Below are 72,089 nucleotides of genomic sequence, written 5' to 3' on the forward strand. Positions count from 1 at the left end.
TAGCTATGGACTTCTCTTCATTTCACTGATGACACACAAGAAATTAGAGTATCATAACTGTTGACCATGAAGGTTTTATTTTAACTTGAAAAAACAATTACCATTTTTTATTCTCTATTTCTGAGAAACACCATTTCCATAAGCAACTTAGTCAGGAAAAACTTAATGTCATGTAGATAAATTTCTAAGTAGTCTTATTAAATAAAAACACATAAACAAATAGAGGGGTGAAAACCTTAGAGATCAAGGAAATAGGAATAGCCACCAACCAAACTTATCTCACCAGCTCTGCAGCTTGCAAAGGCCATGACTTCCTGTCTACCCAGACTTTTATTGCCTTGCTGTTCTGCCCTCTCATTGGCTATCTTTGCCCAGCTACCTCACTTCCTTGTCACTGCCTATTTGTACAGACCTCCAGGTCTCTATGGTTGGTACTGGAATTAAAAGCATGTGTCACTACACTTGGCTCTGTTCCCTAGTATGGCCTTGACTACACAGAGACCCTGCCTGCCAAGTGATCAGATAAAGGGCATGTGCTACCACTGCCTGACTTTTGTGTTTATTTTAAATGGCTTGCTGTTTCCTCTGATCTCCAGGCAAACATTATTTATTAACATACAAATAAAATATCACCATATTTCCCTTTTTGTCTAATAAAAATTAAAAAATAAAAAAGTTATCAGTAATATAAAAAACTATATACAATAAGTACAATAACTATATAAAATATATACAAGTAATAAATACATCAACAATATCTAGTCTATTTGCATTGACAAATTCAGAGAAAATTTTCCATTATCTATCCTTTTTTTGGGAATCCAAAATGTACCTAAAAAAACTATCTTATAATGTCTTTGAAATCTATACACTTTACACTTCCTTTGTGAGTTTCTTTTCTGAATTTCTTAACAAGGAAAAATGTTATTACAACGTCTAATCTTCAACTCCCTCAGAGACCTAAGAAGGAAATAATATTACCTAGTAAAACAGAAAGTGCAAACAAGTGACTTCCAAAAAAAAAAATGTGAGTTGAAAGCAACAACCAGCTGCCTGGACAGTCACCCAAGGTTCCTCTGCATCATCTTCAGCCTACAGGCTTAGTGTATCTGACAGACTCATTTGAGAAGTAGGATGTACAAAAGGCCTACAGCTCAACCTCACATTTGGTTCAAGTATTCCATGTACCAGAAACACCTGAATTCTACCAGTATCCTGTCATGATTCAGGATTTTAAATTCTGGAAATTGCTGGTGTTTTTGGAATTTGACTGCCTATTCTTCTTGGCTTGTTGTTGGTTTCATCTTAGCATCCCATTCTTCTTGGCCTGTGGGTGGCTTCAACTTCTTCATTCAATGCCAGTCTACCTTTGAGAGGTTAGATTCCATCAGCCTATTTATTCTTTCAAGAATAACTATTTCAGCTACTGTTCCACTGCACATCGGAAGCCATTGGGCCACTCCCTGTTCAGCTGCCTTCAAAGAAAGGGGCACTGTAACTTTTCTGGATTGCAAAGCCACTCCAGCAATGAAGCCATATTGTCCTGTCCTCAGAAGACACCTGTTGCCAAAGATAAAACCACCCTTGTCTTGGCAAGGATCGGTAGTCCTTTGTTTTGTGTCCTGTTTGTCCATTTTGGATAGCATACTGTCAGAAGTCAATGTGAGGGCACTTTCTTGCCCAGTGGCTAACTTTCACCACAAAAAAATTAACTCCATATGCAATTTCTTCAATGTCTATATCTTCTCTGAAGTAGATTGGTGCTGCTAGGAGCAGACATGTCTCATAGTCATAAAAAATTCTAAGTTATTAAAACATTTTAAATGCCATAATCTGTAGATCTCTGAAGGATTTGAAGATGGCCTGCCTATCTAAAATATATCTCTGCTTGACCTTGAAAACATACCTAATATGACTATAAGTTTGATTGTAATGTCTAACTACTAACTTTCATTTTTTTATATCCTAATAGTTGGTAATAATAAGATTCAAGGATTAGCAAATTACATTACATTGTTAAACGAACTGTATAGGTACAATATCCTGAACAAGGTTAGAAATATACACACAGCATTTTGTAACAATATCAGTCACAATATATATAATTTGTATACGATAAATAAAAATCCAATCCAATGTAAAGTATTTAAAACTAGTAGTTGTCTTTTAAAAGTAGATTCATATCTGTATCCTCTCTTTTCTTTTCAGAGTAGATTCAATATTGCACCCTTTATTCTCTCATTTCTATATTTTTCCAGAGTAAATTCAATAATCTACCTCTTATCTATATCCACTTTTCCTTTCCTTTTTCCTTTCCTTCCCTTTCCTTTCCTTTCCTGTTCTTTTCTTTCCTGTTCTTTTCTTTTCTTTTCAAACAAGAACCTTAAATCTAATCTCCTTTGTTTAGCCTTTTTCTTTATCATTAACAACAACTTGTAACCAACCATCCTAAACAATGACAACTATCCCAAACCCAAAACCCACTGAAAGACCAAAAACTACCTGCCCCACCTGACCTCTTCGGAATGTGGGCATGGTGTTCTTAAAATTGCTTTCTGCTGTTTATGGGCAAAGGCACCATTAGGGGATCCTGAAAAGAAAAAAATTGGGTTAATTGTCAAATTCTGGGAGAGGAAGCTATATAATTTGTTGTCCAGTCTCTGCATAATGCCAAAGTGCAGGGGTTTTCTCAAGTCCTTGTTCGAGTAGTCTGTGAGGCTGGATCATCTCAATTAGCCATCTCAAAATTGCTCTGACCAGTTTTGTAGTCCAAAGCTGATCTTTGGGTGACATTTGTCAGCTTAGTGGTATTATTATTGTCCACATGGAATCATTGTTGTGGGGCCCCCATCATCTTTCTGGGGACTTCAAATTCACTGTTAGGCCTGGTTATGATTCCTTACAGAAAACTGATGGAGACTTGAACACAAAAACATGTACAGGCAGCTAAATGTAGCCTTTTTTCTAGAATTAATTAGTATTCTATATGACCATTAATATCATGAATATATATATATAATCTTATAAATTGTGATATAAAATTCATACCTTAAGAAAAGTTTAAAGAATCAAAATATAACCAAAGAATTGAGATTAGTGGCAATAGAATAGTCCCTTAATTTTGTTGTTTTCTTCTGTCCTATATCAGAAGATGGCTCTTTCTGCTGACATGATACAGAGATTTTGCATTTTCCTTTTAACAACATGCTTGTGTTTAGAGAATAAGAGGGCCATTCTTCAACTCCAAAACCAGCTTTAATTTTTAATTGAACTGGGACTACAAGAAGATCATTTGTGTTAAATGTCTGTAGAGAAGAGCAGAAACAAATATTTAGGAAGACTTATGAAATTTTATATGTGATATACCAATAGGCCAATTTACTCCTTTTCTTGGGACATTTTTCTAGATGGTTTGTCCAGTAGACTTAATTCTCCTAAAAGACCAAAAAAAAAAAAAAAAAAAAAAAAAAAAAAAAAAAAAAAAAAAAAAAAAAAAAAAAAAAAACCTTCCCCAAGCCTAATTTTAGGGAGGCCCCCTTTTGGCAAGTTATATCTGATTAAATGAAAAGCATTTGTTAGTAGTATAATTTAGTTTAAATTGGATGGCCATGCTGGTTGATGAACTATCACCTCTTCTAATTAAGAGGTCTCTCGTGTTCAAATAAAACCTTTATCAATTTTGATGATATACACAGCTTTTCTTCTCCTGTAGAAACAAAGGCAAAACCTCATCCCCAACATAACACATATTCTCATTTCCATTCTAAGGTCAGCACATCCTTAAAGTATATAGGCTTATTTAATTTGGTAGTTTTTCTATTATCCAATGTCTCTCTGAGGTTGTTATTCCTTTCTCATTAGCATTGAGAAAATTCAAAGTTAACAGAGCATTATGTAATCTGTTTCTAATGGGTTTTGTTACCCCTTTCTTTTTATTTAGTATATCCTTTAGAGTTCTGTTTGAACTTTCTATGACTGCTTGGCCTGCAGGATTATGTGGTATACCTGCAATATGCTTTAAACTGTAAGGAGCAAGAAAATGTTTCATTTTACCAGAGACATATGCTGGAGTATTGTCAGTTTTAATGATGGCCATAACTTCTAGCAAGTGTGTGATTACAGAATCAACCTTTTCAGAACTCAAAGCAGTTACCCATTGAAATCCTGAATAAGTATCAATAGTATGGTGTACATATTTCAGTTTTCCAAATTCTGCAAAGTGAATCAAATCCATCTGCCTGATTTCATTCCTCTGAGTACCCTTTGGGTACACAGAAAAGCTCTTACTACAATATCAGCTTACTGTTGTAGTTCTTCATGAAAGTATGTCAGGGCAGGAACCTAAAATCAGGAACTGAAACAGAGGCCATGGTTTAGCACTGCTTACTAACTTTCTCTCCAGAGCTTGCTCAGCCTGCTTTCCTATACATCTCTGGACCACCTTTCCAGGGATGGCACCACCACAGTGGACTGGTCTCTCCCACATCAAGCATTAATCAGAAAAAGTCTCACAGATATGCCTACAAGTCAGTCTTGTGGAGACATTTTTCTCATTAGAGATTCCTCTTCCCAAATAAGTCTAGTTCTGTTGAGTTGGAAAAAAAAAAAAAACTGACCAGGACTGTTGATCCTTTGTCAATCTGACACACCAATACATTCTCATTAAACTATAACTTTTCTTATCCTGTTTACCCCCAAGATTTCATATTAATATTGGCTATGGTAAGATAAAATGTTCAACAATTTTAACATCCCATAGCCTTTAAAGTTCAGTCCGTTTAAAATACCAAATGTCTCTTTAAATTATTCAAAGTCTGTTAACTGTGGTATCCTTTATTATAGAAAGCAGGTTATGTGCTTTCTTAATCCAGTATGGAATAATCAGGACACAATCATATTAAAATCAATCAAAACCAAATTTCAACAGTGTAAAAAGTTCAATGATTGAGACATGGAATCCATTAATGATTCTCAGGACTCTAAAAGGCCTTGTCAGATCAATTTCTCTGTTTCTGCCATCCACAGCATCTGCAGCTTGTCACCTAATTCAAGATGTCTTTACCTCACAGTTGATGTTGTTCTTGGTGCTTATACCATGGTACTAGAATCTCTAAGATTCTGGAATCTCTGATGAAACTGGCTACACCTTCACCAAGGACCTGTCCTGAGCTCTCTTCAGGGACTATGATTCTGCCACATGGAGCCATGCCTCAGTTTCTCTCCATGACTACTTCAATCCCAGGGCATCTCCTACAACTCAGGCTACCCATGTAAAAATGACTTTTTGCAAATTCTTTTCTGGGATTCCAGGCCAATTTCACAATGTAAAAATCAGCTGTTCTCTATGACCCCTTCATATCTTCAAAGCCAGTGCCAACTCAGATTGTCAAAGACACCTGTCCACATGATATGTAGCCTTTGTGCCTTCTGGACTATAACTTCTATGTGCTTGTCCCAAGTAAATGCTCCCAGATTTACAATCTGCACTGGTTCTAGTCTCTTTTTCTCATTTTTACTTTCTTAGCTTCACATAAACAGCATCAACTATCTCAGTAAGGAAAAATTTCACTTCAGTACTGCTGGTCTCTTTTTAATCATGTCTGATTCTTCAACTCCAGCTGACCAGAACCTCAGATTCTTAAGTCAAATATCACTCAAAGAGCCACTATAAAAGTCTTTACTTCCTTCTAAAACATCACAAGTTAGGCCTCCATATTTGCATTGTTCTAAGCATTATCCTCCAAGTTCCCACAATAGCTCATCAAGCTCAGAACTCTCAACAAGTTTTCAAATCCAAAGTTCCAACTCCTTCCACAATCCTCCCCAAAATATGGTCAACAATATTCCTAGTTCTGGGTGCTAAATTCTGTCTTACTTAGGATTTCTATCTCTAAACAAAATATAGTTAGGCTAGTAAAAGGTTTATTGCAAAGTATAAGTTTGAGATAATACTTCATCACTGAGGGAAGCGAGAGGAAGAAACTGGACACAGAAACTGGAAAACAGAAGCTATGGAGGAATATTGCTTACTGGCTTGTTTGCTCATGACTTGATAAACCTGATTTCTTTACAAGCACCACTTGCCTAGAGGTGGCACTACTCACAGTGAGATGAACCTTGCCATACCAAACATTAATCGAGAAAATGTCCCACACACTTATTCACAGGCCCATCTGATAGAGACATGTTCTATATTGAGATTCACTCTTTCCAAATTCTTCTCTGCCAAGTTGACACAATCTTAACCAAGACAGTGAGTTTGAAGTTTTAGGAGAACTTAGGTCTCATAGTAAAATTGCAAGAAAAAGAAAAAAAGAAGAAAGAAGGACAAAAAGCAAATAAAAACAAGCATGAACAAGCAGTTCTTTCAACTCCAGCACAGACAAAAAAGCTATTCTCCACCTCAATGAACTCATTGTAAGAATCCTCTCCTTACAATGAATAGTAATGAATTTAGACTCATGGCTGCTAAAGATACTGAGAATACGTGATAGCTCAGTGCTCAGCCATAAACAAGAGATTTATGCCATGCCCTCTAAGGCGCAGGGAACACTGCAGGAGAGAGTAAAGTAGTGTGTAAAAACTGGGGGACAGGGTGAAGAGCTGTGAAATGCCATCCTCTAGATGAGATACAATTGCAAACACTAACTCACAGTTGTGGTTACCTGTATTGGACCTGCACAATACTAGCCCTTTTAAATAATCAAAATAATCACCAATGGAAAGATGAGAGCTCTTGGGGTCCTATTCTTTAACTTTGAACTATTCACTATGATGGATTCTGAGGACTTACTGTCTTTAGTTGTATTTCTATTGCTGAGTGCATGAGGCTCCAACAGATCTCATACACACACAGACAACACTGATTAACCTCAGTAGATCAGAAAATAGAATAAATATATATGAATGTGATAGGTTTATTAGGAGACTAGAGGGTGGACAATGATGCTAGGGAAATGGGATGAGGTGGAGGGTATGAGTGGTCAGTATGCAATGTATATGCACACTAAATTTAAGGAAAAAATAATTAAAAGTGAATAAACTAAACCTAAAATTAATAGTAGTGAAGAAATGATAAAGACCACTGCAGAAACAAATAAAATGGAGCCAATGAGAACAACACAAAATATTGATTTGGCAATGAACAAGTCCTTCATAAAGATACTGGAAATCATTACCAATACTAACAAGTAGAAATGGGAAGCTCAAATAAATTTACAATACAAAAATACAGAAGTTCATTAGCAATATTATAGAAAATGGTGTGACAGCAAATTTAGTAATATTATATATTACTATTAATATTATATATATATATATATATGTCAACACAAAAACAAACCAAAACAACACAACATTTAATCAAAAATAAAAGATTCCCACAAAAATAAGTCAGATGGTTTCACTGCTTAAAACCACTAGACATATGCAGGATAAATAATGCTAATTATCATAAGTTATGGCAAAAAATGAAGATGGGAGTTAACATAGATCTTTTTTGTGAGACCAGCACCTCACTGATACTAAATCCAGAGATAGACACAACAGTGACAACTCCTAAACCATAATCCTTTGTCTTAGCCAGGGTTCTATTGCTGTGAAGAGATAACATGACCATGGTAACTCTTAAGGAAAGCATTTATTTGGCCTTGCTTAAAATTTCTGAGGTTTAATTCATTGTCATAATGGAGAGGAGCATGGCAACAAGCAGGTAGACATGATGTTGGAAAAGTAGCTAAGAGTTCTACATCTGGATCTACAAGCACTAGGAAGAGAGAACCTCTGGTCTTCAAATAGGCTTTTTGAAACCCCAAAGCATACCCACAATGACACACCTCCTAATCTTTTCAAATAGTGCTGCTCCTTTGTGACCTTATGTTGTGGTGACACCCAAACATAAAATTATTTTCATTGCTACTATTATGATTTATAATATAAATATTTGTGGAGATAGAGAGTTGCCAAAGGAGTTATGATCCATGGATTGAGAACCACTGAGTTGTAACTAAACATTAAAAATACCACAAATATCACCAAGCTTTTTAAATGATTTTAGTAGCATCACAACATTTAAGTCCATAGTGGGAGAAAAAAATCAGTGCATTTGTTTTATGCTAAAAGTATATTAAAATATTTGAAATAGAAATTTAAAGAGATATCTCATTGAAAATAGATTAAAAAAATAACCCCCCAAGATTCAGAATACATTTAACTGTAGAAGTGAATGAGTTCTACAGTGAAAACTGTAAAGCATTAGGAAATAACTAGAGGGTACATGGTACATATAAAAGGGGCAAGGCATATGTGTTCCTGTATTAAAAGAATTAATATTGTTTAGATGTCCATATAACCTAAAGAGAATTACAACCTACAAGTATCACCAGTATACATCACAGAGCTAGGAATCCAAAACCTATATTCTACTAGATGTGATGAACCACAGCTGTAATTACAGGACTTTGGTAACTGAATCAGGAAGATGGTGAGTGCAAAAACCAGAGTATAATACAGAGTGAGGGAAAGTTAAGTTGAGGCTAATATATAAGACTATTTCTGCAAATCAAAATAAATAAGTAAATAGATAAAATGTATATGCACCAAACAAATAAACATATATAGTCATGGACATTTTTAGAAAAAAAGAACAAAACAAGGAGGTATTAGATTCCTGACTTCAGAACATTCTGTCAAGCTATAATAATCATAAGATTATCATGTTGGCATAAAAGTAGAGGGACAGTGCAGTGTCACAGAGTAGAAAGTTGAAAAGTATGCATATGCATATAGCCAACTGTGTTTCAATAAGAGTGGTGAGACCATGCATTGGAGAAATGGAAGGTTGCTAAATAAATAAATAAATAAACAAACAAACAAATAAACAAACAAATAAATAATGCTGGAGAATTTGATGACCAAGTGCAGTATGAAGGCAGATTCATATATCTCATAAGCTATAAAGATGGATTTATAATAGATTGAAGACTTCAGTGCAGTAGCTAAAAATTATCAAACTATTGTTAATAAAATTTAATATGAGGAAAAAATAGGACATCCAAAGAGGGCCTCTGAAACAAACAAACAAAAAGATAAGTGATACTATATATAATATATAAGGGTCTGCATAGCAAAAATAGCACCCAAGCAAGGGCAAAGTTTATATATTAAATACTTTGAAATATTTGTAATACATTCATCTGACCATAGTTGATAACTAGAATGGATAATGAATCCCATTAACTCACTAACAAAAGAAAAATATTTGAAATTTGCACTAGACCTGTACAATTTCTCAAGAGGACATATAAAAAGCCAAAAAACATGTGGAAAAAAATCTCGATGCTATTAATTGCAGTGTTTTGAATGAAAAATATCCCCCATAGTCTTGCATATTTAAACATTTGATTTCCAGTAGGTGACACTGTTTGGGAAATTGTAGATGATACAGTCTTACTGGAAAAAGTAGTCCCTGGGGGTGAGCTTTGTAACTAAAATCCTCACAGAATTTCCAGTTCTGAACTTCTTTGTCCTTGCAGTTCAAGATGTGCGCACTCAGCTTCCTGCGCCAGAAGCCATAAACACTGATTGATGCCATGATTCCCTGCCATAATAGACTCCCTAGCCCTCTGGAACCACAGGTTCAAGTAAATTCTTCCTTTTATAACTTGTCCAGTAATGGTGTTTTATCAAGACAATAGAAAAGTAACTAACATGCAAAACATCTTGGAAACCAAATTAAAACTATATTTTAATATCTCACTTTGCTTCAGTGAGAGTGATTTTAGTCAAAGCACTAAATTAATGTATGCTGGTGATGATGTGGGGAGAGCAAAATATTGCACACAGTAGGCAGGGATGGAAAATGAAGTAAACTTATAAGTAAAAAATCAGTATGGAGGTTTTTCAAAGATTAAAATACAACTACAGTGCTGAATAGAGGGTTCTGCAATAAAGAAAGCTTCTTTCTAAATACTAGAGTTCAGATGCCAATACCCATGTCAGCCAACTCACAAATACATTCAAGTCCAGCTCCAGGGAATACAATCCTCTCTTCTGGCCTCTTATGGCACCCATACACACACACACAAAAAAATAGGACTTAACTGATGTCATGACCCAATTGGACCTAATAGATATCTACAGAACATTCCATCCTAACAAGAAAAAATATACCTTCTTCTCAGCACCCCATGGAACTTTCTCTAAAATCGACCACATACTTGGCCACAAAGCAAATCTCAACAGATACAAAACAATTAGAATAACCTCCTGTGTTCTATCAGACCACCATGGTTTAAAGTTAGATTTCAACAACAACAAAAACTACAGAAAACCTACAATCTCATGGAAACTGAATAATGCTCAACTGAATCACCAATGGGTTAAGGAAGAAATAAAGAAAGAAATTAAAGACTTCCTAGAGATCAATGAAAATGAAGACACCACATACCCAAACTTATGGGACACTATGAAAGCAGTGCTAAGAGGGAAATTCATAGCACTAAATGCCCACATCAAGAAGTTGGAGAAATCCCACACTAGTGACTTAACAGCACACCTGAAAGCACTAGAACAAGAAGAAGCAAAGTCTCCCAGGAAGAATAGTCGCCAGGAAATTATCAAAGTGAGAGGTGAAATTAATAAATTAGAAACTAAGAGAATAATACAAAAAATTAATGAAACAAAGAGTTGGTTCTTTGAGAAAATCAATAAGACAGACAAGCCCTTATCCAAACTAACCAAAAGACAGAGAGAGAGAGAATCCAAATCAACAAAATCAGAAATGAAAAGGGGGACATAACAACAGACATTGAGGAAATCCAGAGAATTATCAGGTCATATTTCAAAAACCTCTACTCCACAAAACTGGAAAACCCAAAAGAAATGGACATTTTTCTGGATAGGTACCACATACATAAGTTAAATCAAGACCAGATAAACTATTTAAATAGTCCAATAACCCCTAAGGACATAGAAACAGTCATTAAAAGTCTCCCAACCAAAAAAAGCACAGGACCAGATGGTTTCAGTGCAGAATTCTACCAGATCTTCAAAGAAGAGTTAATACCAATACTCTCTAAATTGTTCCACATAATAGAAACAAAAGGAACATTACCAAACTCCTTCTATGAGGCTAAAATTACCCTGATTCCTAAACCAAACAAGGATGCAACAAAGAAAGAGAACTACAGACCGATCTCCCTCATGAACATTGATTCAAAAATACTCAATAAAATACTGGCAAACAGACTCCAAGAACACATCAGAACAATTATCCACCATGATCAAGTAGGCTTCATCCCAGGGATGCAAGGGTGGTTCAACATACGAAAGTCCATCAATGTAATACACCATATAAACAAACTCAAAGAAAAAAACCACATGATCATCTCACTAGATGCAGAAAAGGCATTTGACAAAATCCAACACCCCTTCATGATAAAAGTCTTGGAGCGATCAGGAATACAGGGAACATACCTAAACATAATAAAGGCAATATATAGCAAACCAACAGCCAACATCAAATTAAATGGAGAGAAACTCAAAGCAATTCCACTAAAATCAGGAACGAGACAAGGCTGTCCACTCTCCCCATACTTATTCAATATAGTACTTGAAGTTCTAGCCAGAGCAATAAGACAACATAAGGAGATTAAGGGGATACAAATTGGAAAGGAAGAAGTCAAGCTTTCCCTATTTGCAGATGACATGATAGTATACTTGAGTGACCCCAAAGATTCCACCCAGGAATTGATAAAGCTTATAAACACCTTCAGCAACATAGCAGGATACAAGATCAACTCAAAAAAATCAGTAGCCCTCCTATATACAATGGACAAAGAAGCTGATAAGGCAATTAGAGATACATCACCCTTTACAATAGCCACAAATGACATAAAATACCTTGGGGTAACACTAACCAAGCAAGTGAAGGACCTATATGACAAGAACTTTAAGTCCCTGGTATTGGCATAAAAACCGACATGTGGACCAATGGAACCGAATTGAAGACCCTGACATTAACCCACACACCTATGGACATATAATTTTTGACAAAGAAGCCAAAAGTGTACAATGGAAAAAAGAAAGCATCTTCAACAAATGGTGCTGGCATAACTGGATATCAACGTGTAGAAGGCTGCAAATAGATCCATATCTGTCACCGTGCACAAAACTTAAGTCCAAGTGGATCAAAGACCTCAACATAAATCCAGCTACTCTGAACCTGCTAGAAGTGAAAGTAGGAAATAGTCTTGAATGCATTGGCATAGGAGATCACTTCCTAAATATAACACCAGTAGCGCAGACACTGAGACAAACAATCAATCAATGGGACCACTTGAAACTGAGAAGCTTTTGTAGAGCAAAGGATACGGTCAACAAGGCAAAGCGATAGCCTACAGAATGGGAAAAGATCTTCACCAACCCCACATGTGACAGAGGACTGATATCCAGAATATATAAGGAACTCAAGAAATTAGACATCAAAACGACCAACAGTCCAATTGAGAAATGGGCTTTAGAACTAAACAGAGAATTCTCAACAGAGGAAACTCAAATGGCTGAAAGACATTTAAGGAATTGCTCAACATCCCTAATCATCAGGGAAATGCAAATCAAAACAACTCTGAGATACCACCTTATGCCTGTCAGAATGGCTAAGATCAAAAACACTGAAGACACTTTATGCTGGAGAGGATGTGGAACTAGGGGAACTCTCCTCCACTGCTGGTGGGAATGTAAGCTTGTACAACCACTTTGGAAATCAATATGGCGCTTTCTTAGAAAATTGGGAATCATTCTCCCCAAAGATCCAGCTATACCACTCCTGGGCATATACCCAAGAAATGCTCAATCATACCACAAGAGCACTTGCTCAGCTATGTTCATATCAGTATTGTTTGTAATAGCCAAAACCTGGAAACAACCTAGATGCCCTTCAACTGAAGAATGGATAAATAAATTGTGGCACATATACACAATGGAATACTACTCAGCAGAGAAAAACAATGACATCATATGGTTTGCAGGCAAATAGATGGATCTAGAAAAAATCATCCTGAGTGAGGTAACCCAGACTCAGAAAGACAAATATGATATGTACTCACTCATAGGAAGATGCTAGATGTGGAACAAGGATGACTGGACTGCTACTCACATCACCAGTGAGGCTACCTGGAAAACAGGACCCCAAAAAAGATACAGAGAAGTGGATGAGATCTACATGAACAGCCTGGTCATGAGTGGGAGCAATGAAGAGTGATGGTCGAGGGAAAGAGAGTGGGAGATCCTAGCTGGATCAAGAAAAGAGAGGGAGAACAAGGAATAGGAGACCATGGTAAATGAAGACCACATGAGAAGGGGAGGAAGCAGAGAGCTAGGGAGGCCCACGGAGATCCACAAAGATACCCCCGCAAAAAAATGCTGGCAACAGTCGAGAGACGGCAGGAACTGACCTACTCTGGTGATGGGATGGCCAGACACCCTGATAGTTGTGCCATAAACCCCATCCAAGGACTGAGGAATCTCGATGCAGACATCCACGTCTGGGCCCCTGGTGGAGCACTGGGAGTCTAATTAGTGAGAAAGAAGAGGGTTTATATGAGCGAGAATAGTTGAAGCCAAGGTTGGATAAAGCACAGGGACAAATAACCAAGTGAATGGAAGCACAGGATCTATGAACCAAAGGCTGAGAGGCCCCCAACTGGATCCGGTCCCCTGAATGGGTGAGACAGTCATTTGGCTTGATCTGTTTGGGAGGCAGCTGTGCGTTGGTGCCGGGTCCTGGGCTAGTTGCATGAGTTGGCTGTTTGAATCCTGGGACTTATGCAGGGATGCTTGGCTCGGTCTGGGAGGGGGTGACTGGACCTGCCTGGACTGAGTCTACCAGGTCGACCCCGGTCCTCGGGTGAGACCTTGATCTGGAGGAGGTGGGAATGGGGGTGGGCTGGGGGGAGAGGGAGGGGGGCGAGAGGGGGAGAACAGGGGAATCTGTGGCTATTATGTTGAACTGAATGGTGGTGTAAAATAAATTTAAAAAAATATTTTCTAAAGAAAAGATAGAAAAATAAATGTATAGTCCCTAATAATGAATATGAACGAAAGAAGTAATGACACTGTATTCTTTGGAAACTATCATTTTAAAAACCTGTTTGTGAAGCTTCATTTGGAGTTCATTACAAATTCATACATGCCAATTTTATCAATCTCCAAAATAAATGAATTTTCTTGATAGGTCAATTTGTAAATGATTCAAAAACACTAAACAAAGAAGATTCTTTTGAATAATTTCTCTTCATATATGTATGAATTTTTCATTTACTGAAGAACTACTCCACTTTTTCAAAAGACAGAAACAGATTCCCCTTAACTACAGAATCACCATAAGCCTCAGTAAGTCTTAGCATTTTGAAACATTTTTGGTTTTACTTTGTTTTTACTTATTTCTCATATAAGCTGAAATTGTTCCATTATTTTTGGTCTAGTTTATTCCTGATTTTAAGGAAAAATGTCTAAATATAAAATAAAAACTCTTCGAGGGAATAACCTCCATATTGAAGTAATGATGTCAATGCTAGCTTTTAATATAATGTACATTCCATAAGGAATTTTATTGAATTTGATATTGGAAGAATAACATACTCGTGCATACTCTCTATCACGTATGTGCTAAGAGTTCCTTTTTTACTTTGATCAATAAGGCAGCTTATGAATCTCCTACATATCTGGTTAACTCATTTAAGATTTATAAAATTCAAGAACTGTAAGACTATAACAGAATTCATAGAGTATTAGCTTCAACTGTACATAGCTCTAGAATATTTTCCAGGATACTACTTTGACTCGCTAAGGAAATACTTGCAATGGTTGTTATCTATCAGAAAAAAAAAAAAAAAAACTTACTGATGTAAGATCGAGATAAGAAGAGATTGCCAAATGCAGGTTGGAAATAGGCAGGCAGCAAGGTGGGTTGTGACATTTGACTTGGGAATCATTAGTTGGGATGTAGGAAAAACCAGAACAAAATTGTTGATGCTTTCTAAAAGAGGCACAGCTTGAGCACCACCTCCCTCTAACCCTGCTTTCAATTTTTACTCCTCTGTCGCTTTCTACTTGCAATTTTAGTTTGTGTTTTTATGGCTTCCATTCTTATACAGCAATGCAATATGAAAAACAAGTATTTCCAGTGAAAACGATGACCCCAAAATAGTGCTGGGTTTTAAGTGCTTTTTATCTGAAACTCTAGAAATGCTACTCTCAAAGCTTTTTCAGGCTCTGTTCAAAATTCAAAGCAGTAATATTTTTAGAATTACAATTGGCCACCAAACCATCAAACAATCAAACCACAGAATACTGGTCTAATCCCTTTTTCCTTATTAACTTTCATTGCATAGAAGCCAAATTTTGGTGCTTCTGTATAAAGCCATGTATCAGCTATATTTGTGAAAGTAATTTGTGGATCAATGACTAATCTTAGTATTTATCTAAAGATATTCTATTGTATTATTGTCTCTGTAAAATTTAATTAATATATATCATATACACATAAATATATAAAATATTTGTTTGACATTCAATGTACTTAGACTCTAAAGTCCATTGTAATCTTCCTTGAAATGGGGCATATGATTGGGAATATGGCATTTCATATAGGAGGACCCAGTGTATGCTGAGCAAAATCATCCCTAAGCAGATGGCCTTGGTATGTATAAGAAATAAAGCTATGTATGAGCTAGTGAGCATACCAGAGAGTGAGCCATTGAGCAGTATTCCTCCACAGTTCCTGCCTTCATGTTTCTACCTTGAGTTCTTGTCCTGACTTCCCTCAAGGGTGAGCTGTGGTTGGGAAGTATAAGCCAAGAAAGTCCAATACTTCCTTAAGTTACTTTTGGTCCAGATGTTTTATCATGGAAAATAGTTGTAGCTAGAGTTTTCCTTCCTTGCCCACAGTCAGGACAAATCTCTCTCACCCACCAGTCCCACAACTGCTCAGACCCAACCAAGTAAACACAGAGACTTATATTGCTTACAAACTGTATGGCCGTGGCAGGCTTCTTGCTAACCATTTTTATAGCTTAAATTAATCCATTTCCATAAATCTATACCTTTCCACCTGGCTTGTGGCTTACTGGAGTCTTCACATGGTGCTTGTCATGGCAGTGCCTGGCAATGTCTCTCTTTTCCTTCCTGTTCCCTTAATTTTCCTCTCTGTTAGTCCCACCTATATTTCCTGTCTGGCAACTGGCCAATCAGTGTTTTATTTATTGACCAAACAGAGCAACATATTTGACATACAGACCAACCTACAGCAAAGAGTGAAGCTGGAATAATGTGCAACATTAAATATTTTGAGAAATAAAATTAAAGTACAATTAACATATGACCATTTTCCTTTGCTTGCCAGGACCTCTAGCAGGCTCAGACACTGTACTTGTCATCCACAAACATGGCATGTTTTACTAAATGTAACTGGGATGCATGCTGTTTAGATAGAAATAAACCACTATGAAGATATTTTATTGGAAAATAATCAGTAAAATACAGCATTTTTCACATACAAACTCACAGAGACCGAGGCAGCAAGCACAGGGATTGCACGTGGCTGTACCAGGTCCTTTGTGTATATATCATAGCTTTTAGTTTAGTGCTTTTATGAGATTCCTGAGTGTGGAAACTAGTGGGTCTCTGATTCTTATGCCTTCTCTTGAGCCTTCTGTTTGTTTTGTCCAATTCTGATGTGTTAGTTTTTATTTTATCTCATTATATTTTATTTTATTATTATCCTTTAGAAGTCTGTTTGTTTTCTAATGAGAAACAGAAAAAGGAGTGGATCCAGATGGAAGTGGAGATGGGGACGGGAGGAACTGAGAAGAGTACAGGAAGGGAAAAGTGTAATCAGGATATATTATGTGAGGAAAAAAATCTGTTTTCAACAAAGGGAAGAAAAATATAGTGATTTTATGTGTTTTTACTGAGAGTAAGTCACATTTTGTATTTGGAACTTGGAAAGAAAATTACATGTTTATCAGACAATAGCCAAAAGATTAATATCCACTAGAAAGTTGGACACATTTTTTAATGTTAATTTAACTGAATTCTGGCGTTCTCCAAATCTGACTAAAAGTTGTTTACTGGGTTGTCAAACAAAGTAAAATCAACTGACTAGGAGGAAATATCATATTGCCAACATCACTGTGTTATGTTAAGAAAATGTGTTTGCACCAAGCAAAAACTGTGGTAATGAATGTGGAGGAAAGTAGGATACAAGGGATTCAGTGAAAGAAAATAGATGGAAAAGATAATGTTTTATGAGTTTTTCAAATGTGTTTGTGTGTGCATATGTATGTGTGTGTGCTCGTGCATGTGCACATGTGGAGGCCAGAAATCAACATTACATGTATTTCTCAATCACTTTATGTTTCATATTTTTGAGGTAGGATGGAGTTTCTAGGAGTTACCATCTTTGCTATGTGACTTCAGCATGGTTACTCTTGTGCTGTGGATATCGTTCTATATAAATAAAACACTGATGGCCAGTGACCAGGCAGGAAGTAGGTGGGACCAGGAGAGAGGAGAATTCTGGGAAGCGGAAGGCTGAGGGGGGAGACACTGCAGTCACCGCCAGGACAAGCAGCATGTAAAGACTCTGGTAAGCCACCAGCCACGTGGCAAGGTATAGCTTTATAAAAATGGGTTAATTTAAGATAAAAGAACAGTTAGCAAGAAGCCTGCCACGGCCATACAGTTTATAAGTGATATAAGCGTCTGAATGATTATTTTATAAGTGGATTGTGGGACTGCGGGACTTGGGGAGCCTGGAGAGAAGCCCTCCAGCAACACTTTTGTCATCTGGCTTCTGCCAATCTGCATGCTTGGGCCTTGTCATTGTTGTGAGAGGCTCTACTGTTTTGGCTCCTAAATATTGCAGATACTTACACAATTTTTTGTTCATTTTTACCTAGAATAGAACTACATCACTTTCCACCCTCTCTTTTCTCCCTCCATTTCCTTCAATGTATACCCCCTTTCAAATTGATAGCCTCTTTTTCATTGATTATTACTGCTACACGCACATGTATATATATATATATATATATATATATATATATATATATATATATATATATATGCCTGCATATATAAATACAACCTGATGAGTCTGTTTTTATTGTTTGTGTGCATATGGTTTCTGGGCTGACCACTTTATATTGGATAACCAATAAGAGAGCTCTTATTCAAAAAAGTTCATAAAAATAAACCAGTGAAAACTTTTATCTACATATTGTTAGGAGTAACAATCTGTCATTCTCATGGCTTTATGGTATCAAGAAATGTTCTTACTATTCATAGAAATAACAGCAGATGATAATTTAAGGACTCTAGATACATGGTAAAAATAAAAATGTCAAGCTTAAAAAAAGAGTATAAAAGAGTTTTGTATATTTTGGTTATTAGAGGGTAAGATACTTTAAAAAATCAGTTAAGTATGAAACTAAAATATTTCCATCTACTATAGCATGTTTAAGGCTAAGATAATGGAATAAAAAGCATTTGTATATGGATATAATAAAATAATTACCTGTTGCTTTCATGTAGATCTTCCAGATCTATTAAATACCTGAATAGTATACGTAGTAAATTTAAATTCATATGGATATGGCTCATGTTACTATGTTGAAAACATATGTGATCATATTGGTATATACTTAAAATGTGATAAGGAATTGAAACTTTACTGTCTATCTTGTGTGCAATAAGATTGCTTTACATTTTTTCCAATCTTAGGGAAAATTAAAGATTGTGTGTGTGTATGTGTGTGTGTGTGTGTGTGTGTGTGTGTGTGTGTGTGTGTGCATTTAAAATGATAAGCTCACAGGCTCTCTCAGCTTTTACTATTATCCCCCATCCAAAGAAGATTTCAGTATACCAATTTGAATTATGATACTTCAGAGGCTTCTATTTTGTTGCTAGGTTTCACATGTGTGAACATAGTGATGCAGTCAATAGAACTTTCAAAAGGTAGAAGTGTAAATGTAAAAGGGCAGAAGATCAGAGAGCCAATCCATTGTCATGAAGCCCATCTTGTAGGACACTTACTAATGAGCATGGAGAGGAAGGGTGAGTTGAAACTTGAGAAACATAATGAGTGTATTTTTGTAGCTGGAGTTATCTCCAGTCCTGCCTGGGCCTGCAGCTATTCAGACCCAAATAAACACGCAGATGCTTATATTATTTAAACTGTTTGACCTAATGGCTCAGGCTACTTGTTACCTAGTTTTTATATCTTTTTTAAAGAATTATTTATTATGTATATAAGTGTTCTACCTGCATGTATGCAGACAGGCCAGAAGAGGACACCAGGTCTAATTACAGATGGTTGTGAGCCACCATGTGGTTGCTGGGAATTGAACTCATGAACTCTGAAAGGACAGCCACTACTCTTAACCTCTGAGCCATGTCTCTAGCCCTTAGTTTTTATATCTTAAATTAACCCATTTCTATTAATCTATAAGTTATCACATGGCTTGTGACTTATCTCTACATCTTACTTCTCATGGCAGTGGCTGGCAGCATCTCCTGATTCAGCCTTCCTGTTTCAAGAATTCTCCTTTCTTTTTGTCCTTCCTATACTTCCTGCCTGGCTACTGGCCAATCAGCATTTTATTTATTAACCAATCAGAGCAACACAATCATAGCACACAGATATCCATAGACTTTCCCCTTTTCTGTTTTTTAAAGGAAAGTTTTAACTTTAACATAGTAAAATTACATATAACAAAACAGTTATCAAGCAAGAATTATAGCTATAATATTTAGTTTATTTGTATTTGGCAAAATTAAAGAAGATATATATCTTATGTTTGTAAGTCTAAGGTGTTATATCTAACTTATCTTTTATCATAATTAAGGAAATTATAACTATTTAGTCTTTAACTACATCAATGTCCTTAGGAGGATATAATATTACCTGAGAAATGGGACAAGGATGCAAGCACATTTTGGGAGTCTTGTGAGAGTACACAGAGACAGCTAGCAACCTGCACAGTCATCTAAAGCTTTTCTGTAAAGTTGGGGCATCTGTCTTTAGTCCACAGGCCTAGAGTCTCTCAGTCACTTCTCTTTGTGACCTGTAGAATGCCTGGCAGTTTTCTCTGTGAAGCAGGAAACTGAAGGACCATTTTGTCAAGTAATGTTTAGTGGTCACCTTTTAATGGGTCCTCTATGTCTAGTCAATCAAGCAGTCCAAGCAAGAATAGTTTCTTGCCCAAATGGCTATTTTTGTCAAGAAGAAGATAAACTCCATATAGAGTGTCTTTGATGCCCATCCTCCTCTCTGAAGTAAATCGGTATTGTCAGGAGCAGACATGTCTCACTGTCTAGAAAGTCTAAATTTTTAAAACATTTTAAATGTTATATTTTGTAGGTTTTTGAAGTGTTTGAAGATTATGTATCTAATTGAATTATGTAAAGATTGTTTTTGTTTTTTTGAGAGAGGGTTTCTCTGTGTAGCTTTGCGCCTTACCTGGAACTCGCTTTGGAGACCAGGCTGGCCTTGAACTCACAGAGATCCGCCTGGCTCTGCCTCCCAAGTGCTGGGATTAAAGGCGTGCGCCACCATCACCTGGCAAGATTTTTTTTAATGTAGGAAAAAATTAGGTTTTTTTTTTTTAATATCTGATATATTAATTGACTTACCAATTCTGTGTAGAACAGTAGAAGTACAAGGGAATTTTAAAACAGCTACCTAACATGGTTGTAGTCCAAGAAGGAAATCCAAAGAGAAAGAGAGAGAAAAAAGAGAGAGAGAGAGAGAGAGAGAGAGAGAGAGAGAGAGAGAGAGAGAGGGAGGGAGGGAGGGAGGGAGGAAGGAAAGAAGGAATGAATGAAGGAAGGAAGGAAGGAAGGAAGGAAGGAAGGAAGGAAGGAAGGAAGGAAGGAAGGAAGAAAGAAAGAAAAAGAGAAAGAAAGAAAGCACCTACTACCTACCAGGAGAAGAAAAAAAGCTAAAAGCTAAAATCTAGTCATGTGGTCTGGCTTGAGCTGATTTGTGCCTGAGCTCTGGCTCCCTTAAGTTCCAACCACATGAGTTGACGATCTGGCCACAAGCAGCTCTAGCTACATGTAACCACATTTACCTACCATTGAGTGCAGCTCTGACTGTAAGCAACTGGACTGGACTGCCTGTAGCTACTCTGACTATATGCAGCCAGATTGCTTATAGCTCCGGCAGGGTCTGGGGCCTGTAAACCCCTGGCCTGTGAGGCCACCAATGGTTTTTTAATGAATTCTTGTCACGTGGGCACCAATGTAGACAAAATTTTAAACAGTCTTAGTAAATAAGAAAGACAGAGACAAATACAGGGGTAATAGCTGAAATGATCAGAGAATTAGCAAAGAGCCATTGACTACTCTTTAGCTTATCATCAAGCTGTAGTTTCCCACACAAAAGAGCTTCTTCCTGCCTAACCTGCACTTTTATTGCTGTTTGTTCTGTCTTCCTATTGGCTTTAAGCCCAGCCACTTGACTTTTTGTCACTGCCTGTCTATATAGACCTCCAAGTCTCTGTGGTTGGTACTGAGATTAAAAGCTCGTGTCACTAAACTTGACCACACAGCAACTCTGCCTGCCATGTAGTTGGAATAAGGGCGTGGGCTACCACTGCCTGACTTCTGTTCCTGGCTTTTTATGACCTCTGATCTCCAGGCAAACTTTACTTACTAACATACAAATAAAATTACATTTCAGCACAATTAAAAATATCACCACATGTCCCCTTTTTATTCTAATAAAAAGAGAAAAGAAAAAAGTTATAAGTAATATAAGAAAAACTATATATAGTAAGTATAATAGCTATATATAATATATACAAGAATAAATATCTTAACAATGTCTAGTCCATTTGTATTTGACAAACTCAGAGAAAATATTTTATTATCTATCCTATTTTGGTAAATTCAAAATGTACTTGAATCATTTTTTATTTTAACTTATATTACTAACAGAGAACTATTTTATAATGTCTTTTAAATTTATACATTTTACACCTCTTTAGTGAGTTTTTTCCTGAAATTCTTAACAAGGAAAACTATGACTACTTAATCTTTAATTTTAACTATAACTATCTAATCTTCAACTCACTATAACTATCTAATTTTTAACTAACAATAACCATAAATATCTAATCTTTAACTTCCTCAGAGACTCAAGAAAGAGATAATATTACCTAATAAAACAGGAAGTGTAAACAAGCGACTTCTAAAAAATAATGTGAGTTGACAGAAATAGCCAGCTGTCTGGACAGTCACCTGAGGTTTCTCCACAATATTGGGGCACCATCTTTAGCCTATAGGCTTAGTGTATCTGACAGACTCATTTGTGAAATAGGATGTATATAAGGTCTACAGTTTGACTTCACATTTGGTAAGAGTAGTCTACATATCAGATAAACCTGAATTCTACCTGTGTCCTGTCATGATTCAGGATTTTAAATTCTTTAAATTGTTGCTTATTGGTGAAATTATTATGGTCACTCCACGTAGTTAAAAGGAAGATTTATTTAGTGGGTAACTTACAAAAAAAGGGAAAGGTAGGTGTTGGGTCTGGGGAAGGTGTATCGAAGTCCAGTGGTGTTCTCTGGAGCTCTGCTCGGTCAACCTCCACCATCTAGGGTCCCGGAACAGAGAGCGCTTGCCCATCCAGGTCTCTGGTCTCCAGATGCCTCCCCTGGCCCTGCCTCGTAGGCGTGACAGTTGCCAGTATCTCAATGGGGGTTGGAACTTCCAGATCCAAGCTGGAATGGCTACCCACTACAGTTGATGTTATTGAAATTCAGCTGTCCATTCTTCTTGGCTTGTGGGAGACATTATCCAGGCATCCCATTCTTCTCCACATTCCATTCTTTTCAGCTTGTGGGTGGCTTCATCTCTTTTATTAAATGTCAATTTACCATTGAGAGGTTAGACTCCATCAGCCTAGTTACTCTTTTAAGAATAACTGTTTTAGCTAATATTCCACTGCACATTATGCTGTCAACAGAACTTTCAAAAGGTAGAAGTGTAAATGTAGAAGGGCAGAAGATCAGAGAGCCAATCTGTTGTCATGAAGCCCATCTTGTAGGACTCTTACTAATGAGAATGGAGAGGAAGTGTGAGTTGAACCTTGAAAAACATAATAAGTGTTTCTTAATATAGGTATCATTATTTTTCAATATATAAGCAATTATTTTCTTATTAGTTGTAAAATATTGATCTACTTTTTTTAGACAGAAATGTTAATCTAAGATTCATTTCTCTTGATCAGGGGCTAAATAAGTTCATAATTGTGTCTATGATCATACCTCAGATGGAAGTAAATACTTGAATTTGTCATTAACAATTTTAAATAATGAAAAATAGATAAAGTAAAGTTAAAATTTTAAGTATCAAATTTAATTTTGTTTAAATGAAGGAACTGGAATGTGATCAAAGTAACTGCCTTGCTTATATGTACTTGTTTATAAGATAGGTGCTACCTGAGGCTGTTTAAGCTGAAGGATCTAAGAAATGCATATTGTGGATTTTGTGAGAAAAAGGAGAGGTGACACTCATATAATGAAGGAGAACTGAGTTGAGGTGTCATAAGTGGTATTTGAATTTTTTTATATTTTTAGTTTTTGTATAAGGAATGTATATCATACTAGAGTATATGAGCCTTGTACAAGTTACCATATGATTAACTAGGGTGCAAAGAAAGGATAACTTCTCTCAGTAATAAAAATTAATTTATAAAAGTTAAAAATGAGAATATTTTGGTTTTAAAGTAAATAAATTTTAGTGTTTTTGAAAACACTATAAAAGTTACAGAAATTGAAATTATTAGGCTAATATTATACTTCAACATTTGTATACACTGTGTAATTGTGCCATATTCAAATATGTATGAATGCATCTCCTCAACCATTCATCATTTATTACTTATTCATGAAGTAATCTTTCAAAGTCTTTCCTTTCATTTGGGAGAAATGCAAAGATCCTTATTGGTACTTCAATGTGCAATAGCACAACCAGACTTTCACCTACTTTACTGTAAGTCAGTATTGATTAACAAGCTCTTCAGCATTCTTTCTTTACCTTGTTATTCTTCCTAGCCTCTGTTCATCACCACTGCATTCAAAATTTCTATGAGGCCAATATTTTTAGATTCCATATGTAAGTGAGATTGTACCATGCTTAACTTTCTCTGTCTTATTTCAGTTAAGATAATTAACTTTAATTCATATCATGAATAATAGGATATTGTTCCTTATAGCTTAATACAGTATGTGTATGTTTCACATTTTCTTCACACATTCAAAAATTTTTCATCACTTGAATTGTATGACAATTAATAGGGCATCCTGATTTCTTTGGAATCCTGATTTCGTTTTCAGTTGGCTAGCTGGAGATAAGGTAGTTATACTCTTATGTTTTGAGGAACATTACTTTTAATTTTGCCCATTTCCATTCCCAACAACATTATTGAGGTGTTTCCTTTTTGATCATCCTATCCAGCACCTGTAAGATTTAATATTCTCTATAATACCAATTTTGGAGAAAGGTGGTGAACTGTTATCTTGTAGGATTTGTCTGAACTTCCCTAAGGATATCACTTTTGAGCAGTTTCCAGGTACTTTACTGGTATTAATTCTTTCCCAAACTATCTGTTTAGTACTCAGTATTTTATTCAGCTTTTGGTTTTAAAATTTGGCCCCACATCTGTTTCTGATAAATTTTGGATATTACTGTTTGTTTTGTGTATAAGTTGGAATTATTTTCTTCTGTGTTATCAGTGATTCTTCATTTTATTTTTCTTTTACCTGATAAAATTTTTACTTTGTTATAATTCCTTTGATACCACTTGCTTTAATTTCCTGTGCATTTATGTGGTATTGTCCAAAAATCCATTTCAAAATGAATACTTTTCTGTTTTTTATTTAAAGTAATTTTGGGCTCTGGTGTTATATTTATATATTTAGTTTATTTTGCATTTAGTTTTAAGTGTTTTTTTAATTTTTTTGGTTTATTTATTCTGTGTCTTAGAGGGATGGCACTAATAATGGCATATATGTAGATGTCAAGTCAATTTGCAAGAGTTAATTCTTTCCTTCCACCATGGATTATCTATGGGAATGGAAGTCAAATAATCAGGCTTGTTGTCAAATATTTTTACTCATTAAGCCATCTTGCCATTCCTGATTTAATTATTGAAGCATTGGAGACAGGATACCTAGTTAATTATTCTGCATGTGAACATTCAATTTTCCCAATACTGTCTAGTGAAAATACTATATTATTTCCCCAACAATGTTCTTAGCATTTTTTTCAAAAATAGTGGTTTTTACCTGTATACAATTACTTTTTAAATTTTAATAGTCCATTGATTCTAACTTGTGTTACTCATATACTGATGGATGTGGGGCCATTCACAATAACATAGTTGACCTACAAGGAGACATTCTTAAAGAGAAATAACGGGTTGCCTAGTCCTGTCTCACTATGAGGGTTTTAGTTTTCTTTTATTGTATCTTGTTTTCTCATGGATACTTGCTCCTTTCTGAATGGATCTTGGGAAGAGAAATGGAGAGGGAGCAGGGAGGAATGAAGGGAGATGAAACTGTGGAGAGGATATATTGCATGAAAGAAGAATGTATATTCAATCAAAAAATGAAAGAAAGAAAAATGACTCCCTCACCAAAATCCAATGGTTATCAATATTATAGTTTAATTATCTATTTATCATATTCATCATGTAAATAGAGTAGCTATGAACATGTATAACATGTTACCCTGTACTAAGAAGTAGATTTCTTAGAGTATAGGTTCCAGAATTGATAAATTTGATTCAGATAGTATTTCTATTTATAGATTTCCAAGAAATTGGTACACTTATTTCCATAGTGACTGCACTAATTTTTACCCTACCTAGAATAACTTGAGGGTTCCTAGTTTTTCACAACCTTGCAAACTTTGTTTTCTTTTGGTTTCTTAATGCTTGCCTTTCTAACTGGGCTAAGATTAAATCTCCAAGTAGTTTTAATTCACAATTTTTTCTAATGGCTGAGGATGCCCAAAACTTTAATTTTTGAAATTATAATATAATTACACCATTTCTTCCTCCCACTATTCTCTTCTTAATACAAGTTCACCTGATCCATCCTGTTCACATTCCTACCCACTTTCAGTCCACCCAAAAAATCTATTCTAAGTAACCTTCCCAGGGAGAACCATGCATCCCATCTTAACCCTCTTTGTTACTTAGCCTGTCTGGGTTTGTGGATTATAGCATGATTATCCTTTACTTTATAGCTAATATCTTTTTATAAGTAAGTATATACCATATTTGTCTTACTGGGTCTGAGTTACCTACTTAGGATGATTTTTTTCTAGTTCTATCCATTTGCCTGTAAATTTTAGGATGTCATTTTTTGTAACAGCTGAGTAATACTCCATAGTGTAAATGTACACATTTCTTTATCCATTTTTCTATTGAGTAACATCTAGGTTGTTTCCAGTTTCTGGCTCAGAAGAATACAGCTTCTATGAACATAGTTGAGGATGTGTCCTTGTGATATGATTGAGCATCATTTGGCTATGTTCCCAAGAGTGATAGAGCTGGGTCTTGAGGTAGATTGATTCCCAATTTTCTGAGGAACCACTGTAACTGCAATTCTTCCTTGATAACTGTTTTGTTATATGTAATTTTAATAGATTAAAATAAAAACTTACTTTTGTTTAGGCAAAAAAAGGTGAAATAATGGGGGAAATATGGTTTGATCAAGGAAGATCCCCTGAGAGGTCTCCAGATGATCCATATGAGCCAAGAAGTAAGCCATAGGTTCTCATCTTCTGTGGAAACAAAAGCAAAACCTCTTTTATAAAACAACATATCCTTAGACAAAGATTTTGAAATCAAGATACCTTCAAAATATACACATTGATTTAACTCAGCAGCTTTTACAATCAAATGTCTCTCTGCAGTTAAAAATCCGAAGACAATATAATCAGACTCTCTGTGTGATATCTACCTTTATGTGACTTATTTTTATCTTACCTTTATTGTCTCTTTAAAGACTTTATTTTTTTTTTGTTTGTTTGTTTATTTTGGGTTTTTGAGACAAGGTTTCTCTGTGTAGTTTTAGTACCTATACTGGACCTCACTCTGTAGACCAGGCTGGATTTGCACTCACAGAGATCTACCTGGCTCTGCCTCCTGAGTGCTGGGATTAAAGGCATGTACCACTGCCACCTAGCTAAGACTTCATTTTTAAAAAATATTTCTTTATGTAACTATCTATTATGGTGATATTTTAATTGTACTGAAATGTGATTTTTATTTGTATGTTAATAAAGTTGCCTGGGGGTCAGAGCTAATAGCAAGCCATAGCAGAAACTGGGCAGTGGTGGTGCACGCCTTTAACCCCAGCTCTTGGGAGGCAGAGCTAGGTGGATCTCTATGTGTTCAAGGATACAGCCAGCATGGAGACACACACCTTTAATCTCAATACCAACCATAGAAGATCTGGAGGTCTGTACAGACAGGCAATGAAGAGGAGGTCATGTGTTTGTGTTTACAACCAATGAGAAGGCACAATAGAAAGTCTATAAAAAAGACAAACAGACAGGAAGTAGCTCTCTTGCTGAAGAGGACAGCAGCAGCAGTGAAGGGTAAGGATTTTAGCTCTTAACTCTGACCTCTTGGGCTTTCATCTCCATATTGGCTATGTATTTCTTATTTAAAAAGACCATTCATCTACAGTATATATTCATTTTCTTCTCTCTTTTAAGCCAACATACATTTTTTACACACACTGTAAACCTTTTAAAGTCTTATTACACCTGAATCTGCCTTATTGTGAACCTATTGCTTTACACTGCAGTGATTAGTACTGAAGCAGCAGCCTTCACTGCTGACTCTGCCCATCTCAGCTTTTCAACATGGTGGGGATAATTCTAGCTCTGGGAGGCATGCTATCTGCTGACTCTGGGAGGCAGTGGGTCTATGCTTCTATCAAAAGATCATGTAGCCCAGAAACCACCATATTGATTTTCATAGTGGCTGTAGAAGAGTGTACTTCCACCATCAATAGGGGAGTATTCCCCTTGCTCCACATCCTCTCCAGCATGAACTGTCACTTGTGTTTTCAATATTAGTCATTCTGACAGGTGTAAGATGGAATCTCAAAGTAGTTTTGATTAGCATCCCCTTGATGCTTAAGGATGTTGAATCTTTCCTTAAGTGTTTCCCATCCATTTGAGGTTCCTGTGTTGAGAATTCTTGTTTTTAATCTATACCACAATTTAAATTGGATTATTTGGTTTGTTCATGTCTAGTTTCTTAAGTTCTTTATATATTTTGGAAATTGGCCCTCTGAAGATGTAGAGTTGGTCAAAGTACTTTTCCATTTTGTAAGCCACCATTTAGTCCTATTGGTAGTATTATTTGCCTTACAGAAGCTTTTCAGGTTCATGAGATCTCATTTATTTATTGTTGGTTTTAGTGCCTATGCTACTGGTATTCTGTTCAAGAAGCTGTCTACTGTGCCAAAGAGTTCAAAGTTATTCCCTCATTTCTCTTCTTTTAGGTTCAGTGTTTCTGGTTTTATCTTGAGTTATTTGATCCACTCAGACTTAAGTTTTGTGCAAGGTGTTAGATATGGACCTATTTGTATTCTTCTACATGCAAGCATCCAGTTAGACAAGCACCATTTGTTGAAAATAATTTCTTTTTTCATTGTGCATTTCTGGATTCTTCATCAAAACTAAGGTGTCCATATGTGTGTGGATTTATGTCTGTGTCTTTGATTCAATTCCATTAATCAATATGTCTATGTTTATGTCAATAAAATTTGTTTTTAATTTCTATTGCTCTGTAGCGTGACTTGAAATCATGGATGGTGATACCTCAGGAAGTTCTTTTATCATACAAGATTGTTTCAGTTGTTTTATGTATATATATATATATATATATATATATATATATATATATATATATATATATCATGTGAAGTTGAGTACTGTCCTTTCAAGGTCTGTGAGGAATGATGCTTGAATTTTGATGGTGATTGCATTGAATCACAGATTGTGTTTGGTAAAATGGTCATTTTTACTATGTTGATCCTACTTATCCATGAGCATTGGAGATATTTCCATCTTCTGATACCTTCTTCAATTTCTTTTTTCGAAGTATTTCAGATTTTGCCATACAATTCTTTCACTTCCTCAGACACAGTTACCCTGAGGTATTTTAATATTATTTGTGGCTATTGTGTTTTTCCATGATTTCTTACTCAGGTCATTTTTCATTTTTTATTTAGAAGGGCTATTGATTTTTTGAGTGAATCTTGTAACCAATCACTTCGCTCAAGGAGTTTATCAACTGTTGGAGTTCCCTGGTAGAATTTCTGGGGTTGTTTATGTATAGTATCATATTGTCTATGATAATGATATTTTGAATTCTTCCTTTCCAATATTTATTCTCTTGATCTCTTTCAGTTGTCTTATTAGAATTTCAAGTATTATATTGCATAGATATGGAGAGATTGAACAGCATTGTCTTATTACTGGTTTTAGTGGAATTTGTTTGAATTTCTCTCCATTTAATTTGATGTTGGCTATAGACTTGCAGTAAATTGCTTTTATTATGGTTAGGTATGTACCTTGTATTCCTATTCTCTCCTGGACTTTTATTATGAAGAGGTGTTAGATTATGTCAAAGTCTTTTTTATCATCTAATAAGATGATCTTTTTTTTCTTTCAGTTTGTTTACATGGGGGATTAGATTGACAAATTTTCATAAGTTGAACGGTCCTTACATCTCTGGAATTAAGTCTACCTGTCAGGGTAGATAAATTTTTTATGTGTTCGTGGATTCAGTTTGCAAGTATTTCATTGAGAATTTGTGCATATATGTTCATATGGGAACATACCAATATACCTTATGTTCATAAGTGAAATTGGTTTATAATTCTCTTTGTGGATTCTTTCTGTGGTTTGTATATCAGGGTGACTATTGCCTCAAATGACTTTGGCAAGGTACCTTGTGTTTGTATTTTGTGGAATAAATTGTGATATTTTGGTATTAATCCTTTCAATGTCTGGTAGAATTCTGCACTAAAACTGTCTGGCACTGGGATTTTTTTTTTTTAAATTGGAAGAGTTTTAATGATTGCTTCTATTTCACTAGAGGTTATAAGTCTATTTAAATTGTTTATCTTAACTAGATTTAACTTTGATAAATGATATCTATGAAGAAAATTTATCCATTTCTTTTAGATTTTCCATTTGGGTGGAGTACAGGTTTTTAAAGTATGACCTAATGATCCTTTAGATTTCCTCAGTGTCTGGTGTTATGCCCTCTTTTTTGTTTCTGATTTTGTTTATTTGGATATTCTCTGTATCTTTTAGGTAGTTTGTATAAGGGTTTGTCTATCTTGTTGATTTTCTCAAAGAATGAACTCTTGGTTTCAGTGATTCTTTGTATTGTTCTCTTTGTTTCAATTTTATTAATTTTAGACCTGAGTTTGATTATTTCTTGCCTTCTATTCCTCTTGGGTATGTTTGCTTCTTTTTCTTCCAGAACATTCAGGAATGATGTTAAATCACTTGTGTAGTATCTCTCCAACTTCTTTATGTAGGCACTTAGTACTATGAACTTTTGTCTTAGCAGCGCTTTCATAGTGATTCATAAATTTAGACATGTTGTGCATTCGTTTTCATTGTATTCTAGGAAGCCTTTAATTTATTTATTTTGTTTCCATTTTCCAAGTAGTCATTCCTTAGAGTGTTGTTCAGTTTCCATAAGTTTGTAAGCTTAAAGGTGTTTCTCTGGTTCATTGTGGTCTGATAGGATTCATAGGGTTATGATGGGAATGTCATTCTGTATGCTGTAAATGTGGGTTGTGGTGATTTGGTTGATAAATAAAATGCTAATTTGTCAATAGCCAGGCAGGAAGTATAATATAGATGGGATAAGCAGAGAAGAGAATTCCGGAAACAGGAAGGCTGAGTCAGGAGTCACCAGCCATACACAGAGGAAGCAAGACGTGAAGGCAGAACTGAGAAAAGGTACCAAGCCACGTGGCTAAACATAAATAAGAATTATGGGTTAAGTAAAGTATAATAGCAAGTCAATAGCTAGCTTGGGCTAATGGCCAAGCAGTTTTAATTAATATAAGCCTCTGTGTGGTTACTTGGTTCCAAGCAGCTGCAGGACTGGCAGGTGAGAGAGATTTGTCCTGTCCATGCGCCAGGTGGGACACAGGAAAACTTCAGCTACAAATGGTGCCCAACAGCTCAATTTTCCACCTGAAACAATATTTAAATAACCTAAAATATTTAATCAACAATTATAAATGGAGCCCCAAACAGGTTCCTTCTTCATGTCTCATGCGGACAGTGAGACACTGCAACATGAGGGCTTGAACTATATTATGGCGGGTTCATGACATGTGGGCTTGACCTACAGAATGGCTGTAGATTCCTGCCACAGTACTCAGAGGCATCTCCAAGCTACACAGTGTGTTGCCTGGTGGATTTAGCCCTTGCTAGTACAGATCAAAAAAATAAATAAATAAAAAGTGGTTTCTGGGCTACACATTGCTGGATGGACACATAGACCCACTGCTTCCCAGAGTCTGCAATAAGCTTGGTTGTAAACACAGTTCCACCATGTTGGGAAGCTGAGTACTTCTGTTTCAGTACTAGGCAATGCAGTTTAAAGCAATAGTTACACAATAAGGCAGATTCAGATGGAACAAGACTTTAAATGGTTTACAATGTGTGTAAAAATGTATGTAGGTTTAAAAGTAAGAAGAAAATGAATATAGAGAGTTATATAAAGAAATAGTATTAAAAAATTAAGTCTTTAAAGAGAAAGTAAAAGTAATATAAAAAATAAGCCACTTAAAGACAAATATTACACAGAGAATCTGGATTGTGTTATCTTTGATTTTTTTCTTTTATTTTATTCTACAATACCATTCAGTTCTACATATCAGCCACGGATTCCCTTGTGCTCCCCCTCTTGTCCTCTCTCCTTCCCCCAAGCCCACTCCCCATTCCCACCTCCTCCAGGGCAAAACCTCCCCTGAGGACTGAGATCGACCTGGTACACTCAGTCCAGGCAGTTCCAGTCTCCTTCTCCCAGACTGAGCCAAGCATCCCTGCATAAGCCCCAGGTTTCAAACAGCCAACTCATGCAATGTGCACATCACCAGGTGGAGCCCCTGGAGTCTAATTAGCGAGAATTTGGAGGGTTTATATGAGCAAGAATTGTTGAAACCAAGGTTGGATAAAGCACAGGGACAAATAGCCAAATGAATGGAAACACATGAATTATGAACCAAAGGCTGAGGGGCCCCCAACTGGATCAGGCCCTCTGAATAGTTGAGACAGTTGATTGGCTTGATCTGTTTGGGAGGCATCTAGGCAGTGGTACCATGTCCTGTGCTCATTGCATGAGTTGGCTGTCTTTGATATTTTTAACTGCAGAAAGACATTTGATTCTAAAGGCTGCTCAGTTAAATCAATATGTATATTTTAAAGGTACCTTGACTTCAAAATTTGGATCAAAGAATATGTTGCTTTGGAAAGGAGACTCTGCTTTTGTTTCCACAGGAAGCAAGAGGCTATGGCTTTGTTCCAGATTAAGATACAATAGGTTTGACTAGCCAAGACCCCCTTAAATGTCTCCGACGACACCATGGCCCTGATGATCCAACATTCAGAATGGTTTCAAGGCAAGAGAATACAGCCTTACAAACTACTCCATAATCCTACAATTTTATTTATCCTCATAAGATTACAGCACCCTCATCCAGCAGAATGTAGTATGAGAAGCTATGCCCAAATTCCCAAATATACCAACCTGGCTTTGGGAGATGGAATTAGCTTACTCCTTCTCTAAATGCAAGTATTTTGCTAAAAGAAAAGGTTGAGAGAATCTTCTGCCCCATAACAGAAGAGCCCTCTGGTGTGGGACAGAGGAAAATCAATATTTTCATTTAAAGCAGGTTGATTATAAATGCAATCTCTTTCTAAAGAAGAAAAGGGAATAGTATAAATATGGTAGGATGAAATGGTAGATTAATGAACCTACTTTTAAAGAGCAACAACTTGTTTAGAAATATTTACATTGCTATGGATTTTAGTTTATTGATACAAGTTTAAACTTAATTTTGTTATACTGTATATATATAGTTCTACATAAACTGTATTATATTTATGTAACTCATTTAGATTGTAATGGATAATTAAAATACAGATTAATAATTAGTCTTCTGTGATAGTCAAACTTATAGTCATGTTAAGTTTTCTAGGTATACATAGATATAATTCAATTAGGTAGGTAATCTTCAAACACATCAAAAACCTATGGAATATGGCATTTCAAATGTTTTAAAAATTTAGACTTTCTAGACAGCAAGACATGTCTGCTCCTGGTAGCACTGATTTACTTCAGAGAGGAGGATTGGCATCAAAGACCCTCTATAGGGAGTTTATCTTCTTCTTGACAAAAATAACCATTTGGGCAAGAAATTGTTTTTGCCTGGACTGCTGGACAAAATGTTGCATCAACTGGACATGCACGACCCATAGGAAGGTAACCACTGAACTTTACAAGACAAAGTGGTCCTTCAGGTTCCTGATTCTCAAAAGAAACTGCCAGACATTCTACAGGACACAGAGAAAAGTGACTAAAGGACTCTAGGCCTGTGGGCTGAAGACAGATTCCCCAACTTTACAGAGGAACTTTGGATTACTATCCAGGCTGCCGGGTGTCTCTGTCATTCTAAATTTTTGAAAGTTGCTTATAATGCACTTCCTGTTTACTTAGGTAATATTATATCCTTCTGAGGTCTTTAATGTAGTTGAAGTCTAGATAGTTATAATTTTCTTTGGTTATGATAAGCGATAAGATAGATATGAAACCTTAGATTCACAAATATAGGATAGATATGATATCTTCTTCAATTTTGCCAAATATAAATAGACTAGATATTATAACTAATTCTTTCTTGCTAAATGTTTTGTTATATATAATTTTATTATGTTGAAGTTAAAACCTTCCTTTTAAATAGAAAGAAGAGGGGAAATGATGAGAATGTCAGTCTGTGTGCTGTGAATGTGTGTTGCTCTGATTTGGTTGATAAATAAAATGCTGATTGGCTAATAGCCAGGCAGAAAGTATAGTATAGGCAGGATAAGCAGAGAGAATTCCTGGAAACAGGAAGGTTGAGACTGGAGTCACCAGCCAGACACAGAGGAAACAAGATGTGCAGGAAGAACTGAGAAAGGTACCAAGCCACGTGTCTAAACATAAATAAGAATTATGGGTTAATATAAATGTAAGAGCCAGTCACTAGTTAGCCTGAGCTAATGGCCAAGCAGTTTTAATTAATATAAACCTCTGTGTATTTACTTGGGTCCAAGCAGCTACAGGACTGGCAGGTGAGAGAAATTTGTTCTGACCATGGGCCAGGTGGGACACAGGAAAACTTTAGCTACAGGGTTATTTCAATTTTATTTTATCTGTTTAGACTTGCTTTGTGAAAGATATATGGTTAATTTTGGAGAATGCTCTAGGAGTTGCAGAGAAGAAAATATATTCTTATGTGTTTGGGTGACATGTTCTGTACATATCTGTTAGATACATTTGGTTCATACTGTCAGTTAGCTCCAGTGTTTCTCTGTTAAATTTTTGTCTGGATTACGTGTATATATTGGTGAGACTAGGGTATTGAATTCTTCCACTATCAATGTGTGAGGGTACATGTGTGAATTAAGCTTTTGTAATGTTTCTTTTACAAAAGTGGGGGACCTTGTGTTTGGGGCATAGATGATAAGAATTGAAACACAATCTTGATAGATTTTTATTTTGATGAGTATGAAGTGTCCTTCTCAGTCCCTTTGATAAATTTTGGTTTTAATTGTATTAGAATGGCTACACCAGATTACTACTTAGGTCCATTTTCTTGGAAAATCATTTTACAACATTTTGGTCTGAGGTAATGTTTATTTTTGATGTTGAAGTGTGTTTCTTGAATGCAGCAGAAGAATGGATCCTGTTTTTGCATCCATTATCTTAGTTTGTGTCTTTTTTTTTTGAGTAATTGAGCCAATTGATGCTGAGAGATATTAATGAGCAATGACTATTCATTTGTTATTTTGTTGTTATTGGTGGTGATATTGTTTGTGTGTGTGTGTCTAAACATGTGAGAGTATGTATATGTGCATGCATGCTCTTCCCACTTTTAAATTTTGCTTGTATTAGTTTATTTATATTTCCTGTGTTTTCATGGGTTTAGTTAAATTGCTTGGGTTTGAATTTTCTTTTTTGTATCTTCTGTAGTGCTAGATTTGTATAAAGACACTTTTAATTTGACTTAATATGAAATATCTTGTTTTCTCCACCTATGTTGAGGAAAGTTACTGGGTATAGTAGTCCGGGATGGCATCTGTGTCTTTGAGAGTCTGCAGGGGCTGGAGAGATGACTCAGCCATTAAAGGCTAGGCTCACAATAAAAAAATATATGAGAATCTGCAGGACAGATATTCAGTCTATTCTGGCTTTTAGAGTCTCCCTTGAGAAGTCAGATGTAACTCTGATAGGTCTGCCTTTAAATGTTACTTGATCTTATTCCCCTGCAGCTTTTAACATAATTTCTTTGTTCTATACATTTAATGTTTGATTGTTATGTAACATGGGGACTTTCTTTTCTGGTCCAATCTCTTTGGTTTTCTGTAAGGTTCTTGTACCTTTATAGGCATGTCCTTCTTTAGGATAGGAAAGTTTTCTTCTATGAGCTCTTTGAAAATCTTTTCTGTGTCTTTGAGCTTGGAATCTTCTCCATCCTCTATTCCTAATATGCTTGGGTTGGATCTTTTCATTGTGTCCCAGATTTCCTGAATGCTTTGTTTCAGGAATTTTTTAGATTTAACACTTTCTTTGACTGTTTGTATTTCTTCTATTGTATCTTCAATACCTGAGATTCTCTCTTCCATCTCTTGTATTCTGTTGGTGATTCTTGCATTTACAGTTCCTGTTCACTTACATAGATTTTTAATTTCTAGAATTCTTTCACTTTGTGCTTTCTTTATTGCTTCTATTTACATTTTCAGTTATTGAACAGTTTTATTTGTTTCCTTCAGTGGCTTCTGTTTTTTGTTGGTTTTCTTTAAGGGATTTATTCATTTCCTCTTTTTTTTAATTGTCTTTTTCATGAGTTCCTTATGGGATTTATTCTTTTCTCTTTTAAGGATCTCTATCATCTTCATAAAGTTAGCTTTAAGATGTTTTTCATGTGTGTCATTTGTCCCAGCCAGCGGGATCTTCAGCAGAGACCCTAGAAGGGAGAATGGCGAATGAAGGGACAAGAAACACAAAGATTGACAGCAAGATAGTATTCTGATTAAGCTGCAAAATTTTATTTTTCTCAGGTGGGTTTTATAGAAGCAGACCAGGAAACTTTCTTTGGGAAAAGATCAGGGGACTGTTGAGTTGCCAAGCAACCCAACCAAGCAACCTAACCACAAAACATTGTTACTAATGGTCAGTATAGCAGAAAGATAAGGAAATGTTGTTATTTTCTAATAACTCAAGGCTTGTCCAGGCATGTCAAAAGTTTCTGGTTAGTGGCTCAATACTGGACAACAGAAACTTAACTCAGGCAGGCAATATGGTATGGCTCTTGAAATTGTCCTCAGCAGTCATTTATGTTGGAATATTCAGGGCTTTCTGTAGTAGAAACAGCTAGGCTCTGATGGTGACATATTGCCCTGGCTGTTGTTTATTGTATTCTTATTCTGGGGCATTAGGGGTCAGGGTGATTATAGGTCTAGGTGCCTAATTCTAAATTTGTCTTTGTTGGATGGATATTTTATTTCTCAGTTTGTTTCTTCTCCCTTCTTCTGGCCTGTGTTGTCTGTGGTTGAGCAGGGGTTCTCTGCCCAAGTTGAAGGCTAGACTTCTGTGAATTGTGGCCTTTTGTTAAGGAGGAGGCCATCACCTGAATTAGGTGCTGGGACATGGTGAGAAGGAAAAAAGTGAGGATTGGTGCAGTGTGGGGGCCACTGAGAAAGTGGAAGAAGTCCACAGGCAGGTGTCCTACCTGGAGTTCTGACAGCAGTCAAAACCTCTGGTCTAGCAATTTCTTTGTCTGAGTGGGGTCTGGGACAACGCTCCATGGATGGAAGGAGGAAATGGGGATGGAGGAGTGGGAGAGGGAGATGTCCTTGAATGAGCATCCTACCTGGAGTTCTGATGGCCTTTGTTTGAGGAGGGGGTCCCTGCCATCGGGCTCTGGAGCACAGCAATGAGGAGAGGAGGGGGGTTGGATATAGCATGTACTAGAGGAGGTAACAAGGTAGTTGAGGAGGTCTGTGAGCATGTGTCCTGTCTTGTGGTCTGGTGGCCAAAGTAGCCTTTGGTTTAACAGGGAGTCTCTGATTGAGTTTACCTACCTGTTCTTCTGGCTGATATGGCCTGCACTTGAGAAGGGGATATGTGTCTGAGTTGGGTGCACAGACACAGCAACAGGGGGTGGGCAGTGGAAAAATGGCAGAAGACCATGTCTGTGGAAATGAAAGGGGTAGGGAAGTTTTTATGGGCAAACTACCTGTTCTTCTGGCTGGATTGGCCTACACTTAAGCAGGGGATCAATACATAAAATGTTTTAAATATGCCCTCATAATTCTCTGAATTTCTTCAGTGTCTATTGTAACATCTCTGTTTTCATTTCTAATCTTATTAATTTAGGTCTTCATTCACTTTGTTTTGGTTAATTGAATAAACATTTGTTAATAACTTCAAAGAATCAAGTTCCATTGTCTCTTTTATGTTCTCTTTTCATTTCTATTTTATTAATTTTGGCCCTGATTTTGATTATCTCTTCCAGTCTATTTAGTGTTATTATTTGTTCTTATTTTTCCAAGGCCTTCAAGTGTTTCACTAAAGTAATTAATTTGTTATCTCTTAATTGTCTTTTGATTTAGGCATTGAGTGCTATAAACTTTTCTCTGTTGACTGCCTTCAGTGTGTCCCATAGATTTTGTTATGTTGTATCCGTGTTTTCATTTTTGTTTAATTTTATAAGATTTTACTTTTTTTATTTCTTCATTGACCTAGTTATCATCTGATTATTTCATTTTTCCCAATTTAGAGTTATCCTGGAAGTATTGGAAGAGGGTATAAAGATAACAAGGGAATTTTGTATTATTATAGAAAAGTTCTTCCTCAAGGATTTCCAGTTTATTCAAGGGATTCTGGTTCTTTACATAGGTTAAGGAATTGGTTGAGAATCCATGAATTTCTGTTGGGATGAATCAAAGTAGGCTTTCATTCATTTGCTCTGTAATGTTTCTGCTCATAAATATCAAGCAAGAACTTTGAAGGCTTCTCATTTATTTCACTTCTGGGAACATCATTGTTAACTAGGCTTTTTCATCATCTACATGAATCAGACTATTGGAATCATTTCTTGTACTATTATGTTCATTACAATATGTAAGCTTCCCATGTCTTTGGCAACTCAGGGTTGCCACTTGGCTTCTGCTACTCCGGGATCCAATTAGGCCTATGGTATTTTGGTGCCATTTAGGAGCTGTGACTCTCACTGTAAAGTCTGGCACACAGAAAAAAGTGATGACAGAGCTCTTAAATATACTTCTGCACTTCTCACAAATTGGTTTCTAATAGTTTCTTCTTGGTCCCTCATTTGAGTGAATTGGATTAACATGGTGAACCAACTCTAGTATTTCAATTCCTTTGAGCCATAAATCCCTTAATCAACACTAAACCATCTTCATATCATTCACAGTTGGCAAGATTTTTATCCATGGCTCATCCTGTAAGTCTAATAAATAATGGCACTTTCTTTTTTATTTTCAAGAAGTGTAATGTTAAATCTAGAATCTGTGTTCAATATGTCAAAGTTGGCAGTGCTAGAATCATTGTTCTACACTGTTACCTTGAAGCCTGAAACATTAGCATTTCCAGAAGAGGAATACCTTGAAATATTGGCTTTGGTACAAAAAAAATGTATTCTAAAAATAACCAGTATAAGGAAGTGATAAATTTTAGTATGAGATTGCAATGTAGATTTTTATGCATACAAGATAAGAAAATTAAGTGTTAGGAAAAATGAGATATACTCATTTGGGTATTAGCTTCTCAAAAAAAGCCTCCCTTTGGTGTGTTCAATATTTATATAGACTTTGGATAGTTTTCAAGTTACATTTCCAAAGGTTGCTAAGAAGTGTTAAAAAAAACATTGCTCAAAGAGTGTAGTCTACAACAAAATTAAAAGATCTGTTTTCTTTTGCAGACAATGGTTGAGGGTGCAGTGTAAATTAGTGGGGGGCGAAAAGTGACAAAATTACAGGTAGTGTCATTTTGTGTCAAGATAGACACAGATAACTTTAGGGATCTGAGAGGAGTGTTAAAATTCGATGTTCCATGTTACTTTAGCTCTAAATAAGCACAGACAGCTTTAGGAAGAAGCATACTATTTCTACAGGCAATTTTCCCTATTAGTTGTGTTTGAAGTCTCCTGGCTCTGTGACTTCATCAGCGGGAAAGGAAAGCAAAATTCTAAGCTAAAGGCTTCTGGTTTTTCTTTTCCTGTCCCCATAATTTTCTGTTTTTATGCTGCATTCAAAGGTTCTACTTAAAAATATTTAATTGATCTGGTTTTATCTTCTTTCCACAGCTATACCACATTCTTAAAATCCATTCACACATATTTTCCTGAGATCTCTGCATGCGTGAATGAGAAAATTCATGAATTTCCTAAATCATGTAGCATATAACGTCATGGTTTCCACTGTGAATTTCATCTCTAGAGAACTGCTTAGACGTGAGATGCATCTGGTTATAGTCTACAGGAAAAGTTGGATATTGAAAGTGTTCCTTGAAGCGTACATAGATATGTCATGCTTAACATCTCCTTCAGAAATAGTCATCTGTCAGTTACATAGATAATTCCCTCTGGCAAGATCTAAGAGAACAGTATTGAATACATTAGGAACAGTGGTATGTCTAGCACTGAATCTAGGAGACTACTTCAGACAAAATTAATACATTGCAATGTGAAAGTTTAGTGGCTCCAGCTATATCTATGTTCTTCATATTAGCTACAGACATATTTAGCAGATGGGGCATATAATGGTTAGCTTTGTCAATGGCATACAATCTAGAATCACCCATAAAGTGTTTCAGAAAGGGATTTTCTTCATTGGATTGTCTTGTGTAAATATCTGTGGTAGATTAACTAATTGGTGTGGGAAGACAGAGCCTTTTGTGGGTGGCACAATTCCCTAAGCAGAGGATGCTAACTATAAAAGTGGAGAAATTGAGGTGAGTACACATAAGTAGTGAATTGAACATATGTGCATTCATTTTTCTTTTCTCTTTACTGTGGATATAATGTGATTAACTATTGCAATTCCTATAATGACTTCCCTATAGTGAACCAGAGTGTGGAAGTAAAACTCCTTCTCTCCCAGGTTGGTTTTTGTCAGGGCATTTTATCACAGCCCAGAAATTAAATTAAATTACAGGACTTGAACATGCTATATAAGTCAGCAAATCGTAAGGCAGGAGCAGAAGTTTGCATTTTAGCTTTGGCTAAGGACACTGAGTATTTGATTTATTTATGCAAAGCTTGAGATGAAAATTTTCATCTCTGAGTTCAGCCTTTTCCTTTGTTACCTAATCCAGGGATACTAGAAGGAATGAGCCAGCATCCTTATATGCCTTTCTTTTCCAGATATGTCTAAGATTTTTATATCTATATTCACTGAGATCCTTGATCCCCATAGACACTAAATCAGGAATATCAAATGCATTGTTTGCATAGATCTCCACATGGTCCACATTATGAATTAGTAATGTGTCTCATACTACTAGGAAACATTTTTAAAGGAAGTTCTATACTTTAATTTTTGTAGAATTGTAGAGCCAGCTACAGAAACCACCAAGCCCACTAGAAAAATTCAAATTCACTAGAATCTCTCCTGTTCCATGATCTATTCATCAGGATTCTCTCATAATATGGTCTAGATATCTAACTGTCTGTACACCTGAGAGTATGAGAAGCTGCTCATTCTACAAGGCTTGATACCTCATCACTACCAGTTTGTCCTTGAAGGCCTGAAAATTCCTTGACAGTCATTAGTCTTCAGTTCATGTTGGAAAGCCAAAAAACTGGATTCTGACCATAGTGGAGGATAATGAAAAGAGTAGTAACAGTAGAATATAAACATTCACCTGCTAAGAATATGTATTATTCTCATTAGTTAATAGAAAGCTGGCAGGCCAGTAGCTGTGCAGGAAGTTATGCAGGAAAGCCAAACTGAGAATCCTGGAAAGGAAAAGGGTGGAGTCAGGAGACACCAGCCAGATGCAAAGGGAGCAAGATGAGAATGTGGTACTAAGAAAGGTACCAAGCCAAGTGGCTAAACGTAGATAAGAATAGTAGGTTAATTTAAGTGTAAGAGTTAGCTAATAAAATGCCTGAGCTAATGGTCAAGCTGTTATAAGTAATATTAAAGCTCTGAATGGTTATTCAGGAACTGGCTGGTGGGGGAGGACCATTTGCTGTACTCACCAGCACAAATTAAAAAAAAGCAAACTAACAAACAGCACTTTTTTTTGGACTGCTTTATGGCTTGCTTTACCTACAAAATTTCTCCCCACTTAGGGTCAGGGTCTGCGGTCATGATTTAATGCTTCCTGGAAATTCCCTCACAGAACTGTCCATAAGGTATGACTGTTAGGTGATTCCATATCCAATAAAGTTGAAAATCAAGATAATCCACACTTTCTGTCTATATTTGCATCAAGTATATGATGTTTTGATAGTCCTTCTTTGAAGTATATTTTGAAGCCAAGTAATGAGGTGGATATCTATTGTGTTGTTTCTTTTGTTCATAATGGCTTTGTCTACTTAGGATTTTCTTGATAGTTTAATTTGGTATTGAAATAGCATATTCTAGATCTGTAAAGGATATAATGATATTTTCATATAAAATAATATATATGTATATATTATATTGTTTTGGGTGATGGGGACATTTTATTAATACTATTTTTCTCCAAACTATGAAACTGGGAGGTCTTTCTGCTTTATTTTGTGTTTCTTTTAATGCCTTTTATAACTGTTCTCTAATTTTCATTGGAGAAATATTTCAACTCTTTGCTTATTTTTTCCACATATGTTTATATCCATGTATATATACATATATGTAGGGTGTGTGTGTGTGTGTGTGTGTGTGTGTGTGTGTGTGTGTGTGTATGTATTAAGTGACATGATATTATTTAGCCCACATTATCCTTTAGCTCACTGTCTAGCCACGGCTAGACATGAACTGATTCTCCTTGTTCTATCTTCTGAGTACTAGGATTATATGCTTGTATTTAAACATTTTCTTAATTGTATATATTTTTAAAGCTGTCTCACATAGGATATTTTTTCTTTTCATTTTTTTTACTATGTAGCAACACTATAGATTTCTGTACATTGATTTTATATTTCATAATTTTATTGAGTTCAATTATTTTAAACAGTTTCTTATGAGTTATTTTGGGCTCTCGTAATATTAATAATGTTATCTAGAAGCAATAAAAGTTTGACTACATTTCAAATTCCACATATGTCTTACAAAACAAAGTAGGACTTCTGATTAAAAATATAAATCAGAATTTATATTAATTTTTATGTTTTGATTACTGTTTTAAAAATAGTCACATGAAAAGGCAATGTGTAATGTATCTCAGCAAATTAATTATAAATTCAAGAGTTTTAATTTAATCATTTTGAATATTATACTTGTGTGAATATGTGTGTGTGAGAGTGAGAGAGAAAGAGAGAAAAATAGAAAAAAGAGAGAGAGAGAGAGAGAGAGAGAGAGAGAGAGAGAGAGAGGAAGAGAAAGAGAGAGAGGATCTCACTCTGTATCACTGGCCAGCTCGGTATTCACTAGGTCGATTAGGCTGGCCTTGAATCTGGAGTTATCGTTATCCTCTTGCCTCAGCCGTCCAAGTTCAGAGATTACAAGTATTCCATGTTACATATTATATTGTAAGTAATGGAACCCATCAACATTTTTCTTTGTCAAGCATAAAAAAATTAACATTTTATTGAAAATAATATATATATATAAATTATACTATAAATTATTTTCCTGAAATATGTCAAGATATATAATTTTATATATATATATATGCATATATATATATATATGCAATAAAAAATTGTAAAAAAATGTAAGTTATTTGGGAACACGAAATAAAAATATCAGCACACAAAATGGGAGAATAGTAATGCCAGAATATATTTTTCAACTAAGCCAACATTGATTGTCTAGGTTATTATAAAAAGATAAACAGGGCTAGAAGGAATACTTAGTGGTTAAGAGCACTGGCTGCTCTTCCAGAAGTCTTGAGTACAATTCCCAGCAATCACATGGTGGCTCACAATCATCTGAAATAGGATCTGGTACCTTCCTCTGAACTGCAGGCATATATGCAGGCAGAACACTTTGTCAAATAAATCCATAAAAAAGAAAGAAAATAAGATAAGGAAGAGGATATTAATATTAAAATATCTCCTTAAAAATTCTAAAATAAACTGTGAAGAGTAAATAATTTAGCAAGATCATTGAGATATTTGTTTCCTTTTCTTGCTTCTTTACTCTTTCCCGTCTCCTCCCAGATCGACCCACTCCATGCACTCAAATACGAGCTGTTTGTTTCTTAAAAATAAACAGAACAACAACAACAACAACAACACACACACACACACACACACACACAATTTTAGAGTCCATTTTTGTTGGCTAACTACTTCTGATTATGAGACCTACTCTAGGATATGCTTGATATCCAGAGTCAAACCTTTGGGAAAAAAATGATTTTCTCTCTCCCAAAGCTTTCAGTTTCAAACAGTTTCATGGGTGGGTATGCCCTTGTGCACACTTCCCCTTCACCCTGCTGCCATTTGCCTGAACTTGTATTAGGTTTGTGTATCCCGTCACACTCTGTGTATTCATATTTAATCCTCCTGATAAATGTCATGGGAAGTCTGTTTTCTTATGTCTTTCTCAGTTTCTTTCTTCAATACCTTAAAGAATTTACTATGTAAGTCTTTTACTTGCTTGGTTAGTGTTATTGTAAGAATTCTTTTTTTCATTGAGGCTATTATGAAAAGTATTGTTGACCTGATTTCTTTTTCCCATATGTTTGTCATTTGAGTATAGGAAGGACACTCATTTTATGTTAATATTGTATCCTGCTATTTTACTAAAAAATATTTGTCAGCTGTAGCAGATTCCTGGATGAATCTTTATTATCTGCAAATAAAAATTCTCTGACTCCTTCCTTTCCTATTTGTATCCCCTTGATCTCCTTCAGCTGTCTTATTGCTCTAAGACTTCAAATACTGTATTGAATAGGTATAAAGAGGGGAGACATCCTTGTCTTATTCCTGATTTCAATGGAAAGGGTTTGAGTTTTTCCTCATTTAGAATGAGGTTGACTGTGTACTTGCTGTCAATTGCATTTATTAAGTTGAGATATGTGTCTCATGTCCATTGTCTCCCCATGGCTTTTGTCACAAACAATGTTGGATTTTGTCAAAGGCATTTTCTTTATCTAATTAGATGATAATGTGGTTTCTGTCTTCTCATATCTTTATGTTGTATATTACATTTATTGATATTTATTTGCTGAACCATTGGTGCAGTTCTGGCGTCAAAACGATTTGATCAAAGTTGATAAACTTTTTGATATATTCTTGAATTTGGTTTGCAAGCATTATACTGAAAATTTTTCCATCTATGTTTATAAGGGATATTGATCTATAATTTTCTTTCTTTTTTGTTGAGTCGGGATCTACATAATAGTGGTTTCATAAAAAGAATTTTATAATCTTACGTAAGTCCCTAATTTGTAGAGTAAATCAAGAAAGATTACAGTTTGTTCTTCATTAATGTTCTGCAATGAATCCATCAGGCTGGTGTTGGGTATTTTTTGCGTGCATTTATTCGTTTTGTTTTGTTCTTCTTGTTCTTAAGAGACTTTATATGAACCAATGGCTGAGGAGCCCCCAACTGGATCAGGCCCTCTGATTGGGTGAGACAGTTGATTGGCTTGATCTGAGTGGGAGGCATCCAGGCAGTGGTACCCGGTCCTGAGTTCAGTGCATGAGTTGGCTGTTTGAAACCCGGGGCTTATACAAGGACGCTAAGCTCGGCCTGGGAGGAGGGGACTGGACCTGCCTGGACTGAGTCTACCAGGTTGATCTCAGTCCTCGGGGGAGGCTTTGCCCTGGAGGAGGTGGGAATTGGGGGTGGCCTGAGAGGAAGGGGAGGGGACGGGAGGGGGGAGAACAAGGGAATCCGTGGCTGATATGTAGAACTGAATTGTATTGTAAAAAAAATAAAATAAAAAAGAGAGAGACTTTAAATTACTGCTTTTACTTCATTAGGTGTTGCGGATCTGTTTAAATTATTTATCTTGATTTAACTTTGATAGGTAATTGATGTAAATATCAAGAAGTCAATGCACTTCCTTCATGCTTTCCAGTTTGGTGGAATGTAGACTTTTAATGCTACATATTCTTATATGTACTCTTATAATTCTTATATTTCTTATAATTCTTATTCTTATATTCTTATTTTTCAATCACTTGGGTGTCTGTTATAATGTTTCCCATTTCATATCTAATTTTATTAGTTTAGATTGTGTCTCTTCATCTTTAGTTTTATTTGACTAAAGGTTTGTCAGTCTTGATTTTTTTCTAAGAACCAACTGCAGACAAATTTCTAAACAGTCTTAATAAACAAAAACATGGAGCCAAATATAGGGGTGAAAGCCTTAAAGGAAGATCAGAGAAAAAGGATAAACCATGAGCTAACCTCACCTCACCAACTCTGCAGCTTCAAAAGTTAACTTCTTCCTGTATACTCATGTTTATATGACCCCCACAGCAAATTCAATTCAGACTTTTCCTGCCATCATAGAAGGAACCCCTTCTCAGAGCAAGTAAATAACTGAATGCCTACTGGAATAAATCAGGCTGCTTAGAGTGATAGAACAGCTGTAGCAGAGAAAACAGGAAATTCAGGAGAAATCATAAAGCAAATTTTTTTTGGCAAAGTTCTCTAAATGAACAAAGACCAAAATTAAAAATACAAATAAATGAAGTCCTCTTGGAAGGTTTGGTATACATTAGTGTGGATTTTACAATAATTGCACAAGAATTTTGGCATCCAAATTGGCCTCTACAGGAGGTAAATGTTCAGGTGCTAGGGCTTGGAACATTATCTCAAGTGAAACAGAACACAAGATGGCTCAAATGTATAAGGACAGAAGGACAGACAGAAATATTAAAGCCCTATGTACCTAATATAGTTCTGAATTTATGGGGCCATGATCTATTACAACAATGGAATACTCAGATTAACACTCCTCCAACCTCAGAAACAAACCATGAACTAACACATATTTCTGAGAGAAATATTAGGAGGTATTATAAAGAGTAGTCACCAGCCATCCAGATTGTACAAGAACAGGGCACAACAACTGCTGATCTTTCAAAGACACCAACAGATCTACCTTTAAAATGGTTAACATACAAACTGGTATGGGTTCAGCAATGGCATTTAATAACAGAGAAACTTCAGACTTTAGAAGAGCTGGTACAAGAGCAGTTAAATGTACAGCATTTTAAAGAATCAACCAACCCTTGGAATTCTCCTGAATTTGTTATTGAAAAGAAATCTGGTAAATGGAGAATGGTAATAGACCTAAGAGCAATCAACAAGGTAATTCAGCCAATAGGCTCTCAAAAATCTGGAAATCCTTTGCCTACATTGTTACCAAAAGGATGTCCTCTTATAGTTATCAATTTAAAAGACTATTTCTTTTCAATACCCTTACAAGAAAAAGACAGAGAAAGATTTGCCTTCATGATGCCTACTTATAATAATTCTCAGCCGGTCAAGAGACATCAATAGAGGGTTCTCCCACAGGGAATGTTATATAGTCCAACCTTGTGCCAATATTTTGTACAACAGCCATTGGAACTAATATGCAAACAATTTCCTAAATCTATAATTTATCATTACATGTATGATATTTTACTAGCTGATACTTTAGAAAAAAATGTTTGAAGAAGTAGAAAAATTTTTGCCTTGTTTGGAATTACAAATTGTTCCTGGAAGATACAAAGAGGAGATTCTATCAATTATTTAGGATATAAAATATGTCTACAAAAAATTAGACCCCAAAAGGTGCAAATTAGGAGAGCTCAATTATAGACTCTTAATGATTTTAAAAGATTATTTAGAGACATTTCTCATCTACGAACTGTTGTTGGGGAAAAATGATGAACTGAGTAATTTGTTCAAAACCTTACAAGGTGACAAGGACTTAAATAGTCCAAGAGAATTATCAGCTGAAGCTGAGAGAGAATTGGCCTTGGTGGAAAAGAAAGTACAGGACATGTTTATAATATAGATCCAAAGTTTGATTACATTTTGATTATTTTACCATCTAAGCATTCTCCCACAGGAATTTTAGTACAAAGGTAAGATATTATATTGGAGTGGATATATCTACCAAATAAAGAGAGTGAAAAAATTATGGAAAAGATCTCTGACTTGATGTTGAAAGGAAAATTGAGACTTTGTCAATTAGCAGGAATAGACCCAGAAGAAATTGTAGTACCTTTAACTAAGGAAGAAATTGACAAGTTTTGGGCAGAAAGTGAACCTTGGCAAAGAGCTTGCAGTAATTTTTTGAGACATTAATACAAATATCCCCAAAGTGATAGAATTCAACTTATAAAGAGAACTCACTGGATTCTGCCTCAAATTTTTAAGGAAACACCCATATCTGGAGCCGACACATTTTATACAGATGCCAACAAACAAGGAAAGGCAGGTTACAAATCAGAAAATTTAAGTGGTTCAAAGTCCTTATAATTCAGTTCAGAAATCAGAATTATGCTATTCTGTTGGTATTAATGGATTTTTCTGAACCCCTAAACATAGTTACTGACTCTCAGTATGCTGAAAGGGTGTTATTACATACTAGGACTGCAGAATTTATCTCTGATGAGCCAGAATTAACTTTGTTATTTATTCAGTTACAAGTTATAATCAGAAATAGGAAGCATCTTTTATACATAACTCACATCCACATCAATATAGTCTGCCAGGTCCTTTAGCACAAGGTAATGATGAGATTGATAAATTATTGATTGGAAATATGCTGGAGTCCTCAAAATTACATCAAAACATCATGTTAATAGTAAAGTTTTAAAAAAGGATTTTTCCATATCCTAGCACAAAGCCAAGGAAATGTCCTATTTGTTCATTTCACAATCAGACACTACTACCAGCAGGATGTAACCTAAAGGGTACTCAAAGGAATGAAATCTGGCAGATGGATGTGTTTCACTTTGCAGAATTTGGAAAATTGAAATATGTACACCACACCATTGATACTTATTTAGGATTTCAATTGGCAACTGCTCTGAGTTCTGAAAGGCTGATCTGTAATCACACATTTGCTAGAAGTTATGGCCATCATGGGTATACCTACACAAATTAAAACTGACAATGCTCCAGCATATGTCTCTAATAAAATGAAACAGTTTTGTTTTTTTGTTTTTGTTTGTTTGTTTGTTTCTTTTTTTTTTTTTTTTTTTTTTTTTTTTTTTTTTTTTTTGCTTTTTGCAATATAAAACATACTGCAGGTATAACACATAATCCAGCAGGCCAAGTCATAGAAAGGTTAAACTGATATCTAAAAGATATGATAAATAAACAGAAAGCAGTAACAACCCCCCCCAGAAATAGATTACATAATGCTCCATTAACTTTAAATTTCTTAATGCTAATGAGAAAGTAATAAAAGCTGTGGAAAGACATTGGATAATAGAAAATAACTACAGAATTAAATCAGCTTATACACTTTAAGGATGTGCTGACCTCAGAATGGAAACCAGGATATGTGTTATTTGGGGATGAAGTGTTGCTTTTGTTTCCACAGAAGAAAAAAGTTATGGATACCATCAAAATTGATAAAGGTTCAATTTAAACAAGAGAGATTTCTTACTTAGAAGAGTTGATTGTTCATTGACCAGCGTGACTATCCAATTTAAACTAACTTATATCACTACCAAAATGCTTTTCTTTTAATCAGATATAACTTGCCAAAAGGGAGCCTCCAGAAGTTAGGCTTGGGGAAGAGTGTTTGTATTTGTCTTTCAGGAGAAGGAAAGCGAAGGAATCTGAAGAACACTGGACAAATGAGACATCTGAAGAAAAAGGACACACCATTCAGAAAAAAATGTCCCAAGTAAAAAAGTAAATTGACCTATTGGTATATCTCATATAAAAGTGCATAAGTCTTCCTAAATGTTTGTTTCTGCTCTTCTCTACAGACACTTAAAACAAATGGTCTTTATGTAGTCCCAGTTCAATTAAAAACTAAAATTGACTTTGGAGTTGGAGAATGGCTTTCTCATTCTCAAAACTAAGCATATTGTTAAAATGAAAATGCAAAAATCTCTGTATCATGTCAGAAGAAAGAGGCATTTGATATGGGACAGAGGAAAACCAAAATTAAGGGACTATTCCATTGCCACTAATCTCAATTCTTTCATTTCACTTTGATTCTGTAAACTTTTCTTAAGGTATGAATTTAATATGAAAATTTATATATTTATAAATTTATAAATATAATTTATAAGATTAATATATATATATATATATATATATATTTAAAGCTTTTGTTATAATGTTAATGGTTTAAGAGATTATTAACCAATTCTAGAAATGAAGGGCTTCATTTAGCTGTCTATACAAGTTTTTGTGTTGGAGTCTGTATCAGTTTTCTGTAGGGAATCAGAGCAGGCCTATCATCGAATCTGAGGTCTCTAGAAAGATGGTAGGCCCATACAATGATGATTCCACAAGGAAAATAATAATACCACTAAGCTGACACACATCACTCAAAATCCACCTTTGGACTACAAACTGCTGAGGACAATTTTAAGATGGCTAGCTGATGTGATCCAGTCTCACAGACTATTTGAGCAAGGACTTGGGATAATCCCTCCTCTTTTGCATTATTCAGAGACTGGTCAACAAATGATACAGCAACCTCTCCTAGGACTTGAAAATTAACCCAAAAATTTTCTTTTCAGGATCCCCTAAAGATACCTTTGCCCATAAATGCAAGAGGCAATTTTAAGAATACAATGCCCACATTCCCAAGAGGTGGGGTGGGGTGGGTGGATTTTGGTCTTTCTGTGGTTTTTGGGTTTGGGATAACTGTCATTGTTTAGGATGGCTGGTTACAAATTGTTATTGTTAATGATCAGGAAAGAGGCTAAACAAAGGAGATTAGATTTAAGGTTCTTGTTTGAAAAGAAAAGTAAAGAAAAGAAAAAATGATATAGATAAATGGTAGATTATTTCTCTACTCTGAAAAAATACAGAAATGATAGAATAAAGGTAGATTATTGAATCTACTAAAAAGAAAAAAGAGAGGATATATACATATATACATGATATATATATATATATGTATATAAAGGTAGATTATTGAATCTACTTTTAAAAGGCAACTACTAGTTTAAAATATTTTACATTGGATAGGATTTTTTATATGGTATACAAATTATGTATATTGATACAATTTGAGATTGATTTTATTAGAAATTACTGTATTATAATTCTAATCTTGTTCAGGATATTGTACCTATACCATTCATTTAACAATATAATGCAATTTGCTAATCTTTGAATGTTATTATTACCAACTGTTAAGATACAAATAAATGAATGTTAGTATTTAGTCATTACGATTGAACTTGTAGTCACATTAGGTACATTTTCAAGGTCAAGCAGAGATATATTTTTAGATAAACCGGTCATCTTCAAAGCCTTCAGAGATCTACAGAATATGGCCTTTAAAATGTTTTAATAACATAGAGTTTTTTCTTTTTTTTTATGACTATAAAACATGTCTGCTCCTGGCAGCACCAATCTACTTCACAGAAGTTAAGGGCATTGAAGAACCTCCACATGGAGTTAACATTCACTGTGGCAAAAGTTAGCTATTGGGCAAGAAAATGCCCTTGCATTGACTACTGACAGTATGCTATCCAAAATGGACAAACGGCACAAAACAGTGGACTACCGGTCCTTGCCAAGACAAGTGTTGTTGAAGCTTAGGCAACCTGAGGCCAGGACATGGCACCATCACTGAAGTGGTTTTGAAATCTGGAAAAATTATGGTGCCCCTTTCTTCAAAGGCACCTGAACAGGCAATGGACTGATGGTTTCTGATGTGCAGTGGAACAGTAGCTGAAGGTTATTCTTGAAGGAGTAACTAGCCTGACAAAGCCTAACTTCTCAATGGTAGACTGGCATTTAATAAAGGAGATGAAGCCACCCACAAGCCGAGAATAATGGAAAGCTGATGTTCAAGAACACCAGCAACTTCTAGAATTTAAAATCCTGTATCATGACAGAACATTGATGAAATTCAAGTTTATCTGGAATATGGAATATTCGCACTGAATGTGAGGATGAGCTGTAGGCCTTGTGTACCTCCTGCTTCACAAATGAGTCTGTCAGATATGCTAAGCCTGTAGGCCTGTAGGCTGAAGATGATGCCCCAATGTTCAGAGAAACCTCAGGTGACTGTCCAGGAAGCTGTCTGTTTCTGTCATAACTCATTTTTTTTTGGAAGTCACTTGTTTGCACTTCCTGTTTTACTAGGTAATATTATTTCCTTTTCTGGTCTCTGAGGGAGTTGAAGATTAGATAGTTAGATTTATAGTTTTTCTTGTTAAGAAATTCAGAAGAGAATCTCACTAAGAGGTGTTAAATGTATAAGTTAGAAAGACATCATAAAATAGTTTTCTGTTGGTAATATAAGTTAGAATAGAAAATGAATTAGGTACATTGTGGACTCACCAAAATAGAATAGATAATGGAATATTTTCTCTGAATCTGTCAAATGCAAATGCACTAGACATTTTGATGCACTTATTGCTTATATATATTGCATATAGTTATCATGCTTATTGTATACACTTTTTCTTATATTAGTTATAACTTTTTTATTAAACAAAAGGGGAAATGTGGTGATATTTTATTTGAGCTTTAATAAATGAAGCTTGCCTATAGATCAGAGGAAAAAGGCCAGTCATTATAAGTAAACAAAGAAGTCAGAGAGTGGTAGCACATGCCCTTAATTCTATCACTTAGCAGGCAGGACCTCTGTGTGTTCAAGGCCACACTAGAGAACAGAGCCAAGTGTGGTGACATATACCTTCAATCCCAATACCAGCAATAGAGGTCTGGACGTCTGTACAGACAGACAGAAAGTGACACAACTGTTTAGGAAGAGGAAATGATGCAGCTATGATGAGAGCCAATGAGAGAACAGAATAGGCATATAAACATGAGTGTACAGGAAGATGCTCTCTTTGGAAGCTGCAGAGTTGGTGAGGTGAGGTTAGCTTGCCTTTTGTCCTATTCCTCTGTTCTTTTTCTCAGGCTTTAATCCAAATTTCTTGCTCCATGTTTTTTATTTATTAAGACTATTTAGAAATTTGTCTACAACCAACTCTTCTTTTCACTTATTCTTTATATGTCTACATCAATAATTTTAAACCTGACAGTCTTTGGAGGTATTGTTTCTTCTTATTTTAAAGCATTTGATTATATCTACTTGTTTTTGATGTGGACAGTTCATGCTACGACCTTTCCTCTTAGAACTACGTTCATTGTGACCTACAAATTTTGGAATGTTGTGTTTTCATTTTTATTCTGTTTTTAAAATGGTTTTAAAGTTTCATCTTAGCCGGGCGGTGGTGGCGCACGCCTTTAATCCCAGCACTTGGGAGGCAGAGGCAGGTGGATCTCTGTGAGTTCGAGGCCAGCCTGGGCTACCAAGTGAGTTCCAGGAAAAGGCGCAAAGCTACACAGAGAAACCCTGTCTCGAAAAACCAAAAAAAAAAAAAAAAGTTTCATCTTAATTTTTTGTTGACCTAGTTTTCATTCAGTACTGATTTATTTAGCTTTCCTGATTTTATATACTCCCTAATGTTTCTATTATTATTGATGTTTTGCTTTAATTCATGATGATAAGGTAGAATGCCAGGTGCTATTTAAAGTGTCCTATATCTGTTAATTCGTATTTGAACTAATATGTTATCAATTTTGAAGAAAGTTCTAGGGATTGCTAAAAAGAAATTATGTACTTTAGGGTTTGTATAGAATGTTCTGCATATATGTTAAGTCCATTTGGTTTATAATGTTATTTAACTCTAGGATTTCTCTGTTTAATTTTTGTCTGGAAGATCTTTCTATTAGCACAGGTAGCTCGGGTACCTGCCAAGTATGGCACTTAGGGGATTCCTGGAAGAGGGTCTAAGGTGAAGGAAAAATCCCAAAAGATTGGAGACAAACTAGCTTAAATAGTGAGTAGGTTGGTAAATGGAGAATTATGGGGACCCTGTGTTCATACTACATGTCATAGTGAATCCAAAGAGTGTGATTGTAGGTTGGGAAGATGGGATAAGGGAGGCAGTAGTGGTGGGTAGAGTAGTATCCCAGCAAGTCTTCGATGGTAAAGAAGAGTACATGTAGCTTGCCTGGGTCTCAGACAAGTTTGGTGACTATGGGATTTCTAGAAGAGAGTGAATCTTCAGCCTGCAGTTGGCAGGGAGTCAAAAAAAGAATGGGGATATCTTGGGAGGAATGGCTGAGGTAGAATAAGAATTATTGGGGCCAAAGATATCTGTTTTTTATTAACATCATTATCCTCTTAGTACATGGTATTTGATGTGACTTCTTTGCGTAAGACAATCTTTTTATATAACATATTTTCTCTTGATAATTACCTTACTGTCATATAGTAGTATAAATAACTGTGACATATTTTTCAATACATGAACAATTAACACTTATATTCTTATATAAATACCACTTCAGAAGTTAAAATGGAGCAAAGTTTCTAAAAGTTACCCTTAAATATAAAAACAAGGTCCTAACACAAAACAAATCAGCTCATGCATTATCCTATGGAAGGAAGCTACAGAATTTCACTTTTCTTTGGTTTTCTAAAAAGATTTTTTATTTGATTTAAGGACCCATCCAACAAAAGCTTTAGATAACCACAAAGCTGCACTTCTCACCCAGTTGCTGAATCTCATCCTTATTAAAAAGGTTCCAGTCTTATTGCCATCAAACTGGTAAGTTTAATTATTTCAAAGTTTTCATAAAACATAGGTTGTATTTATTATTGTATCTTAATTATAATTGTAATTGTTTAAGTAAATGTATTTTGGTAGAGATTTTTCTTTAAATTCTATATGTGAAAGGACAAAAACTGAACATTTTTATCAGGGTACCATACATAAGACTGTGGAAATGGAAAAAAAAAAGAAAACTCTGGAGAATAGATTTTTTAAAAAGTAGTTTAGAGATTCAGGAGTGGACTCCTCAGGTAGAATGCCTGAGTAGGAACTAGAAAAGACATAATACAATTAAGATGCTGAGTGTCAAAACAGCTCAGTAGGTAAAGGTGCTTGCTGTTCAAATTCATTCATATCCATCATGCACTCTTACACAATAATGAATAAATAAGGAAGGAAGAAATTAGCATGAAAGAAGTAAAATCATAACAAACTATTATATTGAACAGAAATAAATTTTTAGATTGCTTAAATATTGTAGAAAATGACTAGATTGTTTGTTGTCTTAAAATAGCACGATGTAGTGAAGAATATGCAATTAAATATCATCACACTCACTTATTGCAAAATAATGCAAAATGCTTTTGATAGGAAAAGAAACATTCATTCTTTCCTTAATATCACACATTCATAAACATTAAATTAAGTCTTAAGTTGTAGGAAAAGATGAGCATGCAATACAAACTCAAGTCTATTAATACACAAAATGCCTGTTGAGTAGTTAGAGGAAAGAAATTTATTAGTGGAGGTGAATTCATGCTATAAATTTTCCTCAGGTCTCCTTTATTAGGCAATGGTTCATAAAGTACAGCTTACCTATCCATAAATTCTGGAGTAGCTCATGAAAGGTAGACATGAGAAGAAATGCAAGCCATGCTAATTCCCCAAATTTATACATAATTGATATTAGACTTTTTATATTTTTCTTTTCCCCATCACTATTTTTTATCAAAAACAAATCAAAACTTCTGGGCTGGGGGTGAAGGCTTCTAAATGAATTTTGATTGGCTTACTGATCTTGCGAAGCTTTTATACAGCTAGCCAGAGCTGCTGTGAGCTCATGAGTATAATGGACAGAGGGCACTTTTCCAAAGAATCCCTACCCAAACTCTGGCTCTTGCCATTTTTCCACCACCTCTTCCATGAAGCTCACTGAACCTGGTCTGGAGAAGCTGATAGAGATTTCTCACTTGGGGATGAGTGGTCTATAGCCACTTACTCTTTATACTCTGACTATTAATGATTCTCTATGTTAACCACTGTCTACTGGAATAGGAAAATTTCCTAATGAAGGATGAGAGCTCCAGTAATCTATGGGTATAAAATTAAAATACAAAGTCTTTAGAAAGTAACTTTTTGCTAAATCTGATTAGTAAAATAATATTGAGTAAGAGTTCCAATCAAAAAGTTGCTGATTAACTCCATAGCAATTTTAGAGCCAATGTATCAATAGGCATATCTTGTCACACTGGTTGTTACTTTGGCTTCTCTGGTTGACAACAGAGTAGGGCTGTTGATAGTTTTTCTTCTCTAGCAGCTTGTAATACCTTTTGATACTAAAGGTTGATGGCTGCTGTTGGGCAGAGAGACAGTCAATTTTTGTCAGGAGCAAGGTCTCTAATATTTAGAGTTATGAAGAAGCACAGAAATGACACATCTACATGCTTTCTGAAAGACTAAAATACTGTCTTATTAGGAAGTGAAACATTCCTCTATTTAATAAAGCATTATCTCCCTCTCCCTCAATAGTATCTAGCATGTCTTCTACTGACCAAGGAAGTGATACAGCTGAAAATGCTCTCAAAAATGCTGAAATTGAACAACCAAATGCCTGTGAGATAGAGAAAGAACTTCCACTTGCTGATGCCAACATAATTTCTCAGGTGGAAAACAATGAATCAGGCAGGGAGCTAAACTCATCAATCTCCCAAGAAGATATGTATACCCAAGCAACAGAAAATAGCCATTCTGAAGAAGAGAAGACTCAAAATGATCCACCAAATGAAGACTTAACAGAAGACACTCTTCTACTACAGATACCTATCCCAAGAAAGCTGGCATTTCCTAGGTTAAGATTGTTTAACATTCTCTATCTCTCAATCCCACAACCACAAATTCATGAAAACAAGCCCTTATCTGATAAAACAATGTTCTATCCAGGAAGGATGGAGATGAGAATAAGTGATTATTTTCCTAATTCCACATGTGACAAAATAGTACATTCTTATTCCCTGCAATGGCGCTTCCCGTTTATTCATTTTGATGAGATAAATAGGATGATCAATCGCCTATTGTGCAGGAGAAATTTCTCACCACCTGAACATTGTCTACATAACACATGGGTAAAACATAAATATGCAGCCATTCTTTCTGACCCAAATTTTCTCAACAACGTTGAAAGAAATATTGTCTTTGGAAGGCCTTTGAGAGTGTATTACTACCACACACTTATTGAAAGATTGACTCAAAGAAAAACTAGTAAGTCCTATCAAAACAACAATGGAAACCACCCTTCTGTGAGGTCAAGATTCTACCTGCCACAGTTCCCAACCCAGAACATTGTCCATAGAAAATATTTTAAAAATAATTGGAGAACTTGTCACAAACTGAAACTAGTAATCATAACCTACAAGAATAATTGGAAATATCTTTGTCCCATCTGTGGGTGTACTTTCGACAACTTTCAAGATTTTAAACATCATTTCTGTAACTTTTCTGGAAATTAAAGTAGGATTATCTCTCTCTTTTTACATTTTCAGTTCTAAAATTTAGTAATGTTAATATTCATCTGAAACAATATCTTGTGATCTGTAAATTTAGGATGATTCCATTACACTGCAAAACTGAATACAAACTATGTACTACAATAAACATTTCAGGGAAGAGAATTAATCTTCATATTTATCATTGGAATATGAAGCTGTTTATTTACATTGAGTCAGCAACTGAACCAAGATGATGTTTGCAACTCCCTTGACATCTATTTCTGCTGATATAAGTATTGTTACTGGCCACAAATTAAACAATATCCTGGTAAAGATAGCAACAGAGAGATAGACAAAGTCACACCAGGGACTTCTAGAGATTCTGTTCAATGAAATATCTGGTTCTCTCTAAAATTCAATAAAATCATAGTAATGACATTGCAAATGTTACTGCAGTTTTTGTAGCTAGATATGAATAAATGCCATGAGAAACACATTATTGCAAATACAACACATCTATACATTAGTGACAGTCCAATAGATAAGTAATACATAACATATGGCCTTCTAGTTGAAGGGAAATGGCTTGTGATATAAGTGAAAACTATGAAGTACTAAACTTATAGAACACAAAACTATGAACTGTTTCCAGTCTTGAATATCTCCTTCACTTAAGATATCTTGAATATCTTCCTATCACTAAGGCCACAACCATCATCCAAATTTTATACTTGTAACATTCCAAATGTTTACAAACTTTCTTATCTTTCTACTTATAGCTCAATATCTGTCTTTTCTTTCCTTTTATCTAAACATAAGGATTAAATTATAACTATTTGGTTCTAAATACTTATTACATCTAATATACAATCTATATGAAATATATTCACATAGGGCTAAAGAACAAAGAATTCATAAATATACAATGCATTATCTGATATACTATTATATTTGTATATTTATATTCTATATTATACTTACCACTTCTTGTTAAGTGAATAATTTTGAGAATCATTTCATGGAATTTTAAAAATATGAGTACAAACTAATGTTCACATTTGTACAGTTATAGCATCAACATAAATAGATTACATTAAATATAACCCAGAACAATTAATATACTAAGCACAGAATAACATACATTTGCAGAAGAAATAAGCATATAGAATACTGAAGTTAGCAACTTTTTTCTTTTTAATGTTTTCAAAATTTATTAGAATTTCAAAGTTTATTTTGTTTTAAAAGTTTATTTGGTGATCACATTTTCTATGAGCTTGATTCATTTTGTTCAGTTAATATGGGTAATCTGCTTCTTGGCTAGAATCCTTTTTAAATTATATTTTATATACACTTAGAACAATTAAATGTTCAAAAATCAATCAGATTCATTCATATGTATATGAATACTCCCATTTGATTTTATTTAGTATATATTAAAAATCACTTGAATGAAGGAAAAATTCCATGAGTTTCTTACAATCACATTAAAAATGAATTACCAAAATTTGATTTTATTACTCCTAATTGACCCAGTTTGTGTCTGATATGATTAGTTTAATGAAAATAGTAATAAACAACTCATGTGTGTTAGTATAAATGAAGCAATTGACAGTGTCTAAGTGTCTCTGCTTTGTGATTTTTGAATTGTTCTATCTGCCTGGGAAAGGAAAGCACACAAATTCTGGATATACATATGGAAGTTAGTATTATGTATATTCAGTAACAAAAATTTCAATTGTATTCCATGTCTGAAATTTTGAAATACACTAAATAAATGTGTAGTCTATAGTGATGTTCTTAAATATAATCATTTTGAAATAGCTAATTAAAACTGTACATTGAAATCATTACACAGTTTTTGCAGAAACCAGTATTTATAACATGTGTTACATCTGTACACTTTTTTCAGCCTTACAAAACTATTTTTGTACTTGAATGTGAATATGCAGTTTGGTGAAATTTTAACTTTTTCAATTACATGTATTACATGTATGCATAAATACATATATAACAATTTGGGAGTCAAAAATCAAAATAATGTCAAAAGGAAAAACAAGATCTAAAAAGCCAACAAAAACCTATCTTCTGGTGTTTTCTTAGAACTTTGTTTTGGGGACTTTGGCTAGTATTTTTACTGCTTCTATTTTGATTTTCATGTCTTGCATAGTTTCCTTCTTTATCTGTTTATTTTTTCTTGGCATTGTTTAAGGGATTTCTTGATTTCCACTAATTTTTTTTTTATTTTGTTTTCCTCGATTTCTTTAAGGGAATTTTTCATTTGCTCTTTAAGGACCTCTATCATAGTCATAAAGTTGGTTTAAGGTTATTTTCTTGTACTTTGGATGTCTTGGTATCGCTGGGCTCTGCCACATTGCCCTGGCTGTTCTTGATTGTGCTCTTACACTGGTCTTTAGGCGTCTGGGTTTGGGATGATTAGTTTTAGTCCCTGATTTCTGAGTTTGTCTTTGTTTGATGGGTACTTTATTCCTTGATTTCTATTTCCTCTTTGATTTTCTGGACTTTCTGCCATGGCTTTCTGGCAGCTGGCATGACCTTTGGTCTATTTGGGAATCTCTGTCCAAGGTGGGAGTTGGCCTTCTGTGTGTTAGCTTGGCCTTTGGTGCAGCAGCGTGTCTCAATTCTTGACCGGTGTGGCCTACACCTGAGCAGCTGAAGTCTGAACAAATTGGTGTAACTCGTGTCAGCTCTGAATGGTATGACCTGTCCCTGAGTGGACAGAATTGTCTTTTCAAATTGGAGGCAAGGCCCAGCAGCATGCATGGCAAGGAGCTGGGGATCCAATGGTGTAGGGAAGGTTCCCTGGGAACAGAATCCAGGCAAACAGAGTCCAGGGTCTCCAACAAGTCATTTGTTTCAACAAAACAGTGGGAAAACTTGCCAATTTCAAGACAAAGTAAATAATTGGCAAAGTTTGTGAACAAGTGGGAAAATGTTAGAACATTAATATGTATAATATTGTTAAATATGAATTGATATAATAAATATGGAGCCCAAAGTAGAGAGCATTTCTGGATTATGATTACAAAGAATAAAAAGTACAAAACTAGAAATTCACTAGTTCACCAGAAATAAGAATATAACTAATAATATTTTTACATGATTTTTATTGCAAATCTTGAATAGTGTGAGGCCACAGGAGGATCTGGGGAACTTCTTGCCTAGCTAGATTAGCCAAATTGGAGAGCTCCAGAAAAAAAAAATTATGATTTTATATTGTTGAACTGAGGGTAATTAGGCTACATTTTAATAAACATAAAAAGAAAAATTAAAGGTTATAGATTGGTACATACGTTACCCCAAATCTTTCAATATCATTGTATGATATTTTTCAACTGTTTATTAATCATTGCTCTATGTTACTTTTTCAGAAAAATATTTGTTCATTATTCATGATGTTTTATTTTTAATTTTTCAGCAATCATACTAAAGATATTGTATAAATAACAGTAGTGCTTGAAAATAAGAAATGATACTTATAATGTACAGTTGTGCAAACATTTTAACATTTCTTTTGAAAAGAAAACTATGTCCAAAATTTGTGTGGAGTAATAAAAATTGAATACTTTCACTATAATACATATAGGTAGTAGTTTTCTTGAATTATACACATTACCTAATATTCACTATAGATTTACACTTTCCCATAAATATTCACTAAGATATGTTCACATCACATATATTCTATAAATAATATGTAACTTAACTATGATATATATATATATATACACACTGAAGAAATATACAACTAAGAATATATATTTCATTTGTATTGTTCTCTGTTAAATCAGGTGATATTAAGTAAAGTATAAAAGCAATTTCCAAAATAAATCTGGAAGAGAAAAAATTAAAATATGGTTCTTTAGTCAATGTCTCTTAGACTGTGACCTTCATTGCCTAAACACAGGATTGCTGATGGCTGATCGATCACACATAACAGAGTGTCTCACTATCAATTTCCTTCAATGAAGGTGTGCTGCCACTCACAGGGCTAATATCTCTTCCCAGAAACAACATATCTCCAATTACTCAGTCATTAGGGGAAAGAGAACATGGCCCCTGGGCACACTTTGTGTCATCTCTGAAGTGCCTTTCAACTTATAGGGCTTCCTTGAAATTTTACAGTCTTAACAGTTTTAAATTCAAACCATACCTCTAAGTAGTTAATGCTCCTTTCTCTTTCTCTCACTAGGGACATTTTCAGTGATATTCCTTTTCTCACACCATCCTGGGCAAAAATCTGGGAACTTAATCTGAGAACATTCTTAACAAATAATGGGGGCACAGACATTTAATGGAGATGAAAAGAGACAGTGCCACCTAAAGTCAAAATCATTAGCTAAAATGTGATTCAGAGGCATAGACAGGTGTTTTAATAAGAGTAAACCATCTGGGAAATCTGTGATGCATGAAACAGAAGAGGAGAATGGATAATCTTGAACTTTGAAAGTCAATGTAGAAGGTAAATTGTTTGTTAGTAGTTCAGTTTATTTCCAAAGATATAGCAGGCTAATCTAAACATCACTAAAAGCTATTACATATTGAGTATCTTAGTTTTACTTATGTATTTTGTAGCACTTCCTTATGAATAAAACACATTTACAGACCCATGCATCACCTGATTGTGAGAAACATATGCAGTTGTGGAAGTGTAATGCATTATAACATAATTGGTTTTATATATACATTATATTTGTTTTTCCTGTCTTGCACCAAAACTCATAAATAAATGCTCCTTTGCTTAGCTTAATAGCCAATTCAGAAAATTCCATTCTCTTCATTATTCAAATAGTTTAGTTTAAAATTTCTAGTAAAACCTCATCTAGCAATTCAAAATTCAAAAGTAAAGTTTGGAGTTTGCCCAGATGGTTTTTGGTCTTGCTTTGTCCAGTATTTCATCATTATGCTGCCTTCCTTATGTTTTGAAATGGCAATCTATATCCTGTGACATTATATGTTGGAAGCATGAGATTTTTTTTTCATTTTTATAGGGGGCTACTGTAGCATGAATCTTAAAAGGTCTTATTAATAAAAACAAATCCGGAGCCAAGTTTTGGGGTGAACACTTAAAGATCAGAGAAACAGAACAAGCCAGCCAATCTCACCTCATCAAATTCCTCAGCTGATCTTGTTTCCTCAGACTGAAAGCTTCTGAGTCATCACCTGAATGGATCTCAACTGAACTTCTAATTCCTGGTCCTCATGCCTTATATACCTTTCTGCTTCCTGACATCACTTCCTGGGATTAAAGGCATGTGTCACTATGCCTGGCTGATTCTAGTGTGGCTTTGAACTCACAGAGATCCAGACAGATCCCTGACTCCTGAATGCTAGAATTAAAGGTGTGTGCTACCACTGCCTAAACCTATGTTTAAAATAGTGACTGTTCTGTTCTATGACCACCAGATAAGTTTATTGGGGTGCATGATATATCAACCACATTTCCCCTTTTTTGTTTAAAATAAAAAAGTTATAAAATAAAAAATATAAGAAAAAGTATATGCAATAAATTTATATAATACATACAGTCAAGAATTACATTAACAATATCTAGTCCATTCACATTTGACAGATTCAAATAAAAACTCCATTATTTATAATAACAATGTCCAGTCCATTAAAATTTGAAAAATTCAGACAAAAAATTCATTTCTTATCCTAATTAAAACAAGTAGTTCCTTTTAAAAAGTAGATTCAATAATCTACCTTTTTATCTTACCATATCCATATTCTCTTTTTCCTTTTCTGAGTAGATTCAAAAATATATTGTTTTATCCTTTTATTTCTATGTCTTTTTTTAAAACCTACCTATTATCTTATTATTTCTATACATTCCCTTTTTTCTTTTCAGAGTATATTTAATAATCTACACTTTTAGTCTATTATTTCTATCTTTTTTTCAGAGTAGATTCAATAATCTACCTCTTATCTACATCCTCTTTTTTCTTTTTTTTGACCATTTTCAATTAACAACTTTTAACCAACCATCGTAAATGATTACAATATCCATAACTTAAATGACCGATATAGTGGCTGTTCTGTTCTCTGACCCTTATATAAGTTTATTGGGGTGCACAATATTTCAACCACAGGATACATTTAAGAGATTGCAAAAATCTCAGAGGAGACTTTGAACTTTTCTTTTTTATTTTTATTAATTTTAAAATTAATTTTACATATCAGCCACAGATTCCCTTGGTCTCCCCCCTCCTGCCCCCTCCCTATCTTCCCCCAGCCCACCCCTCATTCTCATCTCTTCCAAGGCAAAGACTCCCCTAAGGATTGAGTTCAACCTGATAGATTCAGTCCACGCAGGTCCAGTCCCCTCCTCCCAGGCTGAGCCAAGTATCCCTGTATAAGCCCCAGGTTTTGGCCGGGCGGTGGTGGCGCACGCCTTTAATCCCAGCACTCGGGAGGCAGAGCCAGGCGGATCTTTGTGAGTTCGAGGCCAGCCTGGGCTACCAAGTGAGTTCCAGGAAAGGCGCAAAGCTACACAGAGAAACCCTGTCTCAAAAAAAAAAAAAAAGAAAAAAAAAAAAAAAAAAAAAAAAAAAAAAAAAAAAAAAGCCCCAGGTTTCAAACAGCCAATTCATGCACTGAGGACAGGACCTGGTCCCACTGCCTGGATGCCTCCCAAACAGATCAAGCTAATCAAATGTCTCACTTATCCAGAGGGCCTGATCCAGTTGGGGACTCCTCAGCTATTGGTTCATAGTTCATGTGTTTCCATTTGTTTGGCTATTTGTCCCTGTGCTTTATCCAACCTTGGTCTCACAATTCTTGCTCATACAAACCCTCCTCTTTCTTGCCTATTGGACTCCTGGAGCTCCACCTGGGGTCGGCTGTGGATCTCTGTATCCGGTTCCCTCAGTCATTGGATGGGGTTTCTAGCACAACAATTAGGGTGTTTGGCCATCCTATCACCAGAGTAGGTCAGTTCGGGCTGTCTCTTGACTATTGCCAGCAGTCTATTGTGGGGGTATCTTTGTGGATTTCTGTGGGCCTCTCTAGCACTTTGCTTCTTCCTATTCTCGTGTGGTCTTCATTTATCATGGTCTTTTATTCCTTGTTCTCCCTCTCTGTTCTTGATCCAGCTGGTATCTCTCGCTCCCCTAAGCTCTCTTTCCCTTGACCCTTGACCTTCATTTCCACCACTCATGTCTATGTTGTTCATGTAGATCTCATCCATTTCTCTGCCATTGAGTGATCCCTGTGTCTTTCTTGGGGTCCTGTTTTCCAGGTAGCCTCCCTGGAGTTGTGTATAGCAGTCTAGTCATCTTTGTTTTACATCTAGTATCCACCTATGAGTGAGTACATACTATGTTTGTCTTTCTGAGTCTGGGTTACCTCACTCAGGATGATTTTTTCTAGATCCATCCTTTTGCTTTCAAACCTCATGATGTCATTGTTTTTTCTGCTGAGTAGTATTCCATTGTGTATATGTACCACATTTTATCTATCCATTCTTTAGTTGAAGGGCATCTAGGTTGTTTCCAGGTTCTGGTTATTACGAACAATGCTGATATGAACATAGCTGAGCAAGTGCCCTTGTGGTATGATTGAGCATTCTTTGGGTATATGCCCAAGAGTGATATAGCTGGATCTTTGGGAAAATTGATTCCCAATTTTCTAAGAAAGCACCATATTGATTTCCAAAGTGGTTGTATAAGCTTGCATTCTCACCAGGAGTGAAGGTGCATTACCCTAGCTCCACATCCTCTCTAGCATAAGGTGTCTTCAGTGTTTTTAATCTTAGCCATTCTGACAGGCATAAGGTGGTATCTCAAATTCGTTTTGATTTGCATTTCCCTGATAATTAGGGATGTTGAGCAATTCCTTAAATGTCTTTCAGCCATTTGAGTTTCCTCTGTTGAGAATTCTCTGTTTAGTTTTATAGCCCATTTCTTAATTGGACTGTTGGGCATTTTGATGTCTAATTTCTTGAGTTCTTAACCAACCATTGTAAACAATTACAATACCCATAACTTAAATGACCGATAAAGTGGCTGTTCTGTTCTCTGACCCCCATATAACTTTATTGGGGTACACAATATTTCAGCCACAGGCTACAGTTAAATGATTGCCAGAATCTCAGAAGAGACATTGAACTTTGAACTTTTAAACATTGTTGGAACTATGAAATACAACGGAAACTTTTGAAGTTGGTTGAATGCATTTTTTGCATTATGATATGACTATAAGCCTTTGGAGGCCAGGGAGTGGAATGTGGTTATTTTGCAAAAATGGCCCCCAAAAGGAGTGGCAGTGTGTCACTGTGGAGGTGGGCTACAAATGATACCCAATGTCCACCATGCGTATCCACATAAGACCTGAGAAAACTTTAAAAAAATTCTAAACATACAAAAATGGAGCAAAATGCAGCTTCCTATATGTTCAAGCCACTAGTGTACCATGAGCAAAGCCATATGCCAGGTTTAAGGTTTTGTTCATGAAGATAGAAAAGGATTCATATATTCAATAAATCAAGTTCAGATAGAAAAAAAAAACCTCTAAACATGTTACAGTATGTTTAACACTGTGTATAGATTTAAAGGAAAAATGGGAATAGACAGTCATAGAAAAAATATTTTAAAAATAATAAAATCTTAGAGAATAAAATGATAAAGAATTAAACCATATAAGGATGGAAATTACCCTGAGATTATGGATCATATATGGTGTCTTGTTCACTTTGAATTTTTTAAATGCTAACATACAAAAAACAATATCTGCTGAGAGTCATTGGATTATGGAATCTACTAAAGTAAACCAACTTATATACTTTAAAACATCTTAACTTCAAAATGGAATTCAGACAATCTGTTGCATTGGGGGAGAGGTTACGCTTTTGTTTCCAGAGAAAATGAAAGGTTGTGGATTCCTTCCAGATTAATAATGATCTGATTTGACCAACAAGACCTTCTGAGTGTTTTGGCTACAGACCTGATCCCTTGACATGGGATCATCTGTGAGATGAGATAAGACATGATAAATCTTGTTGGATACATTATCCTCATGGCTTATTATTATATGCCATCCTTTCCTATAGCATGGATAAAGATTTCTATTAGTTTGATTATACAGTCCAAATGGACATATGAAGTTGACAGATGCCTTTTACTTCCTCAAACATAAAACAAAAAATCATCTTTAGCTGACTTTTGCACACCATATATTCCATACATTTGTTAATGCAGACATGTATGTTACCTTTGAATGTTTATGTGTTTTTAGATTAAGACCAGATATCAATGAAAATGGCCAGCCCAGATAATCCAACCTCTCAGACTGCCTTTGTTGCAGTTTTCTCAGAATTCTACACCTAGAACAGCTTCAAGACTATTGGCTGAGATGCTCCAGCCTCAGCGATTACTCCAGCCAGGATTTCAGATAAGCAGTGCACTTTCCCATTGCATTGTTCTCTTAGTTTCTATTTTATTAATTTCACCTCTCACTTTAATAATTTCCTGGCGTCTATTCTTCCTGGGAGACTTTGCTTCTTCTTGTTCTAGAGCTTTCAGGTTAAGACATCCTGTGAGATTTCTCCAACTTCTTTATGTGGGCATTTAGTGCTATGAATTTTCCCCTTAGCACTGCTTTCATAGTGTCCCATAAGTTTGGGTATGTGGTGCCTTCATTTCATTGATCTAAAGAGGCCCACAGAAATCCACAAAGATACCCCCACAAAAGACTGCCTGCAATGGTCGAGAGAAAGCCTGAACTGACCTACACTGGTGATGGGATGGCCAAACACCCTAATAGTTGTGCCAGAAACTCCATGCAAGGACTGAGGAATCTGGATGCAGACATCCATGGCTAGGCCCCGGGAGTCTAATTAGCGAGAAAGATGAGGGTTTATATGAGCGAGAATTGTTGAAACCAAGGTTGGATAAAGCACAGGGACAAATGGCCAAATGAATGGAAACACATGAACTATAAACCAATAGCTGAGGGGCCCCCAACTGGATCAGGCCCTCTGAATAGGTGAGACAGTTGATTGGCTTGATCTGTTTGGGAGGCATCCAGGCAGCGGGACCAGGTCCTATGCTCATTGCATGAGTTGGCTCTTTGAAACCTGGGGCTTATACAGGGTCACTTTTCTCGGCCTGGGAGGAGGGGACTGGACCTGCCTGGACTGAGTTTACCAGGTTGATCTCAGTCCTCAGGGGAGGCTTTGCCCTGGAGGAGATGGGAATGGGGAGTGGGCTGGGGGGAAGGGGAGGGGGTCAGGAAGGGGGAGAACAAGGGAATCTGTAGCTGTTATATAGAACTGAATGGTATTGTAAAATAAAATAATATTAAAAAAACCAGGAAGCAATCTTGAGAACATGAAGCCCACATTCCCAAGTGTTGTGATGAATGGCTTTCAGTCATTTGAGGAGTTATAGATGTTTGTCATCATTGAGGGGGGTTGATTACAAGCTGTTATTGGTCATGTAAAAAGTCAAGAAAAAAGCTAAACAAAGGAGTTAGATTTAAAGATCTCTTTTTGAAGGAAAAAATACCAGGATTATTACATATGGATGCCCCAATGTTGCAGAGAAAAATTGGGTGACCATCTAGGCTGTCAGCTGTTTCTGTTCTTATTTTTAGTTTAGTAAGAGGCTTTCACTGAACTTCCTGTTTACTAAGGTAGTATCATATCTGTCCGGGGTCTTTACAGTTATACTTTTCCTTAACTTTGATAGAAGAAAAACCAGGTACATGGATTTGGACTCATCAAGACTGAATAAATAATAGAATACTTTCATGAAATATGCCAAATACAAATGGAGTGGAAACTGTAAATGTAAGTCTTATGTGATAATTATTTTTATTGTTTATAATTTTATTATGTTAGAGTTAAAATCTTTCCTTTTATTTAGACAAAAAGGAAAAATATTGTAAAAAATGCTTTTTGTACACTGTGAAGATACATCTTTGCCAACATACCTTCTGAATGGCTTAGTATAGAGCTTAATAGCCAATAGCTGAGAAGGAAGAGGTTAGGTGGGATTTCTAGGGACAGAGAGAGCTCTAGGAAGAAGAAAGGCAGAGTCATCAGACAGACAGTGAGAAAGCAGCATCAGCGTCACAAAATAAAGGTAACTGAGCTATGTAAGAGAATGTTGATTAAAAGGTATGGGTCAATTTAAGTCAGAGGAGTCAGTTAGACACACAGCCAACCTTTCATAAATAATGTCTGTGTCATTTTTTTTTGTTGTTAACTATCAGCCAAAAGAAAAGTCCACCCAAAGTCCTTAAAAAGAAATTGTGAATTGAACCCAGGCCTTCTAGAAGAGCAGGCAACACTCTTAACCATTCAACCATCTCTGTCATAGTTTCTTAGAAAACTGGGACTCTACCACAATACCAAACTATGCCACTCTTGGGCATACATCCAAAGGATGCTCAATTATACCACAAGGAACTTGCTGAACTATGTTTATAGCAGCTTAATTTGTAATAGTCAGAACCTGGAGACAACCTAGATGCTCCTCAATGCAGGAATGGATAAAAAAATTATGGTACATTTACACAATGGGGTATTACACATCTGTTAAAAACAAGGACACCAGGAAATTTAAAAGTAAATGGATGGAATTAGAAAAAATCTTCCCAAGAAAGGTATCCTAGACTGTGAAAGACAAGCATGGTATGTACTCACTCAAAATGGATATTAGCAGTAAAATAAAGGATAACTAGGGTACAATAAATAGACCCAGAGAGACAAGGTAACAAAGAAGATTCATGGGGGTGGGCACTCACATCTCCCTGAGAAAGGTAAATAGAAGAGATTTCAATAGTAAACTGAGGGTGGGTGGGAATGAGAACATGAGGGATCAGGTTGGGAGGGGGATAGAAGGGAAGAGTATTAAAAGAGTACAATGGAAGCAGGGAATTGTGGGGTCAGGTAGAAACGTGGTATAAGGAAATCTTTCAGAAATCTATAAGGATTTTCCCAGCTAAGACTCTTAGCAATACTGTATACATCACCTGAACTGGCTATCTCCTATGACCAGACTGGTGCCTAGCCCAAATTGCCACCAAAAAGGCAGCATCCAGAAGCTGCTGGAAATAGATGCAGACTCACAGTCAAACATAAGGCACAGTTAGGGGAATCCTGCAGAGAATGGGTAGAAAGGATTGTAGCCAGAGGTATCAAGGATATCATGAGAAAATGCATATGATTAACCAACCTGGGCTCATAGGTGCTCACAGAAACTGAACCAACAACCAGAGAGCCTGCATGGGATTGACCTAGGCTCTTTGCATATGTAACATAGTTGTATAGCTTGGTCCTCATGTGAGATTCCTACCAGTGGGAACAGGAGCTGCCTCTTACTCTTTTACAGGCTTTTGCAATCCTACTCCACATACAAGGTCTCTTTGCCCAGTCTTAAAACATGGGGAGATGGTTGGTCTTACTGAAACTTGATATGCCATGTTTTGTTAATACTCATGAGGCACATGCCCTTTCCTAAACACAAATGGAGGAGGAGTAGAACAGAAGAGGTATAGTACAAATCCTAATTGGTCTTATATCAGGGTAAATGCTGAAAGATCAAAGAGACAAAAAAAACTAGCCACAGACACTTCTCACCTCACCAACTCCTCAGAAAGGACTAAGCTCCTATCTCCTTCAACCTTATATTCCTTTTCTCCACCCAGCCATATCACTTCCTGTCTCAACATCCCTAGTGTTGGTATTAAAGGTGTGTCTGCCTCCAAAGTACTGGGAGCAAAGGCATGAGATCCCAAATTCTAGGATTAAAGTTTTGTGCCACCACTGCCTGGCCTCTATGGCTAACTAGTGGCTGGGTTTGCCCTCTGATCTTCAGGCAAGCTTTATTTGTTAGAGTATACACAAAATATCACCACATTTCTGCTTTTTATCTAAAATTAAAAAGGCTTTTAATATAAGAAAAATGATATGCAATAAGTACAATAGCTATATACAATATATACAGGCAACGATTACATCAATTTAGTCCATTAACACTTGACAAATTCAGATAAAACACTCCATTATTTATCCTATTTTGGTGAATCCAAGTATTGTACCTAATTCACTTTCTAACCTAACATATTATCAACTGAAAACTATCTTTTGATGACTCTCAAACTTTATATTGCTATAGTGAGTTTCTTTTCTGAATTTGTTACTATAACTATCTAGTCTTCAAGTCCAGAGACCGAAGAAGGAAATAATATTAACTGAGTAAGCAGGAAGTGCAAGCAAGCGACTTCAAAAAATTGTGAGATATGACAGAAACAGCTGGCTGCCTGGAGAGTCAACCAAGCTTTCTCTGCAATTTTTGGCATCCATCTTTGGTCTACCTGCTTAGCATATCTGACACACTGATCTATGAAGCAGGACTTTCTGAAGGGCTGTCCTACCTTGTCTTGGCAAAGCTCAGCAGTCCTTTCTTTTGCATCCTACCTGTGCCATTTGGACAGCATACTACCAGCAGTTGAGGCAAAGCTATTTTCTTGCCCAGTGGATAACTTCTGTCATAAATAAAGTAAACTCCATATGGAGTTTCTTGGATGCCTGTCATCTTCTCTGAAGTAGATTGGTGCTGCTAGGAGCAGACATTTCTCATTGTCATAAAAAAAGAACATATATTATTAAAACATCATAAATACCATACTCTGTAGATCTCTGAAGAATGTGAAGACAACCTGCCTACCTAAAATATATCTCTGTTTGAAATATATACCTAACATGACTTGAACACATACCTAACATGATTACAAGTTTGATTGTAATGACTAACTACTAACCTTCATTACTTTATATCCCAATTAATTTGTAATAACTTTCAAGGGCTATAAATTAGCCTTTCATTTTAAAATGAGCTGTATAGGTACAATACCTTGAACAAGATTAGAAATGTATGTACAGTATGTTCTAATAAAATAATCTCAACTTTTTATCAATATACAAATATCCATATCAATGTAAAATATTTAAAACAAATAGTTGCTTTTTAAAAGTATATTCAACAATATACCCTTTTATCCTATCATATCTATATCATCTTTTTCTTTTCAAAACAAGAATGTTGAGTCCAATCTCCTTTCTTCAGGTTTTTTCCTGAACATTATCAATAACAACTTGTAAACAAGCCCCCTAAACAATGACAAATACTTATAAAGCCCTAAAAGACCAAAAACCACACACCATACCTCTTTGCAAGGTAGACATTGTGTTTTTAAGTTTACTTCCTGCTCTTTGCAGTTGACCACATCTTTAGAGGAACCTGAAAAGAAAAAAATTCAGTTAATTGTCAAGTCCTGAGCAAGGTAGCTGTATTATTCGTTCTCTAGTCTCTGCATAATATGAAAAGTGCAGGACTTGTCTCAAGTCTTGGCTAAAGTAGTCTGTGAGGCTGAATCATCTCAGCTAGCCACCTTGAAATTGTCCTGAGCAGTTTGTAGTCCAAAGCCAATCTTGAGGTAGTGTTTTTCAGCTTAGTGGCATTATCATAGTTCAAGTGAAACCATTGTTATAGGAACACATCATCTTTTTGGAGCCCTCAGAGGTTGCATTATGTCATTTAATTGCTCTGGGAAGGACTTTCCCACACTGTGATAGGAAACAACTGAATCAAATTTGACATGGGGACCTGTAAGAGCCCCCACCCCCTGCCAGATGATTCCTGATCTAAAAGTGTTACCTTGTCCGTCCATTACAGCCATTAGTCCAATATCTGCCTTTGTCATACCTTCTCTATATTCCAGAAGGGACGGGCATTCTGTTAGGATTATTCTTAGAAAAAAAGTTGTTTCTAGGAATGCCCTGTTTACAATTCCTTTCTTAGTTGACCTTGTTTGATGCAATTGAAACACTTGAAATTTCTATTTTTCTTCAAACCTCTGGAAATCACCTCTTGTATCCAAGCATCATCATGGTTATGAGATTCAATATTGATCATATCTCAGATCCATTCCTCTAAGGGTACTAAAATTATACTTAATGTCCTAATTACCCTATTGCATTGTGCACTAGAATCTTCAAAAGCCAGATATTCAATTATTATTTGTTTAACTTCTGAATATGGTTTCATTCTATTTACTGCTA

General features: G+C 35.5%; 1 protein-coding gene across 1 annotated transcript; it reads left to right on the top strand.

Annotated features, from left to right (window-relative positions):
• The first annotated feature begins 19,025 nt into the window (after positions 1-19,025).
• Positions 19,026-57,449, top strand: Cpxcr1 (CPX chromosome region candidate 1). The gene is made up of 3 exons (XM_028874756.2): positions 19,026-19,116; positions 54,192-54,296; positions 56,049-57,449. The coding sequence occupies exon 3, from the start codon at positions 56,057-56,059 to the stop codon at positions 57,023-57,025; it is 969 nt and encodes a 322-aa protein (XP_028730589.1). The 5' UTR covers positions 19,026-19,116; positions 54,192-54,296; positions 56,049-56,056; the 3' UTR covers positions 57,026-57,449.
• Positions 57,450-72,089: the final 14,640 nt, after the last annotated feature.

Source organism: Peromyscus leucopus, chromosome X (genome assembly GCF_004664715.2).
Source record: "Peromyscus leucopus breed LL Stock chromosome X, UCI_PerLeu_2.1, whole genome shotgun sequence".
Classification (NCBI taxonomy): domain Eukaryota; kingdom Metazoa; phylum Chordata; class Mammalia; order Rodentia; family Cricetidae; genus Peromyscus; species Peromyscus leucopus.

Bases quoted from the DNA above. Each gene is read 5' to 3' on its own strand.
- Cpxcr1 (XM_028874756.2), top strand. From the start codon at position 56,057: ATGTCTTCTACTGACCAAGGAAGTGATACAGCTGAAAATGCTCTCAAA.